The sequence below is a fragment of the Castanea sativa genome, chromosome 2 (genome assembly GCF_040712315.1).
Source record: "Castanea sativa cultivar Marrone di Chiusa Pesio chromosome 2, ASM4071231v1".
NCBI lineage: Eukaryota > Viridiplantae > Streptophyta > Magnoliopsida > Fagales > Fagaceae > Castanea > Castanea sativa.
The window spans coordinates 277676-342252 of NC_134014.1; the positions used below are offsets into that span (position 1 = coordinate 277676).

Consider the following 64577-nt stretch of genomic DNA (forward strand, 5'->3'; position numbering starts at 1 on the left):
ATCAGTACATTGGCACTTGACATCTGGACCAATCTTCTCTATAACCTCGAACCTCACCATTCCACCATCCACCAGGAGGTCATCCCCCACTTTGACATCTGTATCATATTAGACCACAGTTGAAAAGTGACTGATTTATTTAAATGCACGTCGATGCAATAACAAACTCATTAGAGAAAAATCATTTCTCATAAATCAAAAGATATATTTACGATAATTACCTTCAGCAAAACCTTCATAGTTCACATTGATGGTGCGTTCTGGGAGAGTTGAATCAAAAGCTCTGACACTAAAAGTCCAAATCTCACCATCCTGCCAATATTGAGTGACCAATCACAATGAGCTCCAATGTGGCCAATAGAATGATGTACATATCGCACCATAGAAATCAGACGTAATGATTTGATCTCATTCAAAAATTTTGGACAGAGACATTAGGAACACTGGTTAAGAGAGTAGTTTTATGAAAAGGTTAATGCCATCAACATAATTGGATGTTTATCATTATGTTACAATGAGAAGCAGTTTGATTGCTTCACAAGTATTAGTGCAAATCTACATCCTCAAAAAGATAAATACAAGAATTTTATATGTTCACCTCAGACACATTGAATTGGCACAACAAGTAACAAATTTCACACATGTTTTTCCAATATCTAGGCCATCTTTAAAAAAAAAAAAATTAAAAGAAAAGACTGTTTTGGTAAGAGTCTATTGAATAGAACACTATAAATAAAAGGGCAATGACAGGAGGGATAGATGTGGCCGCGTTACAGCTAAACACACATCAACACATCTGCCTCTCTGCAAAACTCAAAACAAGTGCTGAAATTAGCTCACTTATCAAAAAATTTAAAAAAAGAAAAGGTGCTGAAATGAAATTAGCTTTATTTAAGCTCACATAAGAAAATTTATGACATTCTGAATTTGAATATAACAAAAGCAATAAAAAACTTGGCTGGAATATTTGCTTTCAACTGTAAAAGTTGAAGGCCCAAGCTCAATTTTTGTCTTTGAAATGTAAATATATTGTAATTTGTTCATTGAAATATTTAAGAAGTCAAAATACATGGTTGGTCCCTTTATAAGTTTAGCCCGTGAGCAATTTGGCGGATGAAGTGTAAAGTGATCACTTTCAGTCTCTAAGAAAGTTATAGTGATTGGTTTTGAGTTTGACTATATTATCTAAGGGAGTCAAAGAGATCACTTTATACTTCATGGACTGAGTAATACAATTGATGGGGTGAACACTTTAAGGACCAAATGTGTATAATAAATGTATCAAGTTCATCCATCATCGTTTTTATTATCTTAACAAAGTTCAATTATGAGCAAAAAGAAATGACAAAAATTGAGATTATGAGAGATAGAGAGAGAGACACCTCAGCTTTGGCGGAAGAAGAGCCGCCGAGATCACCCATGTGGATTTCACTGCCCTCAGTGTCCATCATGATGGCAACGGCATAGCCTTTCTCTTCGTTGAGCCTGCGAACGAGCTGGATGACTTGGCGGTGCCAATCACGGGTACCGTGGCACATGTTGATGCGGGCGACGTTCATTCCGCCAACGGCCAAGGACTCCAACTGGTCGAATCCACAGGTGGAGGGTCCGATGGTGCACACCAGCTTGGTCCGTCGGGTGCTCCTGAACCCGTTCTCTTTGAGCTCCGTCTCAGTGACGGCGTCCACTTCTATGGAACCCGCAGCCACTGGGTACTCCTCCTCACGAGAGAATACGGCGCGATTGCCGTTATCGGAGACAAGGAGTGGGGAAGATGAGTCGAGATCTGAGGAGGCTCTGATTGAGATGAGAGGGAAGCGGCGATTGTAGTAGGTGGTGGAGGGTTTAGGGAGGTAAGAATAGCATTGTTTGGTGTTGGGGAAAGTGAGGTTGGGTGTGGATGCATGGTTGAAGAGGTGGAGCGACTGCGACTGCGACTGCGACATGGTGTTTCGTGTTTTAATCCGGAAATGTGAAACAAACACAGAAATCAAAGAGAGAGAGAGAGAGAGAGAGTGTGTGTGTGTTCGGAATTGGAAGGGAACGAAGGCAGAGTCGTGTGTGTTTCAGTGTCTCTGTGTAGCTAATTTAAAAGAGAAAAGGAGAGGCGGAGATTGCGAAGTGTTGGAACTTCGAATATGTCGCCCAGTTATGTTATGAGGGAGGATTGAGGAGCAACAAGGAGTCCTCCTATCCTATGACTTATGACTATGAGCTTAGTTAAGCTTGCCTGCCTCTGCCTCCTATCTAGACTTTAGTTTTAGTAAAGTTAACTTGATGACGTGTTTCGTGTTCATTGGCTTTGAGTTTCATCCGAGCTCAAAGAGTGTGCATTTTGAGTTATACGCATTTTGTAATTTGGGTCCCACTTTTTTATAGATATTTTTGTCAATTATATTTTTACTATTTTGCATTTACTGACGTGTGAATTGAGAGAGAGCATATACTTTTTTTCTTTTTTCTTTTTTCTTTTTAATTTGGGGAGCGAGAGAGCTTTTTTTTTTTTTTTTTTTTTTGGGTAAGCAGAGTGAATTAATTAAAACTAGGAAACAAAGTCTGAGCGAAGACGCTCATGACACACGCCAATTTCATCAAAGTACAATAAAAGACCAACATCAGATGGGGGAGAAAGAAACGTTTTAAAAACTTCCTGCTGTGCTCCACCAATTCTAGCCAACTTGTTTGCGCATTGGTTGCCTTCTCTGTAGCAGTGCAGCATCTTCACTTTGAGGATCCTGTCAAGGAGATTCCTACAATCAGCGATGAGAAAAGAGTGGGCTCTGTTAGCATTGTGTTGGCCCGAGAGCCATCCCAATACAATTTTTGCGTCCATCTCCACTTCTACCGCTGTGAGATTCAAGTTAATGCATGTTTACAACCCATTTCTAAGGGCCCATAGCTCTGCTTCAACACTACTGGCTATACCGATTGCTCTGGCGAAACCAAAGATCCACTGCCCATTATAATCGCGAATAACACCTCCTCCTCCTACAATACCAGGATTCCCAATAGCCGAACCATCCATGTTAAGCTTGTGTCAGTTCTCATCAGGTTTGGTCCATCTAACCATAACAGGACCACAAGCTGTTGGAAGTAATTAAAAGCCACATTCTTCACCTCCACAACAAACCTGGGATTAGGTTCAGTCCGCTTGAAAATTTTTCTATTTCAATGGTTCCAATGACTCCAAATACCAAACGCAAAGAATATATTCCAAGGAATGGAGTTTTCCTCGGCCTTTTGTCCAGTATGCAAATTCTCTTTCAGCCAAAGACAGATGCCAAGCTCAAAAAATCTCTCATCACATCTCAGGTACCTTAGGCCCATCCAAAAGTTTTTTGCAAACTCACAATCCCGAAGCACATGGATGGTAGTTTCACTTCCTTGGTTGCAAAGCTCACAAGTGTTGACCTCCCTAATGCCTCTTTTCATCAGAATATCTCTAACCGGCAGACTATGCAGAAAACATTTCCACACAAAACATTGGATTTTTGGGAGGGTGTCAGTCCTCCAAATCCATTGACCTGCGAAACTAGGAGCTAAGTTCCCACACCCCTTTGCAATCCTATAGGCAGATTTTGCTTCGAAATCTCCTGAGGGTGACAGCCCCCAACTGATAGTGTCCTTGAGATTGGCTGTTTTGGGGGTAGGAACAGCTCTAATGCGGAGAAGTAACTCTGGGGGAAGAATGAAGGAGCAAAGGTTAACATTCCATCGTCCCTCGTGCACCATATCACTAATTTTTAGCTTGTCCTCATCCCTTTGCAGAGGGCCTGATATCAGAGACCGAAGCTCACCTTCAATTAGCCATTTGTCAAGCCAAAAACTAAGCCCACTGTCAAACCCCACATTGCATGGTTTCTTGCTCAAAGATATGCTTTCCTCTCTTGATACCCGCCCAAGTTCTAGAGCAACATCTATTAGGATTTGCATATTTAAGCCTCAAGACCTTAGCCCAAGGTTGGTCCTCCTCTGTCTTCATCCGCCAATTTAGCTTAGCTAGGAGTGCTAAGTTTTTTGGTTTGGCTGTAGTTAAACCTAGCCCTCCCTTCTTTCCTCGGATGTGTTATCTTATCCCAGCTGACTATGTGCAGTTTCCTTTTGTCTTCAGTCGACCTCCATATGAAGTTTCTACTCACTCAATCGATTGCTTCAATGGTTTTCCTCGGGAGCATCGCCCCTGCATAACATACGCAGGGATGGCTGAAAGGACTAATTAGGTCAGAACTACTCTACCAGCAAAGGAGAGGAGGTGAGCCTTCCAGCCGACCAACTTACTTTGGACTCATTCAATAACGAAGTCAAAATCATGCTTTGAGGAGCCATGTTGTTTCAAAGGGAATCCCAAGTATTTTCCAAGATTTGGAGTGGAATGGAGCTCAAGGCAGGAGCATAATTCTACCCTTTTTTCAGTAGGAACATTAGGTGAGAAATACACCCTTGATTTACTAAGGCTCACTTTCTCCCCGGATAAGCCACAAAATACATCCAAAGCATCTTTCATACTTTGACAGTTCTTTATATCAGCTTTCCCAAACAAAACAAGGTCATCCGCAAAGAATAAATGCGAAAAAGTCAGACCCCCTCAAGAAGCTTTAACCGAATTCCACAGCTTTGAGTCACACTTATCCTTAATGAGAAAACCAAGCACCTCCATGCACATGATAAATACGTAAGGTGATAGAGGATTGCCCTGTCTAATCCCCCTTATAGGTCTAAAATCCTCCAAGGCTCCTCCATTGAACAAAACAACAATACTAGAGGAAGTGATGCAGCTCATTATAACATTGAGAAGGAAATTTGGGACCTTGAAGAGAGCCAGAGTATCTCGAATAAAACTCCATTCAAGCCTATCATAGGCTTTCTCTAAATCGATTTTAATCGTCATTTGACATGAACTTCCTTTGTTTCTACTCATTGAGTGAAGGATCTCTTGGACAATGACTATATTATCAATACACTTACTCCCTGGGACAAAGGCCGTTTGCATGGGAGACACCAAATCAGTGAGGTAAGGTCTTAGTCTGGCTACGATGACCTTTGAGACAGCCTTATAGACAGTGTTACATAGATTGATAGGTCTGTAACTGCTCAAATAATCAGCACCAGGACGCTTGGGAATGAGAGTTATAAGCGTTTTGCTGAGATTTTTCAGAACTTTCCCACTATGAAAAACACCTTGGACTACCTCAATAATAGAACTTTCTCACCAAAAGCCAAAACCTTTGGAAAAAACCCGCATGCAGTCCATCCGGCCCTAGAGCCTTAAAGGGTTTCATAGACCAGATGGCATTTTTAATTTCTTGGTTAGAGATAGGTTTTGAGAGTCAGGCACAGTCTTCATCAGAGAGATAGACTTGCCAACTAGGAATCTGTCAAGTCCTCCTGAAACTGGTACCTTACCCGTAGTGTAAAGAGCAATAAAACCATCACTTACATGCTTTGCTACATCAGTTTCATTGCCAATCCAATCACCATTACCATCCCGAAGGCCAACAATTTTGTTTCTTATCCTTCGAGTAATTGAGGTAAGGTCTTAGTCTGGCTACGATGACCTTTGAGACAGCCTTATAGACAGTGTTACATAGACTGATAGGTTTGTAACTGCTCAAACAATCAGCACCCGAACACTTGGGAATAAGACTTATGAGCGCTTTTTTGAGATTTTTCGAAACTTTCCCACTATGAAAAACACCTTGGACTGCCTTAATAACAGAGCTGCTCACCAAAAGCCAAAACCTATGGAAAAAACCGGCTTGCAGTCCATTTGGCTCTAGAGCCTTGAATAGTTTCATAGACCAAATGGAATTTTTAATTTCTTGGTCAGAGATAGGTTCTGAGAGGCAAGCATAGTCTTCATTAGAGAGACAGACTTGCTAGCTAGGAATCTGCCAAGTCATCCTGAAACTGGTCACCTTACCCGTAGTGTAGAAAGCAATAAAACCATCCCTTACATGCTTTGCTACATCCGTGTCATTGCCAATCCAATCACCATTACCATCCCGAAGGTTAACAATTTTGTTTCTTATCCTTCGAGTAATCGTGGACGTGTGATAAAAGGAAGTATTACTATCTCCATTAACCGGCACCTCAACCCTAGACTTCATAAACCAGAATTCTTCTTCAATTCTAAAAACTTCAGCATATTCCCCCCTCAGGTCATTTTCCAAGTCAACCAAGGATTGAGAGGGTCTGTTACTAAGGGCTATTTGAATTCCTCTAAGTCTGGCTTCAATTTTCCTTTTTCTAGAGAAAATGTTACCGAACACTTCCTTATTCCAGATCTTGGCCTTAGTGGTGAAGGAGGCTACTGCTGTGTCAAGAGTGGCAAAATCACCCCAACTCTCTCTCACTAGTTAGGAAAACTCGGGGTGGGAAAGCCATCTTGGTTGAAAACGGAACGGTCTGGGAAGACTGATTAAAGAACTCCTATCCAATTCGATCAGAATTGGGCAATGGTCGGAGCTTAATCTTGTGAGGTGGCTAACATTTGCTTCAGGGTATAAGACTCTCCAGCTGGGATTACAGAAGCTTCTATCTAATAGTTCCTGAAAAAGTTCAGCTACCCCTCTCATATATGGACCAGGTGTATTTGGCACCACTAAACCCCATGTCTATCATATTACAAGCATCTAGGCATTCTTGAAATCTCAAGGCTCTTTTGGTGTTAGCTGGGTGACCCCCAAATTTTTCATTACTCAGCAAAACCTCATTAAAATCCCCCATCATATTCCAAGGCAAATTATGGTTTGAGGCTACTATCTCAAGGTTTCCCCAAAGGGCAGTGCATTCATGGAACCTAGGGCTTGCATAAACAGCAGAGAGGAGCGAAGTTAGGTTTGAGCTACTAACCTTAATAATGGCATGGATTTCTTGCTCCATTGTTGCAATGGGCTCCACTTCCACTACTGTCGAGTTCCATAAGAGCCAGAGGCCCCCTGTATAGCCTATGGTATCTGTGTGCATAGCTCCATCAAAGGGGAGTTTATTTGTGATTTCCTTAGCTCTATCTCCACCAACTTTCGTCTCAGTGACAATAAAAATGTCTGGATTATTATCCTTCGTCATAATAATTTTACAAAAATTTGGGCTAAGAGCCCTTCTGCAGTTCCAGACCATGATCTTCATCAAAAAGCTGGGGAGGGCGGGGAGAAATTAAAACTTAGGGTCTGATCCCCCTACTTGTCCACTATCCTTCCTGTCTTTTTCAAGACTGGGTTGAGTACTGCTTCCCCAAGCATATGCATTGCAATGAGCTCTAGGACTTTCATCGTGTTCACGAAGGACCTTCGCATCAAGTTGGGACCCTTTATTGGTGTCTACACCTAACTTTGCTCCCCCATTTGGGGGTTTCCAATCCCTACTTTTTCCATCAGTCTCATTTCCTTGATCCTGATCCCAGTTCTCCTTGCCATTGGGACCAATCCGAGTAAGGTTGAGCATGGAGGCACTAGGGATATTATTTCCTTGGTGTGGGTATTTCTCTTGACTATAATTAGCTTGGATGTGAGAGGGATGCAACATGGGTTTGGTCATTACCATCACAAGAGGGGAGTCCCTATCCATTGGCTTGGTTGATTCAATGCACATGTCTTTCCCTTCTCCATTGAGCTCATCCTTAGAGGAGATCAAACTAAAGGTCAGCTTTTTGAAAAGTTTACTCATGGAAAAATCTCTAGCAGGTAAAACATCGCCTTTCTTCATATTCTTCCCTTTAGATACTCCATACAAAACCACTTTAAGGGTTGCTCTTGACCCACGTGCTTTCCTACTAATCCTTTTTCGTGGCGTATACTGCACCTCTAAATCATGCCAAGCTGTCGCACTCAAAACAATTGAATCATCTCTACCAAAAGTCTTTGGAGAATTTTCGTGGGTGGGGCCCAAGTCGCCTGTGGGTTCAGAGTCTTGGGGGGGGGGGTCTTGTAGCTATAATTAGGCCTATTTGAGGCGTGGTTATCCAAGACTTTGGGGGAATCTAGTTAGAGATCAACCGGATTGAGCTTCTCCTGGTCCAATTTCAACTAACCGGTGCTTGTTGTCCCATTAGGAGAGACTTTAGTTTCTAACTTCTTGGGCTTCAGCCCATGTTTCTTGTGTGTGACTAAAGTCTATGGCCCATAAGCAGCATCCCCAGTCTTATCTTCCTCAGTTTCGTCATCGGAAAGCACACCTTCCTCTGCTACTTTCTATGATTCAGGGCTAATTGGTGGTGGTTAGGGAGTGTATTGGCAGTCCGTTCTCCTATGCCCCAGTCGTCCACAAAAGAAGCACATAGAACTGACCCCTTCATAGACAACTCGTTGCATTTTGCTCCCAATGACAATTGTTCTGACAAGGGGTTTGTTTACATCAACCTAAACACAAATGCGAGCAAACCTCCTTGTTTTCGTGATAGTGTTCACATCTACCCTTAGCACTGGACCGATGGCACTATCGATATCATGCAAGGCTTCTTCATCATAGTACTCAATGGGTAGTTTTGGAAGTCTCACCCATAGCGCCACCGCCGACAGGTTGGTGGAGAAGGGGTGGAAATCAGGTTCCCACGCCCTGATGGTGATGAAGCTTTCCCCGATAAACCCCCCTTTCAATACCTTATCATAGTCTTCTTTCTCTTCAAACATGGTTAAGTAAAAGTCCTTCCCCAAATCGATACAGTCCATTCTACCACTTGGTTTCCACATGCTCATCACTCGGTTAAGCAGGAAATGATAACCCACCGATCTACCAAAGACCTTAATAATGAGCGCAGTCGACCATCGCTTCCTTATTCTTAGCTTGGTGGCTTTGGAAAACTTGGCCGCAGCCATCCCTTCCACTAGCTCAGTCGTGTCATCATTGGAATCTGCATTTGCTTCTAAGTTGACAGCAAAGTCAAAAACCTGAGCATAAGCACCAGGAATGGATCCAATGAGCTTGTCCTTGTACGACCTTTGCCTTCCCTTCTCCGCACCACTCCAACCACCAAGGCTGGACACTCCTCTAGCATGCTCTCTCGTGTTAGCTCTCATAGTGCTCTTTTCCAGTTTTGCATCTTCCTCACATGATCTCTTATAGTATTCGCACTCCATCTTTGGCTCACATTAATTTTTCTTGAACTACGAGTTAAATCTTGAAACAGGGCAAAGTGTTGTGTTGGCTTTGCTTCACGAGAGAGCATATACCTGAACACTAGCATAGCATCTCATAATAATCATAAATTAAATAAAATGCGCAAATACTTCCCATACAAAGCCCTCTTCTACTACAAGTCTTGAAAACACACACACACTTCTTGCCCATTTTTGAACTCCTGTCAAATATGGTGATAACTGACTGGAGTATAAAACTTCTATAATTTATTATGGATTTTACTAACATGTGTCCTAAAGGCACACAATAGTATACTATTTTTAAAAAAAGTTTTATCGAAAATTGAAAAGAATTTATAACTTTTTCAATTCCCCATAAAATGTTCCTAAAAATAGATGGCTTAATGTGTGCTCTAAGGGCACACATTAACTGGACCCTAAGTATAAAAAGGGTGAGAAAGCAGTACGAAAACAGGGTGAGAGAACCTGCCATTACATTCAAGAACTCAACTAAGAAAAAAAAACTTGTATTTCCAAAAAGATTGAGCTTTTAGCACCCAAAAAACTAATTTATTTATTTTAACTCACTATTTCACAATTCATTCTATATCTCATCTCTTTTTTTCACATCACAACTAAATATTATTCATTTTTTAATTCATCTCTCTCTCTCTCTCTCTCTCTCTAAAGTAGCCACCTTGCACAACCCACCAACAACCACCTCCACAAACCCACAACCAACAGCTAAAATCACAACCAAACACTACCCAAGCACCATCACCACAAGCCTTCTTAAAACCTCAATCAAATAAAAACCACAACCAAAGCAACTAGCCATTGCCACAAAAACCCGTAGCCCTCACAAATACCCATGGCCCACTGCAACTATATTAAACCAAGAAAAAAAATACAACAACAACAACAACCACCATAAATAGTCTCAATTGACCAGGTCACATGTAAGGTGTAGTTTAATACCGTATATCACAATGCAATTTAGGTGGTTTTAGGCTATATATTTTCAAAATTTTGTGCTGGTTTTTCCTTTTTTGGGGCTAATTTTTAAAATGGTGAGTTAGTTTTTCTTTATTTTGAACTAATTAATAGTAGCCCAACAAGTCTTTAGATGTGAAAAACTTCAGCTTTTATATTTTAAAGATTAAGCAATCAACATGTAGTTCATATAATTTATATATATTGATGGGGGTATTATTGACAGATAAAATTGGCCTATAGGCAAAAGGCAAGGAGGGTGGACAGCCTCTACAGGGTCGTCAACTTCACAAAAAGATGACAAAGGATTCTTAATGAGCCGATGGCATTGTCAAGGCATAACGCCACCAAAGCTAACAGGTACATAGCATAACGACGAGAAGATTGGAAACAATGGTCGACCATAGGACCGACGGGTACAACGTGGTCATGTGTGATTCCCACAAATACTCATGTATGGAAATATCTTCCGCATCATGTACCAAGGCCTTATCACGCTCACATGTTTTTCTTGTATGGAAAGACACCATGGAATCACGGAAACCCTAACACCAAATATCTTCCACAAGGAAAGATCACGACTTCTAAGGGATCTCAATTCACTATTCGCCACTATATATGCTTCAGACCTCCTCTTTCCTCAGGTATGCAGAAATTCCCTAACTCTCTCACTACAGAGTTCTTAGAGGTTTCTCATTTACGAACTTGACCTTTGGAGGGTTTTTGGCCAATACCATGCTGGTGCCTTTTGTTGGGCCCTTTTGCTCTTATTCACAGGTACCCATTAGAGCAATTTGGAGTCTACAACTCACTGATGATTTCAGCATATCATCATATATATATATATATATATATATATATATATATATATATATATAATATAAAATACACACACACACACACACACACATATATATATATGGGTGCAATTCGGTATAGTTTTGTATGATTTTATTTTGCAGGAAATTTTGGTCAATTTAAATGCTATCATGTGGTTTCATGAATACCCCTATCCTTAACTCATTCATAACATTATCCATTCTAGTAGTGAAAACTCTTACGCTTACAACATGAGCTTTATTATTACCAAACAATTAAATTGGATTTCCTTTGATCCTTTCCTCAGTTAAGAAAGAAAATCTAGGTCCTTCAAGGGTTGGTGGTATTATACATGGTTTTGAAAACCGGACCGTTCATTGAACCGTAAAATGGAGAGGTTCAAGATTTTTGAGGTCGAACCGAAGTTGAATCGGGGTCAAACTGTGATGATGTCATAATTAATCTAATAATTAATTAAAACCTAAATATAGATATTAAATTTATAAAACTAGCAAAATTGACTAATATATCTATATATGCGAGGGAAATTTAATGATTTTCAAGCATATATTTAATAATTAAATAAGAAAGTTAATAAAATAAAATAATAGCTATGAAAACATTAAAATTTATGATTAATTTTTGAAGTAAAGTTGAATATCTTTGAATGATTTTAATTATAATTTTTTTTATTCCTTGTAAGAGATGGATAATTTAATTAAGTAGAATAAAATTGTGTTAAGTTGTTTTTTATAAAATAAATTTAAAAAAATTACTAAGGGGCTGGACCGCATGGTTCTTGCCACCGGTTCGTGCGGTCCAATCCTGATTTTAGGGGTTCACAGAATTAACAAAAAATCCAGTTCTTTATGCTTAAAAAACCGATTTTCATCTTGGTTCCTGATTTTCACGGTCCGACCTCCCAGTCCGAGTCTGAAAACAGTGGTATTATATTCTTAAGAGACCATTTAGGAAATTGGATTGTTGGTATTTCTATCAACGTGGGATTCTCAACAAGCCTGATAATGGAATTATAGGCAGTAAGAGGTTTAATGTTAACATGGAGCCTAGGATTGAGAAACCTTCTTAAAATTGATTTCTTCACATGTCTACTACTTCTTAAGTTGCACTTTCGTTACCCCTCCTAGCCCCACTACTTAAATTCGTCATTACCTGTGTAGATTCACTTGAAGCATATATATATATATATATATATATATATATATATATATATATATATATACACACACATATAAAAGCCGGTAAATGCACAAATTGCCTAGTGATAATGGAAGCTTTTTTCCTTTTCTTTTTACTTATTAGCATTGCCGTCAAAACATGTATTTTTGGGGATCTTGGGTGTTCTAGTTAAATCAACTTACAAAATTTTATGTTGACATATGAATGATTTTTAGTTTAAATCTTGTATACGTTAAACTTAATTAGTTTCTTGATTTGATAATAAATATCAATTAACGTTTTATATTTTTGGAACCTTGAACGGGTGTAGACTTGTCTAAGTATCCCGCCAAATATGTTTTTATTTTTTTACTTAGCTTGGGTCTAATACTTTAATATTTTTTTTTATGAAAAAATAAGTGTAGTATCATGTATCATTAGAACAGTGCATTAGACTCAAGCTCTGCCTTTTAATTTTTTTTTTTGTAAATGGTTTCAATCTATAGAGTTCGTTTTTTTATGATAATTTTTTATTATCAAACCAAGACACCAATCGGTATTTAATTTAAACAAAAATTAAATTTCAAATATTTTATTCAATTATCAAATACATTACTAGTGAGCTAATTAAAACACATTCCCTCCTAATTTAGCAAAAACACTATCCAAATATCCCTACGTGTGGAGCAGTGGACCAACTCGGCATACCACTTAAGATGTAGCGGAGAGGTACACGTCATCTGCCATGGTGGCACCGACAGCATCATCATCATCCACCTCTTTTCTTCTCAATTTCATCTTAACTAGTCCTACTTTTTGTCGCTTACAAATACAAATACAAATACAAATACCCAAAATACTAACATTAGAATTTAGATCGCAATCTCTGATTCTTTCAGCCTAAATTTATTAGGGTTTTCCTTTTCTCTGCTGGGTTGGGTTCCCCATCTTCCAATTCCAATCCCATAACATCTATCACTCGTCCCCCAGGTTCGATTCCTTTTCATCTCATAATTCATATTTGCTCTGATCTGATCAATTTTAGCGCCTCACGACAATCGTTTCGATTTGTTTGTTTGTTTATTTCTAATAATCTTTCATTCGAAATCAATTACCCATGTCTTGAAATTCAATCACAAACTCATAAATTTGTTTACTTTGGATCTTTTATAGGTTGGTAGTACTATTATAATAATAATAATAATGGGGGCGATGATATCGAGATTTTGGTTCATGTTGTTTCCTGCAAAGGAATACAAGATTGTGGTGGTTGGGTTAGATAATGCAGGAAAGACCACCACCCTTTACAAATTACACCTGGGTGAGGTTGTCACTACGCACCCTACTGTTGGGAGCAACGTTGAAGAGCTTGTCTACAAGAATATACGCTTCGAGGTTTGCTACCAACTTTTCTACTCTTATCTTGCTTTCTGTTAATTATTGCCTACTTGTTACCCTTTGGCTTTGGGAAAGTTTTTGTTTTTCGTTTATTTTTACTAAATGTTTGTGTTCCTTTAATTTTATTTTTTATGTTCATATTGTAGTTGGAAAGTGAATGTTACTTAAGGAAATAAAGAACTTGGGGTTTGTTGGGTGATGCTTGTTTTAGTGTGTGGTAGAAATGGGTTTGATTGAGACAGGGAGAGAGTCTAGTAATATACGGTTAAAAGTGATTTGATTACAAAACAGGTTTGGGTAGAAGTAGAACATAACCCTAGGATTCAGCTTCAAGTTGATGCCAAATACATAATGGAGAGGCTGCATATACGACCAAGTTCATGGATAAATTTCATCCCTCCATTGCTAAAATGTTTGCACAGTGGTTGTCCTCTGTGTATGCTTCGGTTGGAATTCCCCAAAGTGGTTTGCGAGGGACCTGCAATCAAGAAGAAAGGAACCTAGTGGGTGAGAGTTTTCTTGTAATTGGTTGAGTTGAAGTATGGCATAATTGGTCCTTTTTTTCCTATTACTGATCTAGTATTGTTTCGTTGGCACATTTTGAAATCTGACTTTGTGTATGTTGTGGCTTCTGTTTATGTATGTGGAAAAAAGAAAAGGTAATATTGAAAAGTTGTATTAGTGGAACAAAGAAATTTATGCCAAGGATATCTACCATGGGATGTCTCATAAAGATTTCCATGTGGTTTCTATTGACCTGGAGAAAGCATATGATATGATACCTAGAGAGGTTATGTGGTGGACTTAGAAAAAGAATGGAGTTCCACTAAAGTATATCAAGTAGATTGAGGATATGTATGACAGAGCTGTAATTAGTGTGAGAATGAGTGCAGGATCAACACTAAGTTCATGTCTCTTTTACGCTAGTGGTGGACAAGTTCACTAGATCAATTAAATATGAAGTCTCTTGGTATATACCTTTTGCAGATAGTACGGTTTTAGTGGATGAAACTAGACGTGAAATTAATGTTAAGCTGGAAATTTGGAGAGAGCATTTAAAATCTAAAGGTAGAACTAAAACATTGTACATGGATGTAAGTTTGTTAAAAGCAGAAACAATGATGTATGGGTTGTAAGACTTGATGGTCAAGAGATACCAAAAAATGAGAGCTTTTGATAAATTGGATCACTAGATTGGAGAGATTTAAGAGGATGTGAATTATAGAATAAGACCAAGATGGATGAAGTGCAAAGTGCATCAAGAGTATTGTTATGAGCTATTAAATTAGGAAATCCCCTAAAAGATACGGGTGATCCCTATATAAAAAGATGAGGAGAGTCACTTGAGAGAGGAAAACGATTATTGTACTAGTGAGAAAGAGTTATTTGATTCAAGTTAAAGCAATAGAAATAGAGCAAAACCTAAAGTAACATTAGTAGTAGCAGTAAAAAGGTGCATGTCAATTAAGGAGACAACAGAGTGTGACTTTAGATAGAATAGAACAGCGGAAAAGAAATAGCCGAGTTTGATAGTTTAATTGGGTTGTGTTTTCTTCGTCTTCCTCTCTTTTTATTTTTGGATTCTTTTTTAAAAGCTATTCAATCCACAAGTATAGACGTCTTCTATGTTCTGTTCTTATTGTTTTCTCAGGCATTAAATGAACAAAAAATCTTATGCTGGTTTAATTCTTCAGCCACCAAAAAATGCATTTGTATTTTATCTTTAGGTTTTTGAAAATCTTAGGTTGTACCCACTTTTGCAATCTTACACGTTCAAAAACATATTTTCCATATTCCCTTCTCCTTTCTATTTTCTCACTATGAAAATCTTTTTGCTGTGACAAAGATTCAAGTTGGATCTCTCTTTTTTCATACACTTCAACTTGGCTAGATGTACATCTTATTGTGACATGTAATATATTTGTTATTTCTATATTCCTAGTTTATGTTTGTTTGCGTGTGCAGGAAGGTCGGGTCATATAGAGTTGTCTCTAGTTGTTAAGTTAAAACATATTAGACCTATAAGCAGTGCATATATGCTTGAGAACTAGGTTGTAACTAATTGACACATTTGTTAGCTCCTAAAGCTTGTGCAAAGACATGTTTAGAAACGTCATTACAGTTGTTGTTTGTTGGGGAGTTGAACCCATTGTTAGGATATATTTGGATGGAAGGAGAGGATAGAAATGAGAGAGCAAGGGCACCCTTTTTGTGTGTGTGTGTGTGTGGGGGGGGGGGGGGGGGGGGGGGGGGGTTGGATGATCATGTCAGGAGAAGTGAAATGATATCATATCCCCTTACAGCCCCTTTTCCCAATTCTCTCAAATTGGGAGAATATGAAAGAAGATGATACGTCTACCCTTTTGTTAGGGAGAGGAGGGTAAATGATAAAGAGACGGAGGGAGAAGAGAGAGAATAATTATCTATTTCCTTTATTTGGATGTTCTAAAAAGTAAAATGGAGGAGAGGGGTATATATCCTTCAACCTACTTTGGTTGTTGGGTGGAACAAAAAGAAGATGATAAGATATCTAAATTTGAAAATAGTGTGTGACAAGTGATAAGGATTTGTTTAGACATTATTAATACTTAAATCGTTAAGGGCAAAAGGGTAGTACAGAAAAAATTATAAAAAAAGGTATCTTCTACAACCAAATTCCCCAAATTGAGTGAACTAAAAGGAGGAGGTAAATCCAAAGGGGTAGGAATGGAATTCCTACCTCCTCTCCTCTCTCATCCAAAGATACTGTTAGATTGGAGAATATATTATTGCCCCCGTTCTTCTAAGTATAGTTGTATTCTTTATTTTACAAGTAAATTAGAATCAACTTGAAAAAATTGTGAACCTCTAATTCCTTGTTACTGCATCCAATTTTCTAATCAACATACAAAGAAATAATGGAACTTTTAATTATGCCTTCTATTACAATATGCGTGAATGTTTAAAATACAAAAAACTAAAAGCTGGACGTTGTCAAGATGATCAACAGCTTGGTCTTTTTGTAATGAATATTCATGGTAATGCAACCAGAAAAGAAATTGAATTATCATAAACCAATGGTTCTGAAAATTTGTTAGTGATTTTTCTGTATTGATAAAGATTATGATAGTTGAGGCATGTCATCTTTTTTTTTTTTTTTTGATAAGTAACATAAATATTTTATTAAAATCACACAGCCCAGTACATAGGAAATGTACAAAAAGGCAAAAACATTAAGAAACCAAATTACAATGATCTAGCAACGTAGGAAGGGAAATACAAGAAAAAGATGGTAAAACAAGACACCATTCGAGAAGAGTAAAAAAGAAGAAAGACTTGGAACTCAATGATGGATTGTTCACGACCCTCAAAGCTTCTAGAATTCCTCTCCTGCCAGATACACCACATCAAGCAATGCGGCACAAACCTCCAAATAACTATATTACAATGACGCCTGAAATTGCATGTCCAACAATCCAACAAATCCACTACCCTTTGAGGCATCACCCAACAAATACCAAACAAGCAAAAGATCATACTCCACATCTCATAAGCTATAGGACAGTGAAGGAAGAGATGATCTATAGGTTTCCCACACTTTTTGCACATAAAACACCACTCAAGGACAACAAAATGCCTCTTCCGAAGGTTATCTATAATAAGAATCTTGTCTAAAGCCGCAGTCCAAGAGAAAAAAGATACCTGAGGAGGAACCTTCAATTGCCACACCATTTTTCAAGGGAAGGAAATGCCAGTAGAAGGGGACATATAATGATAATACCCACTCACCTTGAAGCCTCGGCTGCTGGCTGGCTTCCAACAAAGAACGTCAGAACTAACACCCCGTACCTTTGTGGAATAGATCAAAATCATAAACAAATCCAAAGATTGAGACTCTTGATCATTCACTAAACGATGAAACTGAATGTCCCAAGTAACTCTCCCATTTGCATAGCGCATAACCTTAGAGACTGAAGCATCCCTTATCCTACTAATATTATATAGATCTGGAAACGCCTCCTTAAGAGGACGATCCCTACACCACACATCATCCAAAAACTTCACATGAGATCCATCACCCACTTAATACCGAATAAACTTGGAAAAATTCCAACGGCCACTCCGAATGAACTTTCACAAACAAACACCATATGGCCTAGACACAGATTTTGTGCACCAACCACCCCACTCATTCCCATACTTCGCCCCAATGACCCTTCTCCAAAGGGCATCATTCTCCACACCATAGCGCCACAACCATTTGGCTAATAAGGCAGAATTAAACATTCTCAAACACCTAATGCCTATCCCTCCCTTCTTCACTGGCCTACATATCTTGGACCAATTAACCAAATGAATTTTATGATCATCCCCAATACCAGTCCAAAGGAAATCCCTTTGTAATTTCTCCATCCTCTTAGTCACCTTGACTAGAATAGGGAAGAGAAAGAGGAAATACGTAGGTAAGCTAGAGAGAGTACTCTTGATAAGAGTAACCTTACCCCCCTTGGATAAATACAACATTTTCCAACCAGCTAGCCTTCACTTCATCTTCTCCAAAATAGGATTCCAAATTGTCTTATCTTTAAAAGGAGCATCCAACGGAAGACCTAAATATTTTAGCGGAAGAGTAGGCTCCCTACAGCCCAAAATCTCCACTAGCTCATGAAGATTAGACACATCCCCAACTGGAACCAATTCAAACTTTCCTAAGTTAATTTTTAGCCTTGACATCTCCTCAAATCTAGAGAGAATCCCACACAAAGCTGTTATATAATTGCAATCAGCATCACAGAAAACGTGTATCATCTGCAAACAAAAGATGAGACACTGTCATCAAGGAACCAGTCACATTCCCCACTATGAAGCCCGAAAACTGCCCTGCTGCAGTAGCAGCAACCAACATACGGCTCAAGGCCTCCATGACAATATCGAAGAGAAAAGAGGATAAAGGGTCACCTTGCCGAAGTCCTCTAGAACTCTCAAAAAAGTCAAATGGGCAACCATTGATCAAAATGGAGAATTTAACAGTTGATATACGGCACCTGATCCACCTTCTCCACTTTCGGAAAAACCACACTGCTGTAACAGAAACATGAAAAACTCCCAATTCACATGGTCATATGCTTTCTCAATATCCAGTTTGCACAGCACCCCTGGAATCCTTGCCTTCACTCGACTGTCTAAACACTCAGAAGCAGTAAGGATAGAATCTAAAATCTGTCTACCTTTCACAAAGGCATTCTAAGATTCTGAAATAATGCTGTGAACCACCCTTCACATTCTATTGGCTAACACCTTAGCAATAATCTTGTACAACCCTCCCACCAAACTAATAGGCCGAAAGTTTTTGACATCCACAGCATCAATTTTCTTAGGAATGAGAGCAAGAAAAGTAACCAAAGCAAAAGTCTTTGACTTCCAACACATTAAGATCCTTCCATAGATTCTGCACCCTCAGACCTACATTACCGAACTCCTCCACATTCCATTTTTTCAAATCCAATTTTAACATCTTCAGCTTGTTAGCCAAAGCAAAACTAGGAGTTCCTTGGAAATGATAGGTTTCCCACCATGAACTCACCCTTTCCAAAAAGCCCTCATTCTTTAACCACATGTTCTCAAACCTAAAAGGTTTTTTGCCTCCGTGTAAATTCCCACCCTCAAGAAGGATTGGAAAATGATCTGGTAGCAACCTAGAAAGACGGCTTTGTCATCTAAACTTGGGAAACTCTTAGGTTTTCTATTCCATCTGGAAAATGAATATATAGTTTGTGCCTATGTTGTATTGAATGGTTAACTTGATCGTGCGCATGAGAAGTTGTGTAATTGCTTTGTAGCATCAATCTTGGTTTCATTTTAGACATAGTAGATAGGGGATTGAACCTGCCTGGCTAAATGGCTGAGAGTTGTTGAAAAAATGACATTTATCCGTCTTAAATGTAAAGCAGCTAAACATGATTATTTGCCAATGTTTTTCATGTCAGGTTTGGGATCTTGGTGGACAAGAAAGACTCAGGACATCATGGGCAACATACTATCGTGGAACACATGCCATTATAGCGGTGATAGACAGCACTGATAGGGCGAGGATCTCTATTATGAAGGATGAACTATTCAGGTTGCTGGGACATGAGGATCTACAACATTCTGTTATACTAGTTTTTGCAAACAAACAAGACCTTAAGGATGCCATGACCCCAGCTGAAATCACTGATGCCCTTTCTCTTCACAGCATCAAGAATCATGATTGGCACATTCAAGCCTGCTGTGCCCTCACAGGAGAAGGGCTGTATGACGGCCTGGGCTGGATTGCCCAGCGGGTCACCGGGAAAGCACCAAGTTGATTAAGGAATGGAATAAATTAGTATAAAACAGAAGAAAAGGAAAATTTATGTATCCTTTCATTCATGGGTTTGAAGGATGAGTGATATAAAAGCCTCTTTTATGTATCATCTAAACTGTATGGGAGCTACTCCCAAACAAATTTGTAGATCATTCAGTTTTTATTTGCTCTAAGAAATTGTGTTCTACTCAATGAAATATTACAGTAACACGTTCATGTTGAACCATGCTGTACAACAAAAGAGATTTTCATGTTATGCGTTTTAGAGCGTATAATTGAAAACTGTTTTTGTTTTTTTGGTCGGGGGTTTGCTGTGAATTAAAAACATCTCGATTGTAAGAAGATAATGCATTGAAATTTTCATCTGTACCATTGAGCCTTTCATGAATCATTTACCAATGAGAAAGTTTTGCTATAAAATCCTCATATGCACAATGAAGCATTCCACCAAATAATTGCCAATTGACACAAAATCTACTCAAAGCTGTAAGTCACTAAAGGTTTTTTTTTTTCTTTTCTTTTCTTTTCTTTTTCCCCTAAGGTTGTTACATGTCTGTAAGTTGAAGCGTCTGCCAAAATATGATCATGGAAGTTGGTTCTTGAAATTCACGATGATCATCACAGTATCCAGCATCTGCAACCTTTTGAATCTTGTGGGCCTTCAAACCATCGGTCCCAAAATGGATTTATTGGGCCAGTTGTTCTGCCAAACCAAAGAAATATGATTTTATATAAAAGGTCAAAATGAATCTTGGGAAAATTTTAAAGCATTGAAACAATATGTTAGGCAGGGAAGTATTACACTGAGAGCAAAGGATCAGGCCTTGATTCCACATTGCTTATCATTCTGGCATGCAGAATAGAAACTCAAGCTTGTGAATTGACATAGTAAAAACTAAAAACTAACGGTTAGATAAATGTTAAATGAAGTACTCTATATTTTCTCATTCTTACTCCTTGCTTGCAGCTGAGGCTTTTTCCATCTTTTCAAGCTGTTCCAGCTCTTCCTGCATGTGCAGAAAATCCAGTCAGTCCAACAGCCAAAAATATAAACAATGCTAAAATTACATCGAGAATATGTAGCAAGAAGGAAAGTTATCTAATCTAATACTAATTACAGAAAACACTCACATTGAACTGTGAGGTTATTCAGAAACAGAAATGTGTCGAAAACCATCACATCTCAGTAGGCCAGTTCCTCTGGATGTTCTTTGCCTCTCCAATTACCAGATTGATTAAACTATATTGACCAGAAATACTTTCCCATGACAAATTTATTGCAATAGGCTATCTAAACCTCCTATAACATTCCCAAAACTATATACAAAATAGATGCCACAAAATAACTATGGGAAGCATCAGGAACTATCAAGATTAGCCAATATGGGAGGCACATACAATAGAATCAAGCAAAAGAGGCAGAAATCAACCCAAAAAAATTGGATATAAGATAAGAAACTGATTCTATATACCCAATTACCAGAAGCAACTAGACATGAGGATGAAATTCTCTAGAAACATAGTCATACCCAGTGAGCAAAGCTTCCACTTTTGCGGGCTCTGGTTGAGGTGATTGGTAAGCAGCCTTACACCCAATTTTTGGGAGAGGTTGATTCCCAAATATGAGAAAACCCCTCTTTTCCTTTTTATTTTATTTCTTTTAAAAAATTATTTGGCGTGACATACTGTGTCAAATATTCACACATGAAACTATCAACTTTCTAAATATTCAGACAGACTCAAACAAAATTACCAGAAAAGTTCTACATAGGGTTTGGATGTGAATAATGGAAAGTAGTTCCCTACTAAGATACTGCTATATTATACATGAAAAACTTTTCAGATGTAGGTCTGGCATAACTTCTAAGCTTCCTACCAACTCCCAACAGCCAAATATAGTCTGTGTAGCCATCCTTCACATTGGAAGTGTTCCAAAAGCAACATGACAGTACCTAATTCCTTCCCTAATTTGAATTACACATTTCACTGCTCGTGGAAGTCTGAGTTACAAACTCCAATGCTGTTAGTGGCACATCAAGGCAGAGGACCCTGCTGCATGCCTATGGAAACTTGTTATGTCAATGGAGCTTTCCTCAAGCTCGGTGCTAGTTGACAGCAGTGAAATAAACTGAAGGAAATGAGAAGGTAGCTGGATTAGCCAACTCTACTGATTTTTATGACCCAATTTATTTAAAAGAGAAAATGGCTTGCCTACTGGGGCAACCTGTCAATTAGGATTAACAGTGACCAAAGGTAAGAAGATTTTTTAATTTTTGTTTTGGGGAAAGGGGGGGAGGGGGGGGGGGGGGAGAACAGAGTAAAGGGTAATAGGATTTGAAAGTACAACTTGTTTGAGAAGAGAAGGTAATTCCAGGTTTGAGCAGTGTACCTAATTTGTCAAACTTGTTGAGATGCTAACATTCTCTTTTAGATAATTTATTCTATAACTTTTAAGGTGTACAAGCATAAACCTCAGGGTGATTTCTGGGCACACAAAAATTTGCAGCAACTGCAAAAACAGTTCCAAGATATATTGACTACATAATAAACTAGAGTTTCAATAAGATATGCTAGTCCGTTGAGGCCTTGAGCATTGTACCAAAAACCTGATTAGCTGCATAGCCACGTCATTTACACAATTTGTATACAATAATGAAGACCTTTTCATAAGTTCTCAAACTTTCAAGGATCTCTTTAAAGAAACTGTAGCTCACCCACTCTATATGAGGCAAAGTGTACAATATAATTTCCATGCCAAGATGTTTAAGCCTTTTCCCAATTATGTATACTTAAATCTGACTCTGAACCTAAAAACAGAAAATCAATAATTTTCTTCTCCCTCTGACTTCACTACTTGCATATCTTCAGTAATCCAAAATTTCCAACAACGGCAAGTCTCAAACTTCCTCTATCTCCTATGCAATTAAATTGTACCAACACAACTCAATCCATTGATTCAAAAAGGATTTTAAAAAATGAATGAAATAAATTACAGCTCAAAAATGTAAGGAATGAGGATACAAAAATTTATTCATTTGGATTTTCAACATACTGATTGCATGTATCAAGTCATTGTTATACCTTCCACGGAGAGATATGTTAGAACAGTTATAGATCAGTTCAAGCATTTGAAGGAATTATCCAACCATAAATGTTATGCAAGATTCTCCAGAGGATCTAAGTCTAACACCATTTAAATAAGTGTGCGTAAGGTCATGTAGCCCCTTTTTTGGAACAACAAAAATTAATATGGGTCGATGCAAAATCATAGTAAGTATTTGTGCATCATACATTGTTTATCAAAATCATAGTATAGTATTTTTTTTCATCATACATTGTTCATATGTAGATAGTCAAACCTAAGAATTATCCAAATTCAAAAAAACCAGGTTGCCCAATATTAACTTTAAAATAATAAAAACAAAAACCTACACTCTAAATGTCAAGACCTACATCTCACCTTCCAAGATGGAAGAAAACAAATTGCCTACGGATTCCAACAAATCTAGCTACTTGACACTTATGAGAGACAACAGCAATCAAGTTTGGTTGCATCAAAAGGAATATGGAATGCAGATAGAGTGAGGGACAATAAAATACACCCACACAATCAACTATTTCTCAGATTTAAAATTTCTATCATCCTATCTACTGCAATTGGAATTAAATTTCCTCGCTGTGCATTATAAACTACATTGACTGAGAGGAAAATCAAGTGTCCACACCTCATTTCCCAAGAGTACCAAAAATCCACTTGCTCAAAAACCTAATCACTACAATCTAATGTAAAATATTTTAAGTTTGTAAAGGACAGGGTCTTAAGGATAAATCTAGAAAATACTTTTTGGAGAACAGACCATTCACAGTCAATGAAACAGTAAGTCACTACCGTTTTTGAGACCAATGCACATTTGGCAACACGAAACAACACATCACAGGGATACCCATAAACTGATAAAGGGATCTGCATTGAACTTCCTGAACTCTGTTGTGATCACAAAACATCAGAAACCCTACCCCCTAGTTCAGCACACAGAATCAGAAGTAGCAATCTTTTAACATGACCCAACTGCGTTCCACAAGTTCTTTATGTTTCCTAAAAACCATGAAGATAATTGCAAACTGCTCAAAGCCTCAAGCAGTCAAGCTCTGCACCATTTCAATATATTCACCAATTGGATGAAGAATCCAGGTCCATTCCCAACTCAACAAAAGTAGTTGCTTGTCAAGAATATCTCTGTTATATTAAAGATAATTATATTTCAACTAGATTCCTGTCTCAAAAGTCCAGCATTTGTTATATCAAGTTTGAAATATGAAACTAACGACCTATTAGGCGACTTTACACTTTACAGAGACAACAAATAAGTAAATTCAAAACTGCCCAGAGTACCATTTATTCGTTTATAAACAAAAACACAAAATCAGATAAAAGAAAACAATAGAGGACTAAACATTCAATAACTCAACAAAACAACATCATAGGCCAGAAACAATTTATTAAGAATAAGAAGTTACCTCTAAGAATCTAGCTTCTTGTTCAAGCCGCTTCAGCTCTGCTTGTATCCGATGCTTCCCTCGCGTATCAGTGGCTGACAAAGACTGGACCCGCTGGGTTCCCGGGCTAGCGGATTCGGAACTACCCGATTGCATCTCAGCATACAACAAAGAAAAAAGGAATATAAAAGCCCTAGCTTTACAGGAGAAAAAAACACCACTTATATATGGACCCAACTCAGAAACAAGGGAAGTAAAATCAACAGAAAGACCCCATTAGACAACAAAAGAAGGAAGACCCAGAAATCTTAATGGACCCCACAAGCGCTCCTTCATTGAATAAAAGCAAAGACGCGGATCTAATAGAAAGACAGAGAGTTGGGTTGGAAGGGATTCTTGTTTGGCCGTTTTAGCCTGAGCTTTTCAAGGGAATGAATGAAGAGAAAAGAAAAAAAAAAAAAAACTTTGTTGATGCTGTTGATGTTGTTGCGTAGTGTATAGTCAGTAGTGCTTGTGGGAAAGCTGGGTCTCTTTTGTGATTCTCATTTTCCGTGTCTTTTTTGTCTCTCTACGGTCTCTTTGGCGTCGCTTACCAAAAAGGGTCTCTGTCTCTCTCTCTCTCTGCTTTTCGACTTTGTGCAGCTCCACGCGATGTTCCCCTGTGCGGTGACTGCGACAGTAGACTCTGTCAAAAACAAACTTACTTTTCCCTTAACTATAATAAGAGGCTTCTCTAAATAAATAAATAAAATAAAATAAAATAAAGGATATGTTCAAGTTTTTATAGTTAAAAATAAGTGCAAAGATGAGGAATGATAAATAATATTCGATTAATTAATCATAAAAAATATTGTAGAAATAAAGGGTACATAAAAAAATATTAGGCTGTGTCCGAGGACATTAAGTTGTCCAAAAACAAGTAGACATTAACAATGACGTACAAATTAATAAGTTATGGAAGAAGTCTGGTCGTAAAGGATTGGGAGTATAGTTCGAAGAGAAATACCTTATCGGCTAAACAAAGTAGGGGGTCAAAGGTTCGACGTTTCATCAAGAACAACACACCAGATGATCATACTAGTAAGGATAAGCATCAAAAGGGAATTAGACAAAGAAAAGTTAGGAAATATCTAGGAAAAGCTGCTACTATCGTATTGAATACTTTGCAGTTAATTCTCTGGCTTCATTAATGTAGAGGTGATACATGAGCAGGGACATGCAGCCTTACAACTACCCACAAAAACTTCAAGAAGGTGCTAATGAGATATGGATTAACACCATAAATTTGATCTACACATGGAGAGTTGAGACGAAGTAAAATAGGGGAATATAAGGAAGAAAAACCCATTACAGAGGAGGATCAGATAATCTAGAGAAAGAAATCATTGTATACTCAAAAACTGGAATTGTGTTTAAGTTTGAGATAAATATATAAGAATTACTATCCTCGGACTTTGTCGAGGAGGATTTTCTTTGCATTAAACTGTTTATTCATACTTTTAAATATCATTTAGCCTACTGTGATTACTGTCCAACACCTTGGAGTTCAGTTTCTAGCCCACTCTCTACAAATTCATTGTTTTGAGCTCTTTGGGCCTTAGTCCTTTTCACCTTTGGGCTTTCCAAGCTAAATGTGCCCTTACAAATATCATAAACATTTGTTAATAAGATAAATCTCTTCTTTTCTTTTTCTTTTTTGACAAGAAGATAAATTTCATTTTGATAAAACATCACTCTTGAAGTTATATTATAAATAAATAAGTATAAGGAATCAATATCTAACATCAATAAGCTCATTGTGAGAAAGAGGACTATGAATTTAAAGGTAAATTACAAAAACTACTCATTTGGTATAATCTTATAACATGTGATTAATTCGAATGAATCTGTTGAGAATTCATAATAACTCAAAAAAATGTAGATTAAGGCTTCTTTTTATTATACTTATCTCTCATGTTGTTTGCTTTATAATGCATTTCCTATAACTTTAACGGAATTCAATGATGTGACAAGTGACAACAATAAACATTACGAAAGAATTAAAGAAAAAGTTTGTTCAACCACAAAGCTCACACCTTGTGAACGTATGTAAAGCCAAATGAGGTTTGAAGGCAATGGTGGAGTAAGGATTTAACTCCAAGGTGAAACTTTTATACATGTATGTATTACACTAATATATATATATATGCTTAATGATATTTTAATGTAACAAAATTCAAAAAATGATATCATATTAATCATATTTTATTTTTCTCAAATTATTTATCTACTAAGGATTTTTGGTATTAATAAGTTGTATATTGATTTTTTTTTAGAGTCAAAATTTCATGTTTGGGTGAAATTTTTTTTAAAGTTAGATAGACACCAAGTACAACTTACATAAATTTATGTTGTATGTAGTTATCCCAAAATTTTATTAATAATACACAATTTTAATAAAAGAGGCTAAATTATTAAATAAATAATTTGCTTTCCTATTAAATTTTTATATATAATTGAAAAAAAAAACAATAATGTTCTATAAAAATTTAGTTTTGTTATAATTTTTTTTTCTCTTACCTTCCTTTTCTATTTATAGGTATTGAACTTTAAAAGACAAAGATTTTCTTCCTTTTTATTTAATATATTTTTAAAAATAAAAAACAGAAGAGATTGTTGATTATAAGTATGATATTTTCAATAAATTCACCAAAACATAATAACAATTAGAGGAGGAGGGGTAAAAATTGTAAGTTAAATGTTGTCTTTTTAAATTTTAGTTAGACTAAAGGGAAATTATAACCCCCATCCTTTCCAATTTCATCTATAGTTGAAGGAGAAAGTTAAACAGGCAACTATATATGTGAGGGTCGAACAATATTTTTTTTCAATGGACATTATTGGCATTTGCCATATTATTACAAACTAAATTAATGGAGATGCCTCACAAAGTAAATCATAGGAAAAATAATCATTACAAAATAAATCACATAATAATTCTATAATCTAAGGATATACAAAATGGATGTGATATTTATAATTTGCTCTATTTATAAATAATAATAAAAACTAATGTAATAATATGCGATAGTGTATAAATATAGTATGTTGTGTAAATCAAAGTAACCCAAAAAAGTAAAGATATATTATACAAGCAGTTTAATAATTAACAAAACACAACCAAATTGTGACAAAATACATAAGTAAATTAAATTTATAATGTCCAAGACTTGTTCATAGGAAAGCAACTACTTATATTATTTATTAGAGATATCATGGTCCGAGACATATTATTTTGACTTTTGAGTTAGTCTTGGATAAGTCTAGTATTCTAAACCATACAGTGGTTTGAACTTTGAACCAATACTATGACAAGATTATCTAGTTAAGAAAAATATAATGATTAGAAAACCCATCAATTTTTCATAGCAAATAATGGAAAGCTCTCTCATAAAAATAAGTGATTTTTTTTTTTTAATGAAAAAAAGGAAAAAAGAAAAAAGAAAAAGAAGAGTGATTTTTGAATTTTGTCTATCTTTTTAGAGAGCGTATTAGGACGAGACGATTAAGCGCGTGACAGCCGCGCGGCGGTGGCACCACGGTGCTTAATAAATGGAAGTCCAATAGCTAGGGTAGTGGCACTGGCACGTCGTTGTCCATGTTCCACCGTGTTGTGCACGCGATTACTATAAAATACACAAGCGCGTGTTGTTGTCTCATGTGTTGTTAAACTGTGTTTGGCTATTTGCTCTGTTGTAATTTGCACTTGCACTGCCTCTGCCTGTTTCTCTTTGTCCATCTTTGCTTTGTCTTTGTTGGCCATCAAATTCAAACTCAAGATGGTTTTCTTTTAATTAAACCCCACCTTCCCACGGGCCCTCCCTCCTGTATTCGTTTAGTTTGAGGTTGTATCAATCAATCACCTTCACCTTCTCCTTTTTTTTTTTTCTTTTCTTTTTCTTTTCTTTTTCGGTTTTGTATCAATTTCATATTCAAGTCCTAAGTTGTAACTATATATACAAAATGACACAACCATATGGGACTGTTACAAATTTAGCCAAGAAGTTGTCTTACATACATTATAAGGAGTGCACACCATGGTTTGAAACTCGGACGGTTCATTGAACCGTAAAAAAGAAAAGTTTAAGGTTTTTGAGGTCGAATGGAGATTGAATCAAAATCGAACCGTAATGATGTCATAATTAATTGAAGCCTAAATATAGATATTAAATTTATAAAACTAGTAAAATTGACTAATATATCTATATATGTGAGGGAAATTTAATGATTTTCAAGTATATATTTAATAATTAAAATAAAATAATAACCATGAAAACATTAAAATTTATGATTAATTTTTGAAGTAAAGTTGAATATCTTTGTAGGATTTTAATTATAATTTTTTTTTATTCCTCGTAAGATGGATAATTTAATTAAGTAGAATAAAATTGTGTTAAGTTGTTTTTATAAAAATAAAAAAAATTGCTAAGGGGTTGGACCGCATGGTTCTTGCCATTGGTTCGTGCGGTCCAACCCCAATTTTAGGAGTTCACAGAATTAACAAAAAATCTGATTCTTTATGCTTAAAAAATTAGTTTTCATCCCAGTTCCCGATTTTCATGATCTGACCTCCCGGTCTGGTCCAGTCCAGGTCTGAATACAGTGATGCACACACGGAATGAATTCTGGACATTTTTATAGATAGATATATAATCACTCTTTATTATTATTATGTTAATACATCAATCATACTAGTGTAGGCCAATTATGTTGAATGATTCAAATATATTAGATCTCATGTTGTTAGCTTTTTAGGGAAAACAATCTTGACATTTTCCAAAATTAGAAGCTCATAAAAATATGGTTGATATATTTAATAATGATAACAATAAAAGACATCTAGTTAGTAAAACTAGAATTACATAAATGAAATTTTTTATCAGTTTCTATTCAAATATTTATGATTTACAACTTAAAATTACTCCAGTAGGCAAATTAAAAAGAGTTAACAGTGTGATTATTCACATTATTCATAACCTTTTTTTTTTAAGTTAAACAAACCATAGTAAATTGCCAAATACACATTATACGCTTTTAATTACCTGAGACATCATAGATTTTTTTATGTACACCCTAGAGATTTTTTTACTTTTAATTTTTTAAATCCACTCTAATTCATAAAGTTGAAATTAACGGTTAGCGATATCAATGAAAAAGAAAGGCTGACATTAGAATTCATGAAAAAAAAAAAAAAAAAGCATTAAATAATTGCTATTTTTGTGTGATCCTCGCCAATCTTCCTGTCCATATTAAATGGAAGATAAACTACTTTAACAGTTGGACACCTGGAAATAGTAAATACAAACATGTTTGAACTCGAAAAAGGAAGTAGAGAGATACACCAAAGCTGCGAAGGATACGTGTTAAAGTTTGGGAATGAAGGTGATGACTGAGTACGTACGTAGTCGTACCCTTTTGCATGACACACATGTGTCGTTCTCACTGCCACATATCCAAGTGTCACATTCTCTGACACATGTCCTCTGCTCCCTCTTATATATAAATAAATAAATAAATGCTGCCTCCTGATCTACCTACTATTTTCAAGACACATCTTTTACCAAAGCATGTCCTCTCTCTCTGCAATTTCTTCTACCCTCGTCAAAAGGACCTGGATCCCATTTTACTCCACCACCACCGCTAAAGCGCCACCATTGCTACTTAATTCCCAGTACAGTTCACTCAGAAGCCAAAATCCCACTTCTCTCTCTGCTCTTTTGCTACCTAATAATAATGACCCTTTCAAGAGTCCCTCAGAGTTTCCCAAGCTACCTAATCATCAACCTTTACCTACTGACACTGTTCCATTGGAGGTCCCACAGATTTCCACTACTCCTGAGATTGACCCTGGTAATACTCCTCCTGAACTCAACACTAATCCTACACCCTATAGCCCAGACCCTGGACCCGAATTCCCAAAACCGGCGATACCACCACAACCGGATCCCGGACCTGAACTCCCAATACCGCCACGTCCGGATCCCGATATCCCACTTCCAAAACCGGATGTAGTCCCGCCGTATCCACCGGATTATGTTCCACAGAGGCCACCAGGGCCGGAGATAGTGCCTCCGCCATTTCCAGATATCAGTCCACCGACTGGGCCCTATGTTTTGTAGGAGCTAAGGTGAATTAATGTATGGATTGGTTCTTTGATTAGCGTCCAACTTCCAACCTTTTGATTTATATATATTTGCTTGGCTTTTTTTAATGCTTGAAAATTAAATTTGATCTTTAATGTTTTTGCTTTGCATCCAACGTTGCTTGTAAATAAGAAATGTTACAGAAGTTATATATGAAACCTATCCAATTCCAATAGGTCAGAGTTTTGAGCTGGGGTCTGCTCGTTCTTGATTAAATTTTGTACTTCAAATTTTTTTTTTTTTTGGGGCCGACTTATCGTTATATATGTACAACTTTAAAAAAAATATATTTTTAAATTAAATTTATATATTCGTATTGAGATCCTTATCCTTTCCTGCGTGTGTATTTGTGGCAACTTCAAAGTTCAAACTTATGCGTTGGGTATTTTTAGGAGTGACTGTTTTTATTGTGATCACACTTATAAATCTGGGAAGTCCATATTCATTCTTAGTGGATATTTCTTCAAAATTGAACGAAGCAAGTTCACCTATTCAACAGTGAGAATTGAAGCCCTATGTTCCACGATTCTCCTCCTTTAATTTAGAAACCAAGGAGAAGGGTAGGGCTCTCTAGCTTAGAAAAAGGAGCGGTATATGATTCAACCGCAAAATCATCGGTTTAATAATCATTTTATTATTAAAAATGAGTATAAATTATTTATAAAATATATATATATATATATATAAATTTAAAAAATACATAAAATTAAGGATAAATATTTATAAAATAATTATTCTTAAGAAGGTTTTTTCTAATACAGAATTTAATTTGTTTAATATATAAAAATGACAAAAATAAGACACTGGGATTAATATTTTGACTATATTTTGTCCCAAATTAGAAAGCAAAAGACTTGAAATCCGATAAATAAAAATGCAAAATTGAAGGAAATTAAGTATAGTTATTATATCAATAAAGTTCAAATAAAACTGTAGGGTTCTCTATTTTTCTAGAAATTTCTATTGGTTTTTCACAAATTTATTACTTTATTGCAAATTCAGTATTTCTTTCATATTGATTCAGGATTTTGAATGGTCCACCAATTTGATGGTGCAACCACTAGTTTGGTATATATGGTTACAATAACTATATATGGCTGCTAATTCTCAAGCTTCCTCAGCTTCTTTGGTTTGATAAGTAGGCTAACCTAGTAGCTGATGGCATTAATCTTACCCTACTTTTGAGTTATTATTCTGAATAATTTAACCCAACCCATATCAATATGTGATATGTCCTATTTTTAATAAGATTGTAGCCAATACCCACTTTGATTCTTTTGCATTTTCTTTATCTAGGCAATTTAGGCAAAATACACAGCTTTGAATGACCGAAGAATGAAAAGATATGCTGGCATAAAATGGTTCTCCGTCTCCCCTCTTGCACAGTAGCAGCTCTAAGATTATTTTTTAGGGTTTTAATAAGAAACTTAAATTATACAAAATTTTAAACAGAAGATAAATTAAATATATCGACATCAGAAAAAAAAAATCTTTAATACATAAAGTTTACAACTGCTTTCTACAATTTTTCGTATTTTGAAATTATTACATGATATCTTCATTATCAATCCTACTAGCTACATATGTTTCAATGTACATAATCAGGCAATCATTCATCTATTAATTTCTCATTTGATTTATTTATTTAAACTTTCTTAAGATCTAAATGAGTTTTTATTTTTTTATTTTTTTTATTTTAAGGTTTAAGATTAGCAAATTCTACTTTTGCTGTTGGGCTACTTAAAATTTTTTTCCAAATTTTAGATCAAATTGATTTGTTATTGAGATTTTTCTTTGTGTTTAAAAAGGTCAAGATATCTAATAAAAAAAAATTAAGATATTGTAAAGATGATTATATTTAAGATTAGATGTTCAAATTTTTATTTTAAGTGTCAAAACAGAAAAAAATAAAAAATATATATTATAATTTTTTTTTTTTGGGTTCGATTCAGGGGGTTCATTTGAACCCCCTGGGCTCCAAGTGGAGCCGCCCCTGCTCCTGCGAGATTTGAAAAGGTTAAAGAATCATTGGCTTTAAGTTGTTTTTTTTTTTTTTTTACCCTCACATGGGAAGATGAAAAATGAAGGGGCAGCACAATTTTATTTTGTTTAACATAATTTGTTGAAATGGTCAACCGTAACTGATGGAAGAAATAAGTGGCTGTATAACTGTGTGTAAATGATTATATAATCCAGCACTCAGAGTTGATCACTTCACTTCAACAGGTGGGTGGGCAAGTGATCATTTCCTCCCTTTCAGGCTCTTACCGGCTTGTTGAAATAAATTAATGGATTAGGATCCATTTATGAGTTTCTTTCACTTTCTCAATAGACTCGATCAAAGAAGTCCAAACGGTGGTAATAATAGATTCAGCCCACAAAAATTAAGAGAAAGCACATGTGCTGGCCCAATAGCTTTGACAAGAAATGTATTAATTATTTATAGCTTAGCTGGTGTTTATACTTATTTTTGCCGTACATTCTGTACAAGCTTGACTCAATCAAGCCCATTTCATATATTTTATATATATATATATATATATATATATATATATATATGGCTCAAGCCCATGTGATATACTGTGGAAAATTGAAGAAGTATGATTTAAAGGGTATAAGTCGATTTTTTTTAGACTTTTGCATGACCTAGCCTATGTGTGCTATAGGAACTTAAGTACTGATGTCATGTGTGTGTCTCTCTCCCACTGCCAAGAAATGCCACGTGTCCAAAATCCACCGTCCAATAACAAAAAGAAAGAAACCGGTAAATCCGTTAGATTTGGGGCAGGTATCAAATATTTAATGAAAAAGGGGCATCATCAGCATCACAAGCTGCCTTGGATCACACGAAAATTTCCCTCTTTAATAAAGAGTTAAGAGAGTACAAAGGAAAATAAAAGAATCAAAGATAGAGATTTACCCAAATGAAATCCAACTGAAAAGTCCCCCCCCCAACTTGCAATAAATAATAATTAGTTTCGAAAAATAAAATCCACCGCCACTTCTCACTGCTCACTCACTCACTCACACAGTCTTTTCGCACTTTCGAACTCCCGATCTTTCCCAAATAGTAGTGAAGTGATAAAAATGGCGTCCCATATCGGCGGCGTCAATCCACGCGCGATCCAACTTCTTCCACCACAAAAACACCCACTACTACTACCATTACATTTCCATTTACATTTACTGGGTGTGGGTGTGGGTGTGAGTGAGAGAACAAGAAGCAGATTGAGGCTGCTGAGAGTTAGGGTTTCGGGTGCCGATGACTCCTACCTTCATATGTGGAAGAATGCAGCCGACAAAGAGAGAAAATCCATCGACTTTCAAAATATCGCTCATAATAACTCACCTCCTCCTCCTCCTCCTCCCATTGACCATGAAGATTTGGAGAAGAAGACCGTCGAGTTCCAAAAGATTCTCCAAGTGTCTAAGGAGGAGCGTGACCGAATCCAGCGAATGCAGGTCATCGATCGCGCCGCCGCCGCCATAGCTGCCGCTCGCGCCATTCTCAACGAAAACGCCACCACTCCGGAAACTGCTTCCGACGTTTTTCAAGATTTCAACACTGAAATTGATGCCACTGCTACTGGATTAGCTGCTAAGCAACAAGGTAAATTGGACTCGCTCTGTATTCCCCCCCCCCCCCCCCCCTTGTTTTTTTTGGGATTTATTGTGAGGATTTTTATGATTGCTAGCGATGTCACCACACTAAAAGTATGCTTATTGCAACTTGTTATTGTATCAATATCAAAATTAAGCTTGTTGACCGTTGTTCTTCTTGGTATTGGAAAAAGAAAAAAGAAGAAATTTTGATGAAGAGATTACATTTTTAAAAAAAAAGAAAGAAAAAAGATGAGGATAGCAAAAAGTAGTACTAGATTTGTTAATTTTGCAGCCTAGCTAGAATGCCCAATGTTGAGACTGATATTGGATTGAGGGTGATTGGAATTTTTGAAAGGGTAAGCACTAAGCAATGATATGTGAGGAATCATTAGAGCCACATTCAAGTGCTACTTTGAAATCAAAATACCCTATATGGTTGTCCTACTTATCACTTGTATGCTTGTTCAACAATGAAAATTTGTGTAAAAAAAAGTAGAAATAGGCCACATCCAGCGTCTCATACTTACATGGTTGCTACAATTGCTTATGGTACTTGCCTGCTACTCTTAGATGCAGGAAATTCAACTCAGCCGCATGTTAGTAGTCTTTGTGTGTGTGTGTGTGTGTGTGTGTGTGCACGCACTTGTGTGCAACCATATGATGCAATGTTCTTCATAATACAATCGCAACTTTTGAATTGAACAAGGTACTCGGAATGAGAGCATATTTGTGCCTCAGTCAGAAAACTCTCAAAGTGGAACTCCAGGTCCAGATTTTTGGTCCTGGGCACCCCCGGTGAATAGTGATATTAGTTCAGATGATGTCAATGACACGCAGATATCTGGAAGATCTTCGGTGTATCCAACTTCAAACAACCCTGTTGTTGAGAAGGATTGGCCTGTGGGTTTTCTCTCAATTCCATTTGAGAGTACACTCTCTGAAAGCAACCCCAAATATACTCTTCCACCCCTTCAATCATTCATAGATGTTGAAAAAGTTGAAGCCTCAGAGGCCAGTTTGGGGACACCTTACTTAGAAGAGGAACGTGAACATGGTGTCCAATTTTCAGCACATGCAGCAGAAGCAGCTCATGCACTTCATAAGATGGATGGGCAGTCTCCCCATGGAGTGAATCCTGATGGCTCAAGATGGTGGAAGGAGACAGGAATTGAGCAAAGACCTGATGGTGTGATTTGCAGATGGACAATGACCAGAGGTGTCAGTGCTGACCAAGTTGTCGAGTGGCAAGAGAAGTTTTGGGAGGCTGCTGATGAGTTTGGATACAAAGAACTTGGTTCAGAAAAATCAGGACGTGATGCTACTGGAAATGTTTGGCGTGAATATTGGAGAGAATCAATGCGGCAGGTTAGTAAAAGTTTTTATTTAAAAAAAAAAAAGGAAGAAAGAAAGGTTAGTAAAAAGTTTTATTTCTGAACTGCCAATGAGCTCCAGTTCAAATAGCACCTCTTTTTCCTTGTAAAACCAAGATGGAGGGTGAGTTCAAAGCCCATTGGGTATGTATGTAACTCTCCAATAAAAAAGTAATTTATTTCTGATCTGCAAATTGGTTACTTTTGGTAGCTAGATAACCATACATTGTGTAAGACCGGTTCCTGGGGGTTAGCTTGCAATCATTGCCTGCTTAATCAGAATGTATCCTATATCTATGGCTTCAAGCATCACCAGAGCATGCCTTAAGGCTCTCTCTTTTCTTGAAAAAATTTTAACTTTCAACAATCTGGGTTGCATTGATATGGGCTGCATTCTTAAAAATTCTTCTTCAGTTGTTCCCTTTTTGTTCTGCACTCTGCTGATGCTAAATTTAGGTAGAAAAAAAAAACTGTTTTGATGCTTATGTTTATATATTTACTTTTGACTCTGGCAAAATAGATTACAAAGAGCTGAATTTTGAGTTTTATCTGTGAAGGAGTGTGGGCTTGTTCATCTTGAGAAAACTGCAGACAAGTGGGGAAAGAATGGAAATGGCGATGAGTGGCAAGAGAAATGGTGGGAACATTATGATGCTTATGGCCAAGCGGAAAAATGGGCCCACAAGTGGTGCAGCATTGATCCCAACACACTCCTGGAGGCTGGTCATGCCCATATTTGGCATGAAAGGTACCAAACCTCATGTTTGAAATGATTTAAATTTGTGCTCTGGTTCCCTATTGTATGCAACTTGTAGAAATGACAATCCTAGAGTCACCACAATATTTTGACTGTTTAAAGACTTTTTTTTCCCAATAAAAGTAGATTGGATTTGGATGAAACTTAAAAAACACCTGTGTGCACATTGATCTCGTTGGTCCTCTTTACAATGAATGGTATAATCGACACAACTCTTCTGTAACCTTCTGACAATTCCAAGTCCTAGAGCTACATTCTTTTGTAGTCGGTGTTTTTAATGGCTTCCCTAGGGTATTGTTGAAAGCTTTTACTAGATGGTGGTCATTTCAATTATGTCTTTTAGAGGACATAACATTGAGTGCGGCCAGGTTAACTGGTTTCAATCTTTCTTCCTTGAGATGTAGCTCAAATGAAACTGCTCATATGTCATGCCATGAGTCATGATTTTGTTGTCTTCCCATCCAGACAAATTCTCATTCAAGGAGTTAATAGTAACTTATTGATTCAAAATCTGCGAATGCAGTATTCTCTCTCAAGATATCACATCTCTTGTTTTTTTCCAGATAAATGTGTTCCCGTATTTATGAGTTCATTTTTGGTGCTATTGGCAGGTGGGGTGAGAAGTATGATGGGCATGGTGGCAGCATAAAATACACTGACAAATGGGCTGAACGCTGTGAAGGTGATGGTTGGACAAAATGGGGTGACAAATGGGATGAAAACTTTGATCTCAACGGTCATGGTGTCAAGCAGGGGGAGACTTGGTGGGAAGGTAAGTATGGAGAAAGGTGGAATCGAACATGGGGTGAAGGCCACAATGGCTCTGGATGGGTTCACAAATATGGGAAGAGCAGCAGTGGAGAGCACTGGGACACACATGCACAACAAGATACATGGTATGAAAGATATCCTCACTACGGCTTTTATCACTGCTTGGAAAACTCTGTTCAGCTGCGGGAAGTTCAGAAGCCATCTGAGATGTCATGAACCACGGTTTTATTCTTGTTTTAATTATTATTATTTCTTAATGTAAATTCCTTTGTAGAAGCAAAGGATGTCAATATGTATTACGTAAAATTTATAGTTCCTTCGGTAGAATATAATGTTTAACATAATAAGTCAGTCAGTCAGTCACTGAATCCTCCTTTGTCCTATATAGGTCTGTCTGTCATGAGCTGCCTTAACTACCTTTGTCTAATGTGATGCAAAAGTTTGGAGAACTTTTGTGCTTAAATTAAAGAGTTCCTCTTATTTGACTTTACGGTTAAAACTTAATTTAAAGTTTAACGGCAGTTTTATAGCTGAAACTGTGAGGATGAGCTAGCAACCGTGAGTTTAATAAGTTGCGAACCTCTAATCCTCTTAGCGGCGGCGCCATGTTCAGTCGAAGGCGTTCTCAAGAACATTCTGACTTGAAAAAAAAATTTATATATATAATAATTTAAAAATTTTTATTTGTTTACCCTTAAAAAAACTTAGGAACACCTTCAAGCAAAATTAGGAACACCCTTAAATAATTTTTTTTATTTGTTCTACTTTCAAGCAAAAAAAAAAAAAAAAACAGCCAAAATTTTTTTTTTGAACTAAAATCTAAAGAAAAAAAAATTGTAATAGAGCAAGTCCATTAGGGAAAAAAAGCCCAACATCAATCCTAAACAACAGATGGTAAAGCAAACCCAATCTAAAGAAAAAGACAAGGTAAAGCAAATCCAATGTATTACAAATAATAGCAAACCCATGGATTTTCAAAAAGAAAAAAAAAAAATCAAAACCCAATGTGCGTGTCCACCAATTCATCAAGTAAAGCAAAAACTGAAATCAGAAACCTAACCTAAAAAAAAAACCTTATCAGTCATCAATGAAAACAACCAATGAACGGTGTGAGCTCTAGGGCGCATCGGTCATCACATCGTGCCTCAAACTTGAGCTCTAAAGCACATCGGGCATCGAAGATCGAAGATCGGTCATGCCTCAACGTGCTGCTCGACGGCCCTGCCCCTCAGCTTAGCCTTAGGCCTTCCTACTCCTTGCTCTCTCTCTTTATCTGAAGAGTGAAAGCAAATGAGAGTTTCTCTCTCTCTTTGAGACTTTATTTGATTTTTTTTGAATTGTGATTGGCTGATTGCTTAGCTTTACTTTATAACTTTATTAATATTTGCCCCTGTTTTTGACTTTATCCATTGGTGTTGGTGAGATACAATAATTGTCTTTTAGTGTATTGTGATTTGTGATTGTGAATTTATCTGATTGACTCTTGTGATTAGGGGTCTTGAGGCTTGTTTGTTGAGTGGGGGGTGAATGGGGGCATAGGGTTAGGGTGGGATATTTGAATTAGGGGAAGTAAATGCACATGGGGTGTGTGCTGGTGCAACTAATAAACAATAATTTAATTAACCAATAATTAATTGAGGAAAACAACTAATAAATAATAATTAATAATTTAATTAACCAATACATTATAAAAGACAAACAAATAAAATTATGTTAGGTTAAACAACAATTAATAATTAATGAAACAAAAATATAACAAAGAATTTTTTTAGCAATGAAATATATAAAGAATGAACTGTGTAGTCGAATGGGAGATCAGTGGATGAATGATTGCTTGATTGTGTATATTGAAAGAGACGTAGCTTATAGTATTGATAATGAGATTATCATGCAACGATTTCAAAATATGAAAACTCGTAAAAAGTAATTATAAACTTTATGTATTTGCATGTTTTTTTTATTGTTGCTGTTGTCAATATATGAATTTCTTTTTTTATTAAATTGTGTAATTTATACTTCTTAAGAAACACCCTGAAAAAAATTCCTGAAACGGTCGTTGAATCCTCTAAATAAATTAGAAAAGTTTTTAGACGTTAGTTGGCTATACCAGGATTAAAAAAAATAAGAAAAAAAAAATCCTGACTGAAAGAAAGAATTATATAGCACAGTTCTTTTTGACATCATGCACCTAATATATGAGGTACGTTCAAATTATCAAAATTTTCTTTCTAAGCCCGAGTTCAACTAATGTCGTGCCAATATGTTGTATTTGGCAAATATGCTCATAAGATCCAAAGCCTAATTTGACTTATCCTTTAGGGATGGGCAAAAGGTGCAAACTTGCAATTTTAGAAAGAAACAACAGTAAAAAGAAAGCAAAAAAGAAAATGCCTTATGTTGAGAAAATATATCTCTTCATAAGAGTTATAATAAGTTATATACTAACTCAAGTAACATCTCAATTAATGTATGTCATATAAATTAATCTTATATCTAAAAAATGTATTTTGTCTGATTACAAAAAAATGTATTTTGTCCATCTAACGAATACGACTTTTCTTTCATAATATGTAGATATGTGTTTTTTTTTTTAATTAAAAAAGTAGTAATAGAGATTTAAACGTATTTGTTGAAAAAAAAAAATTGACGTCTATAATAACAAATTAATATGATTCATGTAAGCATTTTTAGTTTACAACATTTGCAATTACTAGTTTACTAGCATTATTCCTTTTTTTGGGAGGGGGGGGGGGGGGGGTGTGTGGGAAGTAGCTTCATAGTTGCAGAAACTAGTGAGTTAGACAGGGTAATTTTTTTTTTTTTTTTGGGAGGGGGGGGGGTGGGGGGAAGGGGGGAATTAGCTTCATAGTTGCACAAATTAGTGAGTCAGACAAGGTAAGAGCATCCGCATTGAGTAGGGGACATCCCAAATGCAAGCCCATTTTACCATTCAAGCCCATTTTGCCCACTCCAGCGAATGTTGTAAACTCTCAGGATTGTAAAAGATATTAATATTTTATTAGTTCTCTCCACGTTTTCTCATCTCTCAGACTCTCACTCCATTGTTGAACTCTCACACACCAAGCTTCTCTCTTCTCTCTCATTCCCTCTCTCTCTCTCTCCATCGCCGCCGATTCACCCACCTATCTCCAAATCCCTTTAATCTCAAGCTTTTCTCTCTCATTTGGTCTCTCATTTTTTGGTATTTTTTGTGGTTTCTAGCGGTGGAGATCGGCGAGTGATTTGGGTTTCTAGCGGTGGTGGGTTTGTGATTGATGTGGGCACGGGTCAGGTGGTGCAGTGGCGCCGTGGGTCAGTTGTGGGTTTCTTGTTTTGATTTTTGATTTTTGATTTTGATTTGGATTAGAGATCCGTGAGTGATTAGGGTTTTTACCAGTGAAGATCGGCAAGTTGTGTGGGTTTCTGGTGGTGGTGGGTTTGTCGCTGATGTGGGCCGGGTCAGCAACGGCAGCGGCGATGTGGGTCAGTTGTGGGTTTCTTGTTTTGATTTTTGATTTTTGAGTTTGATTTGGATTGGAGACCCATGAGTGATTTGGGTTTTTACCAGTGAAGATCGGCGAGTTGTGTGGGTTTCTGGCGATGGTGGGTTTGTGGCTGATGTAGGCCAGGTCAGCAGCGGCAGCGGCGGCGGCGGCGGCGGCGTGGGTCGGTGGTGAGTTTCTGGTTTTGATTTTCATTTTTAATTTTGATTTTTGATTTTGATTTTAATTTAGAACGATGGTTTCTGGTTTGTGAATGATTTTTGGTTTCTAGATTTTGCTATGGACGATGGTGGTGGTGTGACTGAGAAGGTTGACAGAGAAGGTGAACGGTGGTGGATTTTTGGTTTCTGGTTTCTGAATTTTTCTAGACGGTGGTGGTGGTGTGATTGAGAAGGTTGACAGAGGAAGAGAAATAGAGATTAAAGAGAATTGAGAAATATTTTTATACTATTATTTTTATATTATTTTAATGTGTAGTATGGTAAAATAGAAGTTTGGATGTTGAAGAATTGTAAAATAGTATTGTATAATTGATAAAGTAATTTTTTAAATGGTAAAATAGAATAGAATTAGGAAATATCAATGCAGATGCTCTAAAATTGGACCTAACCTGAACTTGAAGGATTTCACCTGGACTAAAGACATGTGATCTGACCTGTTTTTTAAACTTCTTATAAAAAAAAAAAAAAAAAATCAGATTTGTTTGATTTGACTTTTCAGCAGCACAATGCACAGATGGAGAGAACATAATTTTACCAAATCTAGTTAATCAAAAACCAACACTTAAAAGGATAGCCTCATTGACCGTCCTTATAATTGTTATTTCATGGAGAAGAAAAGACGAAGGAAAGAGATAATATACTAAGAAAGCATAATAATTCCTAAGTATAAATACTACACAAAAACATATCATGTTTTGCATTATACAATCCTAAAAGCTCTACTAAGATCTAGATTACAAGATTTACTAGCAAACTTCACATAAATTAACTCATGATCAAGTTATTGCCTTTAATCAAGATATAAACAATCTTACAAGCAGTAAAAATTAGACCACTTTTCATGTTTCAATAGTATCAACTCAATTGTAATTATATAACTTCATAAATCAAGATTTTCAGCTTTTCACTTACGTTCATTCATAAAAGGCCTTTATGCACAATCATCATCATGCCTTACACCTAATTATAAAATCATGTTCCCTCAAGCATAAGAAATTTTGGTTTCTGCATACCCTTCAAATCATTGAGTTCGTTAGTCATGAAACGATTACATTAGTTTTTTTTTGGTTGTAATTATTAGGTAAGTTATACTCGCAATCTAATTATAATAATTTTTTCACACTAAGTAATTTGTCAAAAAACTTATCAATTTTTTCATGTGAAAAAATAAAGGTACATGCATAGTTTCGTATTATATCGGCGTATTATAAGTGCTCATGAATCGTACGATATTGTGTGCATATCGTATATATTGTTGTAAGTGCACAATTGCACCTGGCCCCAAGAACAGTTACGGGCTCAGGCCCAATGAGCCTTAAACAATATGAATTTGTAGAGTGTGGGCTTGAAACCCAGGTTAGAAGTGTCTGAGGATTAAATGACAAGCCAAATATTGCAAACACTTGAAAACAACCAGGGATATTGTAAATCAACCTGCTCGGAAGTAAGCCGAGAGCTGTTCTTATATTATCTCTTTCTCTTTTTTCTTTTTCTTTTTTTCTTTTTCTTTTAGATTACAAAAAAGGGAGCCCCCACTTCCTGTTCTAGGCTTCTCCTTAAATACCCCTCTTTTTGATACTTTGTACACGTGTTGCCCCAACTCCCCTTTAGCCTAGATATTTCTTTTCTCAGTGCCTTTGAATAGTAACCATAAGTTTCCCTTCCACTGTTCAGGTGTCACTTCCCCATTAATGCGGCCATGGTGGTAGGTGCAGGGTCTTTAATGTGGAGGTGGCAGCCTTTATCTTTGGTATTTCTCTAACATCGGTGCTTCTAGGACATTCAAGGGTTCACCCCCTTTAACCATTGGTCTTGACTGTGTCATTCCCTAACCTTTACCATGAAGTCCCGGGTTCTCCGGTGTCTGTCCGAAGGGAAATTCACCCTCGGCTAGATCCTCGGATCCTCGGCGTATGGGCCGACCCGTAGTACTAACAAGTTCTAAACCCAAGAGCAGGTCGGCCTTCCTTAGCATGGCCCAAAGGCCCACATTCCCATCAGGGTCTTTTTACTCCCCACAATTGTATCATATCGTAAAATCATATGTATTGTACGATACATTAACAAATGCTTTAAAATAAGATTTTTTGGGTCAAAATTTGTACTTTTATTTGATTCTAACAAGCTGCTAGACTTGTTTTTAATACAAAATTATTAGATTACTTAATTTAGCCTAATAAAATAACATATTCATAATTTTTTTTAATCTCTTTTTCCCTTACAAAATTTGGAATACATAGTACACAAATACACTTCACTTTAATATTTACAAATTTATTTTCATACTATGAATAAGATATTAATTGACAATATAATTTTTTTTTTGTCATTATTGTTATAAGTTCAAGAAACTAGAATGCCAAGAATTTTTTTTTTAATAAAAAATTATTAAAATAAAAAGAACAAGAAGAGATAGTAAATGTTAATAACGATGAAGAAAGTTTTAGTGATAAAATAAGTTTGCAGAATGATAAACATGATGATAACATTGACTTAGATGCAGTTGATAAGGAAATATGATCAAAATAAATTATTATTTTTGGGTCATTTGTAATATATTATCACTTTTGAATCTAAGCAATTTGAATGTATATGTTAGAAATACATGCTAGTTTAATTTATTTAGTTAGCTTGTTATATATTATTACAAAGTGATGAATAAATTTGTCATTAGTTGAATATATTCAAAATTTATAATGAATATGCCCTTTATATATGTAAATTTATAAATTTTTTTTTTATAAATTTGATTAAGTATTTGTACATCTTACTATACCCGATACGATACAATAAACGATACTCAAAAATAAAAAATCGGTTCATAATACTATTCACGTTTTGACAACTATTTCTTGGTACACATTTTCAACTATATATTTATAATGTCTAAAAGTTTGCTCAAATGGTGATGTTTTTCCAAACGGTACCGTTTCTTCTGAACTAAGTGATAGTGCCCAAATAGATGGAGCCAAAAAAAGAACCATCCGTGCGACAATCAATGCTACAATAACATGTGGTTCCCGTGTCGCGGTTAGTCAGCTCTGAAACACCAAAGCTCTTAACCCCTTCTCTCTCTCTCTCTCTCTCTCTCTCTCGACATAAATCTTTCTATCTTTCAGGTGTCTGTTCGCTGCCTCTTTGTTACATTGGTAAGCAAAGCTATCTTACCTTCTTTCTTCTAATAGATATATGGTACAATTTGAGTCTCCTTTTATTGAATTCAACCTTTAATTTGATTACTTGCATACCCATTTCTTACAAAATTGTAAAAACCATACTTTTTTTTCTTCTTATACTCTTATTAGAGTAGCCAGTATCTTTGTTAGTTGGTTTAGGGGTTTGTTCATTACTCTTAAATAGTCACTGAGAAATAGCAAAGAAGTCTGTTTGTTTCTCTCTCTCTCTCTCTCTCTCTCTCTCGTGTGTGTGATTTCATGGCTTCTTCATTGATCACTGGAGCTCAGAATCTCAAGCTCATTAGTGGCAAAACCATAACTCCAACTGGGTTTGGCTATGTTGGGTCAAATTTCCAGGATAGGCGCTGGCCCAATAAGAAGGGCTTAGTGTCTTTTGGTAGGAATTTCAAGGCTGGAACTTTAACACCCAGATGCAGTATATCATCCTCAAGGCCAGCTTCCCAGCCTAGGTTCATACAGCACAAACAAGAGGCATTTTGGTTCTATAGGTTCTTGTCTATAGTATATGATCATGTCATAAACCCTGGTCACTGGACTGAGGATATGCGGGACGAGGCGCTTGAGCCTGCTGATCTCTTTGATCGGAATATGATAGTAGTAGATGTAGGTGGTGGAACTGGGTTTACCACTCTTGGTATAGTTAAGCATGTGGATGCCAAAAATGTTACAATTCTTGACCAGTCCCCACACCAGCTTGCCAAGGCGAAGCAGAAGGAGCCCTTGAAGGAATGCAAGATAGTTGAGGGTGATGCAGAGGATCTTCCGTTCCCAACTGATTATGCGGATCGATATGTATCCGCTGGGAGGTACTATCTTTGAGTTTCATTGCTTGTTTAGAATGTTGTTTATTTATATAGGTGATTATTGAATTGCAATTGAAGTTTTCTGGCGGAGAATTTTAGTGCATGGAATTGACACAATGTTAATCTTTTTAAGACATTAATGAATTCTATGAAATGTTATTGAAAATTGATTTCATTTCATTTTTTTAAAAGGGATTTCCTTTTTAAAGAGAAAAAGGGAATGGAAATTTTCATTCATACTGGTCTTGTAGTACATTCAATGTATAGGAAATAATATCTTTCTGAATATTTATTATTGTGAAGACTTAAAGTTAGAAAGTGTGCTTTTATTTTTATGTTTGACTTATGATATTGATAAAATTATTTTCTTACAGAATGGTATCTTATAATTATAGTTCTGTTGTAGGCTTTTAGCATCTCTATATCATTTTTTTAAAAAAATCTTTTCTTTCTTTCATGTAATATACTTTCTAGAGGAAATATCTTATGTAATATTCTATAATTATTCCTCAGTATCGAGTATTGGCCGGATCCACAGCGTGGAATTAAGGAGGCATACAGGGTACTGAAGATAGGGGGGAAAGCCTGTCTTATAGGTCCTGTGTACCCAACCTTTTGGTTGTCTCGTTTCTTTGCAGACGCGTGGATGCTCTTTCCAAAGGAGGAAGAATACATTGAATGGTTTCAGAAGGCTGGTTTCAAAGATGTTAAACTAAAAAGAATTGGTCCAAAATGGTACCGTGGCGTCCGTAGGCATGGCCTGATCATGGGTTGCTCTGTAACAGGTGTGAAGCCCTTTTCTGGGGACTCTCCACTACAGGTAACATACTTCTTCTTGCCTTCTGTCTTTTAAGTAACAGATGAAATACTATCTGAAGATACTCTTGATTTTGTCATTTACCTGACATTATAGTAATCATGTTTTTGTTATATGTTGTTTCTTCTTTGGTCAATAGTAAGAATCAAATCCAAAAGTCCAACTTCTGCCTTGTGGATACCTTTTTTCCTTTATAGCTATACCAGAAGTCAAGAAACCACTGGTGATAGCCATATTTTGATAGTTAAAAAAAAAAGTTAGGAGATGTAGGACAACCTAAGCTTCTCACCTAGATTAATCCCACTTTAGACCTTAGGCTTCACCACCTAACGTTGTTTGGATTCACCGCCAAAAACGTAATGCAAATTTTGCATCAATAATCATTGAATAATATATAATATTAGTCTGAATACAAAAGAAATCATCTGGAGCTTTATATACGGCTTCTAGGAATCACAATGATAAAGATAAACTCTCCTAATACGAATCCTAAGCAATCTCAAATACTAATCCGATAATAATCAAATGGTAATGATAAACCCAAATAAAGATAAAGGTAACACAAATGATAATCTCCACAGATGTGCTATGGTATGGTGTCCGCACCATTTGGTTAATGGGTGTCCTTGGGTATTTGTTAATGAACTATTTTAAGAAAGTTTTGATACCATTTTCATGGGAAATATAAAAAACTGTTAAAAAATCAGTTTTTTTTTTTTCTTTTCCTATAAAAAGTTTCTAAAAGTATTTTCTAAACCAATGCACTTAGGACATCCACTAACTTTTCAGTAAAAAAAACCTTGAATGCATATGTCACAGGCCCACAGCTGACTTCTTGCAATTTTGTAAAGATTTTTCATGATGATCATATGGTTAGGAGCACTTGAATATTGTAAATATCCTTTAAGAAACCTTTCATTACACTAGAATTAATGATGCATAGTGCCTGTCAAAAGTTTTCTATAATTTCAATAGAGAATGAGATTATGCAAACATCACCAATATTAATGATCTTACAAGGATTTTAGCCAATTGGCCGAGAAGTTTTTCTGGTGGAGCTAGTCTGCTGTGTCATTAATGAAGCTTTCATTACACTAGAATTAATGATGCATAGTGCCTCTCAAAAGTTTTCTATAAAGTCACCAGAGAATGAGAGTATGCAAACGTCACCAATATTGTTCTCTTACAAAGAATTTAGCCAATTGGCCGAGAAGTTTTTCTGGTAGAGCTAGTCTTGCTGTGTCAATAATGAAGTTTGTTTTCAAAAGGGATTCTGAAATTGTTGCTGAGCTTAGGGAGAATTTTAATGCTTGTTTTGAGCTCAATATAAAATATGCAAATTGGTGAGTGGTTAAGAACATGTCACTTACCCGCACAAGATAAAAAGGAGAGTTACAAGGCTCACGCTTGCATATATGGTTGTACACTATGTCAAAGTCATTTGCATGGACTTATTTTCGGTAAGCAGTCCTCTGAATAGACTGATAAGTGTGTTGTATGGTCCTAGGGACTAAAAATATTTTGAAGTCTTTTAAGTTTTAGAATATGATGTGAGGATTTTTTTTCTGTGCAATTGGGAAGGAAAATACAACAACAACAACAAACATCCCAAAATTTTGGGGTTGGCTATGGATTTTTAACAGATTAGTTAGGGTCGGCTACATGTATTCTTTTCCTCCATTCTATTTTATTTGAAATCATATTCTCTATTACTTCCTTAATTGATAAGTCTTTTATTTCTTCTACTAATGTTATTTTGGTATTCCTCTAGCCTTTTTTTAATTCCCTTAATTGTTCTTCTCTGAATATGACCATTCCATCTCAAGCGACTCTCTCTGATCTTTTTATCAATAGGAGCTACCCTTATCTTTTAGTAGATTTCTCATTTCAGATCTTATTTTTCCGTTGCAACTGGGAAGGAAAATAACAAGTTGACATATTCTTCTCTTGTTCTACCCTCAATTCAAGATTCCTGCCATATTTTATACCTGATTTTGGACTATTCTTCTCCCTTCTTTGTTGTATTAAGCTTTATAGCTGCTAGAATTGAGAACTTGAGGAGCCATTGTCTATGATGTCAAGACTGATATTGCCGAAGTGTGCACGTGAAAGGATTATAAAAATGAGAAGCTCTGGCTTGTGTTTGGCCGTAAACACCTTAACTGCATATGTTATTTTACAATTTTTTTTTTTTTCATTTGGATTTTAGACTATGAAATCCAAACAAAATCAGTATATAGTATAAAGGTGCAGAGTCTAAAACAAGGCACGAGGTAGTTTTAATTCCAACTTCTAAGAAGAACTTTTGAATTGGTGATTATTAACCATTACTTTCTGACCTCTCTTTCTCTCTCACTTAAGATTTATGAGGTGTGTGGTTCATGCAGCTTGGTCCAAAGGCAGAGGATATAAAGAAACCTGTGAATCCATTTGTTTTCGTTCTCCGGCTCATTCTTGGTGCGATAGCTGGAGCTTACTTTGTACTGATTCCAATTTACATGTGGATCAAAGATCAAATTGTTCCAAAAGGGATGCCTATCTAATATGGGAGGAAGTCATTTGCTCATTTCATCTCCAAAGTGAATATTAGACTGCTTGTGATGGTTTGTGTGTCCTCTGCTCAAGATAAACCTGTTAATAGCAAACCAGATGAGGTATCTAGTTGCTTTGGGCGGACCTCAGGGCTTAGTGCTGTTTGGGGCTACAAGTCTACCACCCCAATAAGGTTGTTGCAATGGTTTTTTAGTCATTTAGTGCATGTAACCAACTTACCGTGATTGACATTATTTATTTACTATTTCTCAGATAGACTTTCACTTTTAAGGGTAATCATGGTCTTGGGGATTTTTAAATACACTTATGGAAGGATTAGCTGCGAAGAAACAGAGTGGTAATGCAATGAAGCAATTTCATTGGCTAAATTACACTGAGCACTTCCAGGGTCTGGTGAATTTAATCAGCATCATGTTCTAAGAAACTCAAAACTGGTATTAAAAATGGTTCAACTAATTTGGGTATGCGTTTCAAGTCTTGTGTAGGTTTCAATAATGGTTTGGGCATGGGAGAGGTTTTAGCTTTTTAAATATGGTGGTGTGACATAGCATTTTGACGGATTAACATTTGAGTTTCTCTTACATTCCACGTTCCTGAAATTGATTCTATCAAATAGTTCACATCTTCTATTATCATCTATTTTTAAAGGTATTTAGGGAATCCTTCTTAATAAACGAAATGTTTGTATCATCTCAATGCCAATTGATTTCATTGTAATAAGAAGTGAATTTAAAGTTTGTGGTATTTTCTGTTTCTCCGGATGATATGATGTGTTAAGCATTTGCTATTTGTTTGGAAAGCTCCTACTACTATGATGGGGAATTCCATGATAATGCTTCTAAATACTAGGTGAACTCATACTGGTCAAAGTAGAAGAAGGAAATGGTCAGACTGATCTGGCATGGTGACCATTGAACCTCTGTAATATCTTACAAAGTGGAGTCGGTCATATAGAAACAGAATAGAACATCAACACGTAAAAAAAGGGATGAAGGTTACACCTGCTACCATGACTTTTAAACTTCACTTATTTTTCTGATCATTATGTCCTGTCAATTGATGGTAGTTTATGAGAAGACAAACTGTTCACTCTTAGTGTAATTATGCATTGCATATGTTTGCCAATGCAAGCAGGCCGGTCAAAAGCATAGATTATATTATATGCTGGATCCTGCCACAAAACGTTACCGAAAGTGTTTTTTCTTGTAGCAGTTTGATCTTAAACGAAATCAAAGTACTAACTTTGAAATGAAATCGATATTTTTTCTCTTAGATACAAACGCCAACTTTGCCACGTGAAAGATAACTTTTTGAATAGTCAATAACATCGGTGACATTTGAAATGTTCCTAAAACCTCATCAAATAATCACAAGCTATGATCAAATTATTGATTTGCTTATAAATGGTAGGGACAAAATTATTAATTTGCTGGAAGAAGTGGTGGGTTTTTACATTGGATACATGCTCTTCCTAGCTAGACCTTCCAGAAAATATTACTATATGCATTTTTAAATTGTAAAGCTTTGTAATTGTAGAGAAGCTTACGGATAGAAAGTAGAAACCTAAGCCTTGGGTTGGTTGGGACTCAAATAAACTCAAAATTTAGCTAGTCAATCCCTTTAATTCCCAGTCTTCATTTGAAGGTTGAACTTGGAAGTCCAATGGATGGACCATGACTGGAACGAACGAGTGATCTTTGTGAGAGAAAGATAATCAAGAGGTAATTGACTATGTCAATATACTAGTTGTATCATCGAGATTAATTGCTCCCTCCCTCCAAAAACAATAGTGTACTTTACAATCGAACTATTTCATTGAATGAGAGCTGGTGTGAAAATGAAATATTAGAGCTGAATAGCAGAACAGGAAACCGCGTAGACAGCCAAGCACATTAATTTCATTTTTCTCTGGAGTTGGACCATTTGTGATTGTGATTTGTGAACCAAGGACAAGGCTCACGCTTCCATTTAGTCTACTTGCATTTTGTTATACCCCTCTTAATTGTAAATGGTAGGATTAGGAATTCTTATTATGTTGTTTTTCCTTTTTGGGTTTAACGTATTGATCTCTTAAAAATTACTATTAGTATATGATTGATCTTTAGTACTTTTAATAAATATGTCCAGCAAAGATTGTTGCTCTTGTTAGTGCCATTTGTTTCGGATGGCAAAAAACACTTTTTACTTCAAAGTTTAAAATACTAGGTGTTTGGTGAGTATTAAAAAACTGCTTTAACAAGGAAGTTATTTTTTTAAGAAGTGCAAGACCCCAAAAAAGCCAAACGACTTTCAACCAGCTTTTGTAAAAAAAACTACATCAACTTTTCAGAAATTGTTGGTTCGATTGCTAAATTGCCCACTTATTTTATTAAAAGTTAGTTTATGTATTAAACCATACACGGTTTGCTTTTATTGGATGCATGGTATCAATCAAGGACCATGTGATGGACTTGGAACACAGGACCAATAAGCCTATGTCAAGTGCATTGTTAGAAGTAGTACCTAACAATTTTATAGGGAAAAAATTTAGATACAGTACCTTAGTGTTGTTCTTTATATCTCCTCTTAAGATTCAATTATGTAGTTACTTAATTAAAAAAATACACTTCTATTTTATGAGTAAAAATCCACATGACAAAATTTTAAGATGAGAATCTAAGGAACAATATCTAAGTATTGTAACTAAATCTTGCCCATTTTATAATATGAAAACATAAAGTATTGCAGTTTGCATATAAACATATCACACATTTAGGTTGCGTTTGATATTGGCTAAAAAAGACATTTTTTTATATTATTTATGGGTCTTATTGTATTATTTCAGCTAATTTTTAACTTTATATAGTACTTTCAGCAAAAAAATTTCAATTTTAACTAAATAAACTATTTTCAAATAATTTTCAGTTTCAACTAAATAAACTGTTTTCAAAGGCATTTTTACCCACATAAATAAGGTTAAGGCAGTGGCTTGCAATGTATGTATAAAATGTCATATTTAGTTCTAGGTCTGGTTCTGTTTGTATCAGTATATATCTCGTGCAAGCAACGCAGCGTGCTCTTTGGGTGTTGAAAATGTGGAAAGCAAAGTGCACAACTCCCCATACCCTCTCTCTCACTCTATCTTGCTCTTTGAAATTTGAATGCCCCTTTGTCTCCTAAACACCAAACCCTTACAGCTGTCCTATTTTTATATCATTTTTCTACTGCATATTACTTACAAATAATAATACTCTACTAAAATGCACATATAAATTTTCAATTAAATTAATACTTGTAATAGTCTATTCATTTCTTTTCTTTTTTCATTTTTATTTTTCCCTTCCCAAAAATAAAGTCCACGTAGAAACTAGAATGAGTGGTCATAACTCATACGATTCTTTTCTAATAATAAGGCCAAACACCAAACTATAGTCATAAGCTTAGTTTGACTCTTTAATTTTTTAATTTTGGGAAAGAAGGTGTGCTATACTTTACCACATTAAAGTTCTACATAAAGCCCAGCTAAGATTGAGCTATACTCTGATTATCAAAAATAAAAAGATTGAGCAATACTCAACATACTCTCTCTTTCTCTCTCTCTCTCTCTCTCTCTTTGTGTGTGCATAGCTCTTAAGGTGTTCTTGAGGTTTCCGAACAAACTCCATGGCAGATGTACTGAGTGAAGAACAGATTGTTGAGTTTAAAGAAGCCTTTTGTCTGTTTGACAAAGATGGAGATGGTGAGCATTTCCCTCTTATATATGCTTATGTTTAATGGCTCTACCTTATTTATTATATGCACTTATGCTTCAACATCTATAAAACATGTTATTTCTCTGTTTAGCAATAAAAAAGACCTATAAAACTGTTTTCAAGAAGATATATGAGTGGAATAGCATATTTATATGGTGCTCAAATACTTGATTTTGTAGGTTGCATTACTGTTGAGGAATTGGCAACTGTTATCCGGTCATTGGATCAAAATCCGACGGAGGAGGAGCTCCAGGACATGATAAGCGAAGTTGATGCTGATGGAAATGGAACCATCGAGTTTACAGAGTTCTTGAGCTTAATGGCCAAGAAAATGAAGGTAACCAATTAAAGTTAAAACATACCAAAGTACACTCATTAACCAAAAAGCGAGTCAATGTATCCTAACAAAGAAAAAGAAGTAATATCTCAAATTGGCAATTCTAAAATTTTGTTCTACATGTTTGCCTTCTCCTTTTGTCGTAAATGATAAATTACTATTAATCCAAAAAATTTAAACGGTTAAGAAAGTATGAATTTAATACTCTAATAGTAAAGAGAGCAACAAATAAACAAATTTACAACCAAACATAATTGAACCATTATCTGTGCTTATGGTTGGATATTTCTGTGTCTTTTGTAGGAAACTGATGCAGAGGAGGAGCTTAAAGAGGCTTTCAAAGTCTTTGACAAGGACCAAAACGGATATATTTCAGCTACTGAGGTATATTTTTATCTCTTAAATACTCTTTAGTTAAGATGTGAATACGTAAATTTATGAAAGTGAAAGTGAAAGCCTCCTTTTTGCCTCTAAAATGACACTTTTGTTTCTTGCTCTCTGCCTGTATTGACCTTGACAAATTAAGAATTTCTAACATGCACAATACAATTGGGGCCAAGATGTGGCCATTAGAGGCTTGCATTTCCACCAGAATTCTCCAACAATATCATCGAAAAATAAATGTTCTTTCATGGGGAAATTAGTGAAGTTTTAATTAAATTCTACTACAGTATTAGATTTCAGACATTGCTGGGATCACCAACATGGAGAGTTGTGATACGATTTAGTTTTATGATCATGTCTCAATAGTGAAATTGTTAATATTAAAATATATTACTTGAACCATCGTGTAAAGTAATAGATTGAATGTTTTGCATAAGTATGTCACATGTTCACCTAGTTTAGATTAATTTATATGGGTATCATCTACATGACATTACCTTGTACGTTTCTGCGTGCAAGGAACATTAGCAATGCTTAATTTTATTTTAGACAATGCATCTATGTTTGACATGAAACTTCTAAAAATGAATTAAAAAGTGATTCTCTTTGTTTGTGTGTAGCTGAGGCATGTAATGATCAATCTAGGCGAAAAGTTGACGGATGAAGAAGTGGAGCAGATGATCAGGGAGGCTGACCTGGATGGTGATGGACAGGTCAACTATGAAGAATTTGTCAAAATGATGATGACCATTGGATAAACATTTCAGCAATAAGATTGAAGAAATTACTAAATTCAAATTCATTGATTCTCTCAACCTCATTTCCCAGCAAGAAATAAGTGTGACTATTTGTTGTAGTATTATTATTGTTGTAGCCGACCAAAAATTAGAATCACTTTGTACTCACCCTTTGATTTGTTCAAATCTAAATTGTATTCTTTCTAGTTTTAAATTTTGTTATGTGCTTCAAATTAGAATAAATATCAATTAATTTTTCAAAGTAATTTCCTTATCCTACAACTCATAGAAGATCTGATGATGTGAAATTTCTCTAACTTTTGGTTCTAAGCTTTGACTTTGAATGAGGACATCAATGGTTCGGAAATGCATGTATACATACCAAGAAATTTAATCATGAAATTTGGTATAGTTTATATACTCTCTTTTGTTGGAGAGCCTAGAGTGATTCAGCTGTCCCTTTCATATTAACTTTTTGAGAGTTTTATTATATGTTTTTGGTGATAACCTGCTCTCTATATTTATTTTTTTCTTCGGGGGCTTAAGGGATATCCTACTCTCTTTCTGTTCCAAATTTTATGTTTGTAAAGGAGAAGGCAAACAAGGACCCGTCAATGTCATATTCATTTTTGCAAGGGCAACGACCTTTTCTAATCCAATTTTGCGGGTCTGCACAAAACCGCGTTGAACTATTGGTATTCTTCTTGATATGTGGCATAAGAAACCATGGAGGTATATACACTCATGCATGTCATGAAATGCTAATAAATTTATCTTTGAGGGAATGCATGTATATGGACAGTGTAATTAATAGCAAGATTTTCAAAGATCAAGACATCAATCTAGAGGTATGAGACATTTATTAAAGATTAAAAGAGATCATGTTTAGCATTTCATTCTCTCTCACTTTCTCTCACAATTTGTTTTTAGGGACATTACAAATTTTATTATATAGAGCTTATAAAATGATGTGTCAATAATCATAAAAAAAAAAAATTAAACATTCATATATTAGGTGGTTGAAACTTACCAATCACATTTACTACAACATTAGTTTGTAAGATTTATATAATAAAATTTGTAATAATTTTAGTATTTTCTATACAATCTTACATGATAGCTAAGTTAAGTAGTAATACATCATCAAGGACAAAAGTAAAATTTGACATGTTTATTCACATCTTATCATCTCTCTCTCTCTCTCTTAAATTTCTTTGTCGTTGAAGAAAAGATTTGAGTTTAAATTTTGTATATACCAAAAACCACTTAGTGTTTTTGCTTGATGATTGTGGGTTCCTTCTTTGGATAGAGCCCAAGCCCAATGGTTTTGGGGGGGGGGGGGGGGGGGATCCTGGGCCTCCAAAGGATGGTGTAGATAGTTGGTGGACTGGGGTTGACTTATTGCGGCTTTACTGGGCTGTTTACAAGCCAATTTGTGCACAAGACATGGGCTCCACAACACAAATATACATAGACATGTCTATATTTATTGGTTAAATAAATAACTAAGGAATAACAAATGAACTAAAAGAGTGCAAATAAAAGAACGTTAGGGATCCCCAAAATAGAGTGAGATTATGTTTTCATTATATTAAGTATTTGAATACATTGAGTCCTACTTTGCTCCGATATATCACAAGGTTAAATAGCGTTCAAAAATCACAGACTTAGATAGCTCTCTTTAGGCTTCCAAGACTTGTGAAGTTTGAATCCCTTTAAATTCAAGTGTATCCTTAAGTATTTTTCTATAGAATCCTTCATAGTACCTCATTCTACACTTTATTTCAAACTCACAGCTCACTTCCTAGTGCCTTTTCTAGTATATTAAGTACTTCTTGCTGAATGCCCCTTTGGCTAGAGCTTTAGCCCCTATTATAGTGCCACTTCTAGGGTTTTTCTATGCCATTGATATATTCTTTTTGGTGCTCTGGGTACCAGAACCAATGTTATGTTTGTAACATTAATGGCTGGTCCTTTCCTCTCTCTCATTATTTCCCCTTTTGAGGTTTGGCAGCCAAAAGCCCCTGCTGACCTTCCTCTTATGGGAGATCCCATTTGAGTAGAGTTTTTACCACAAAAAAAAAAAAAAAGATCCCAGTTGGTTCACCTTTCCAACTTTACCCGAGGTCCTAGGCTCCTAACTTCTAAGCCACCATCTATTCCCATAGCCTTCTTTTGAATTGTGGGCAGCTGATGGGACATGACCCCTTTCGTTTCTTGTGCCCATAGGCATGCCACTTTGAGCTGTCCACATCCCAGTTGGTTTTCTCTAGCAATTCCCGAGAATCCTCCTTCACTTTGGTGGATCCTGTGCAACCTAGCCCAGCTCTTACCTACCTCCCTTTTGGGTTTCTTTGCATGTTGCTTCTTGCTTAAGCCTTTGGCCTCCTACTTCCCTTTGTACCTCTTTTTCTTCCTAAGGCCCACACTTTATTCTTTTCTCCCTAAGGGCCGGGCTCATCCCTTCTTTATTTTTCTAAGCACCAAGCCTTTCTTCTTCATAGGCTAGGCCTCCCCCACTTTTAAGGGCCCAGTTCCTTGTTGCAATTTTGAACTTCAACAATAATAAAGATCAATTAATATTGTATGAGCATCATAGGTACAAATATATTGTATCTATATATTAAAAAAAATCAACGATCACCAAGATTCAAACTAACATAGCTCTACAATTGTGTGTGTATATAAATGTATACACACAATAAGATTTAAAGCATATGATGTTCACACTTCACTATATAATTATTTATTTATTTATCAATAAGTAAAGACTTTAATGATTTTTTCAAGAGTTTTGTAGCTCAAAAGTTTACAAAGAGTTTCAATATCATTGTGCTGTAAATAAAAGTGAACAAACTAAGATAAGAAAATAACAATCGAAGGCAGCAGAACTGCCGAACTTACCATTTCTTGCTCAACCCATACAAACTCTCTTCTCAACACAAAAAATAAAAATAAAAATAAAAGAAAAGCAAAGAATTACACCCAAGGGCCCCTTATATGATAATACAGCGATGAGGAATTATACAGTTACTATAGATGCATGAGGGAAAAGAGAAGCTACTCTTCGCTGGTTTATCTCAATATGCTAATAAACCAGTGTCTCCTGATCACAACTCATATTCCAAAAACTTGAATCAGAAAGAAAACCCAACCAAAACAAATCAAAGTGAAACTGGAAAGTGATTACTTTTTTTTTTTTTTTTTTTAATTAATCATTGTTGCACAGCACATGCAGTTGCCAAAGAAGGAAGACCTGTGCTTGCGCTTCTCTTTACCTTTTGGTGCAGTTGATTCAGCTTCTTCAGTAGACAAGTTACACAATTCTCTAGTTGCCTTTTTGGAAACAGCATGGTTTTCTTGTTTCTGTGGTGTGACTACAAATTGAGTTTCTTCCTCTTCCTTCAAGAAGCCTAGGAATGGAGTTTTTGATTTCTCAGAATCACTTCTTTCCAATGTGATAACTTTCTCTTCCACAGGCATTGCTTGATACTGTAACATGTGTTGGTTGTGCTTGTACCCTACATGTGCAACCGGGTTTCCAAGACTAACATCAGTCTGGCCTGATGAGCTCTCCATTGTAGCCTTATCCTGAAACAGTAGTGGCATTTGATCTGACTCTTCGCCTCTAGCTTCAATTCGGAGATCAAGATCAAAGCTTGGTGATTTTCGCATATGAACATGAGTGTTCGTGCTATCAGAACTGGACTCAGAGCTAAGCCTTCCCATACTTTCTTGTGCTTCAGTACTTCCATTTATAAATGCAGATGCTTCACCTTTGATACTTTCTACACTGGAATGACTAGCTGAGGTTTTAGTTTCTGTTACTTTCAACTCAACTATAGAGATTAAATTTTCTATGTTCAAGCTTGTGGAATTGAAAGTGGAAGCTTTCACAACAGAGAACTCATCACAGCTTTCTTGCTTCAGCTCAGGGATTGGCTCAATGCTGCTGCTTTGAATAATAGTCTCAGCTGCTATTGTAGTGGCCTGGTTGTGAACTTCAGACTGGACTATAGAAGCAGGAGACTGTAAGAGCAAAGCTTCTGCCTGTTCAATTGGAAGTCGTTGAGACCTACATTGTCTTGGGGTTTCACTTCCTTCTGTATCATTTCCTGTGGCATATGAAGCTTCTGCTTTGTCCTCTATTTCTTCCAAATTTTTCTTCTCTTCTTGTTGCTCATCTTCACACCTGTGTCCTGTGACAATCAACCCTACTGGAACAGTAACCATTCCACGTTCAGCAACCACCGAAAGCTCTCCTTCTGAGTCCTTGCAACTTCCATCAAAATTCTTATTCTGGTTGCAAACAAGCTTGTCCTCATTTTCAGACCCAAGCTTCCTAAATTTCCTTTGGGATTCATTTGCCTCATCAGTATTTTGTTCTTCCATTGGCTCTTCACAGAACAGAGTTGGGTTGTACTGATGTGGCCTCTCTTCAATGCCTGATCCACTTCCTACTATTTTTGTTTCTTCAGCAAGAACCATGCACTTGTCCTCAGGTTCAGAAACTTCTTGATGGGAGTTTAATGGCCTATCCAGCAGAACAGCTTCAAGTTGTAAATTCAGGGAATCATTCCTAATTGAATTGGCTACAGTAGATAACTCCCCATTGTATTTGTTCAAAACAATGCTCGGAGTGTCTGATGTTATTGTTGGCAGATTGCTCAAACCAATCCCCATCTCATCTCCCTTTATAATCTCAATTTTCTCTTTGAATGACATCTTATCTTCTTGGTACGGTGCTTCTTTTACTAATGAGTCACCCATCTTTTCCTCATTGGGATTGTCACCCAGATAGTTTGACAAATTAGGACCTAAGGGGTGACTATTCTTATTAGCACATATAAAACTTGATCCTAGAATATCCTCACTTTTGTGCAGCAATCTACAGCCATCTTCTTCACATTGGTCAGCATTAACTTTATCTAATGCAAGTTGATCAGACTTTATATGTAAAGACTGTTGAGGTTCTGGATCAAGTGGTGTAGATATAGTATTAAGAGTTGAATCTTCGTCTTCGTCTGCAGCTGTTTGTAGCAAACAAACACTAAGGTTTAGGTTGGGTTGTACTCAGTTTTTATGTTGACAATTACATTACTCCTTACTTGTACTAACTTAAAATAGAAGAAGCAAAAAATTCAAAATATACCATCAATAATTGGAATAAGGTCACTTTAAAATTATTAGACTGAGTATGCTAACCTTCACTGATGGAAGCCTGCTTCTCAAGCTGATGATCATTTGTTCCCAATAGATTCTCCTTCAAATTTGAATCTATTGGCTTCTCATGAACTTCTAAATCTTTTGGTGAAAAAGCTGTTTTGATTTCGTTGTCTTCATCACTTGCTCCAACTGATTTAACTACCGCTTTTAAAGATTCAGCGGGAGAATGAACCTCATTTTCTTCTTGCTCTATAGAAAAAACAAGGCCAAAATTGAAGACTACGGATTAAAAACAAAGTTCTCTAAAATAATTAGACTGGGTATGCTAACCTTCATTTATGGAATCTTGCTTCTGAAGCTGATGATCACTTCTTACCAATAGGTTCTCTTGAGAATTTGATTCAATTGTCTTCTCATGAACATCTGAACCTTTCTGCAAAGAAGATGGTTGGACTTCATGATTTTCTTCATTACTTGCTTCAATTGCTTTCACTACTGCTTTTGGAGATTCAGCGGGAAAAAGAACTTCATTTTCTTCTTGCTCTATAGAAGCAAGGGAATAAAGTTAAAGTATATGGAATTATCAGTTGATCAACTGGTAAAGGTTGATGAATGTAAGTACTGGGGAAAAGCAAATTACCAACCTCTTCCACCTGGTGTCTCTTTTGCAATGTGAGGATCTTTTGCTCCTGTTGAGTCAATAGAAGCTAACCCTGTAACTTTTTCATGAAAATCTTTTGCTTCAGTTGTTGGAACTGTTTCATCTCCTCCTTTGATATCATCTGCATCAGCAGATTCTTGAAACATGTTTTTGGAATCTATAGCATTTGTGTTATCCTCTTCTGCATTTGTACAAACAACTATTATAAACAGCCTAGAAGAACACTTATTTCGGCAAAGTCAGAACTAAAGAAAACATCAATGACCTGATGAATTGCCTTACCTTTGAGACCAGACGTGTTATTGTTGCCCATCTCATTGCCCATGTCTATGTTGCCAACTCCTGCAATATAATGAAGCAAAAAGAATGAAACTTACGAGAATCAACTATAAGGGCTGGAATCTTTCAGTAGCAGTGTCTAACTTAAAAGAGTGTTCAAAGCCCAAAATGTGCAAGTCTAAGAACTGCATACCATGACGATCATGATAGCCACATGCATATGGCAATAAACATTTGAGGACAGCTTCATTTCTCTGTGACTGCCAGAGTGTTGATACTTGATTAAAACGGCTACTTCACACTTCTTGCTTAAAGCATAAGCCTCGTTGGGTCATTTGTCAGCCAAACATATATGCCTCTAAAAGTAGTGGAACGTCAACATCGAATTCTATTTTCTTTATCTGACATGGACATTCTATGAACATGAATTTTATGGTATCAATTTGGAAATTGATAACTAAATTGTTAGCTACTCAAGGTGCCATGTGTAGCCTATCATTGGCCTGCCCATATGATTATGTTTTGCAAAAAAAATTTAACTACTATTTAAAGGCCAGGCAACCTGGTAGAATATATAGGCCAGTCTAATCTAGCCTACTAAAGCAACCCTTTTTTTACATGCACTACACAGACAAATATAGGTGTTCTGATGTGTGGGGAGTTTGTAGGGTACATAAAAAGGCTTGGTGTTGTGTTTTTTATACGCACTCTTCATCAGTACTAAAAACAAGTTGGATCCATTTTCCATTTTCAAAGCAAACAAGTAGGTTCATGAAGGTCTTATGTTGTTCAAGGACATGTGGGAAGTACCATAGAAAAAGGTGCATCTATTAACAAAATACCTCCATATTTCAATCTAAATGTTCGTACTTTAGGGAAAGGACCTACATGTCTGCCCAAGACTGACACAGATGATAAAAAAGATCTTTTATTTAGATGATTGTTTAATTTCAGCTTAAAAGATCTCTATTGTTTTATTTTGGCCTTAGCCACATGTAGAACGAAGATTGGACAGCATCAGCTCTTCATAGCAGACTGGTCCAAATAACCATGGGTATGGAATAATGGTTTTGATAAGCCCATGGACAGGTGGGTCTCTTCAAGATTTCTTGGTGTTAAAGTTTATTTTAGGTGCAGGGTGGCTGGAAGCAGATATACTTTTAAGGCTAACTTCATCATAGCTGCGCATTTTTCTTTGGAACTCTCTACCTGTCCACCGGCTCAAAAGTTTACCAGTTGGACCCTCCATCCTCCTTTTCCCACTAGAAGAACAGAAAAGTAAGTGTTAATGGAAATCCACCACACCCACTTTTAAACTAAATATTAGCCATTGAAATGATTACGCCATATTGCATTAAGGCAGTGATTTTATATTTTATTTTTCTTGGTAAGTTGTATTAAACATTTAAGCCTAATTTTCTGATCTCCACTACGACACAAAATATAGGCTTCTTCTGGGCCTTGCATGGTCTAGGCCATAAGGGGCTATCTTATTAACTTAGTTTTTGGCCCAATTTCTCAAGGCTTTTGTAAACTAAGTTGCTAGCATTTGGATCACATATATAACGCATACACAAAAAATAAAGTTGTTGGAAATTCCCTATAAGCCTAAGAAAATGAAATGAAATAGAAATAATTAAAAATAATAATTTTATAATATTCTTCCGTTCTCTTGTTTGGAAGTTTTAATGGAGGGAATGAATTTTCCATTCCATTTCATTCCCTCATAAACTCCCAAACAAAGAGAACACAGAGTGAGAGATAAATGTTTGGGTTTGAGCTTTTCTTCCTCCTCCTATCATGGCCAATGAAACTAAATGACAAGTTTTCAAAGGTATTTGAGTTTTCTTTTAACAAGTACTTTGGAAGATTCCATTGTGGCAAAATTGGGTTTTGCAAAGCTCATTGTGGTAATCTTGCATTTTTTCAAGTTTGTTGTGACCGCTCAAGTTATGTGATAAAACTTGAGTAGAAGATCATTTTTTCACATCACTTGATCAACCAATGAAAATCATTCTTTCACATGACTTGATTAAAACTCTAATTTTTTGTCACTAAATTTCATAATGGTCCATTATGATGCGACTATAAAAATCATTCTTTCATATGACTTGATCAAAAAATCTAATTTATACCTAGAAAATGACTACTTTGCCATTGAATTCCATAATGGCCTATGTAAATTGTTATTTTAAGTCAAATATGAAATTATATTTTATAAAAAAAGAAAAAAGAAAAAATTATGAGAATGTAATAGAATGAAAATTTTTTCAATGGGTGCATGAAATGACATTTCACCCTCAACCTTGAAATTTTGTTGCTGGTTACAAAATATGGTGTTTACAACGTGAATACAAATGAAGCATTAGCACGACTAAACCTTAAACTCCTTGAATCCTCAAATTAGAAATAAGAAATCCTTAAGATAGAGATTTGGACCCACAAAAAAGGTTTAAAAAAACGAAAGGAAAGACTAAAATTTTAATTAATAGTGAACTATTGAATGAGTCTAAACATGACTCTTTTTAAAGAGCATGAATGGAAATGCAAAACGCATTCTCAAAACCCAAAAACCCCAAATCACCCATGTATAGGAATGCAATATGCGAAAAAATTTGCATATTGCTAGTAGTAGGATTGAAATATTCATCTTATTTCTTCTTATTTTATTTTATTTTGTTGGGGACATATTTTTATGTAATTGACATATTCTTTGACAAAACGCACTTTACTTGTATTTGGGTAAATCTAAGTAGGTTCAAGATGATCATTACAAGTGGTTATGGGTTGCACAGGTCATGGTGGCAATTGGACTTGTTCTGTAGTGACAATGGAGATGCATGAAGTGGTTGTACAGGTTTGGGTTTTGATTTGTAAAGGAGGATCATGAATGCTTTGGGTTTAGGTTTTGAGGAGGAGCATGACGGTTGAGGAATGTGATAGGTGGGTTGTGATTTAGGTTGTTGGGTTGTGATTTGGGTTTTGGTAGTGGTTGATTTGAGATTTTGGATTGTTGTAGTAGTCGTAGATTGGTTATGGTGTCGTCATGGCTGTGGAGGGTCGTTGATGCTATTGTTGGTGGGTTTGGTTTTGGGTTTTGTGGCGATGGCTGAGTTTGGTTTTGGGTTGTGGTGGTTTTTGTGGCTGAGTTTGACTGGTGTTAGTTATGGTTGTTATTGATTTTTGTGGCTAGGTTTTGGTGGCAATAGCTAGGTGTATTTTTGGTTGGGGTTAGGCCATTTGGCTGCTTTCATGGTGTTGAATTGTTGGTGTAAAATAAAGAATGAGATGTATGGTGTATTGTTAAGTACGAATGTAAAATAAATAAAGTGGTTTTTTTTTTTTTTTTAATGAACAAAAAATGGGTAGAGGGGGGCAACCTAAGTTGGCATTTTCTATCTAGGCATGACCATAGTGACACTCTACCCATTGGGCCTGGGACTGCGGGAGCAGGGGATCAATGAGCCATAGCTATTGTGGACACAAGGGGTCTTTGGAGTCGCCACCTAGTTATATGGTCTAGAAATCATGAATATAGCGTCCTTTCAAGAAATGACCTTTGATTTTACTACCAAAGTTTGGGTTCAGAGTTTATGTACATTCTTGGGAAAGTGTTAGGCACCTAAGATCGCCAACCCTAAGGTTGACCTCCCATCATTGTGTCTTATATCTTAATCTCATTAAAAATATGCTCAACACTTGCATCTATACTCACACACACACTTGCATACATCTAAGTATACAATTATGGCATCATGCATCCCAAACAAACACACTCATCTATTTACCCAAACAAAAGAGAGTCAAACATACTAAAGACACCCTAGCATTCATCTAACATGTGAGAACCTATCATACATCTAAAACAAGGCAGCATGCATATCATCATAGCAAGGAAAACATATCATAAACCCTAATCATACATCTAGGCATGCTCTACCACATCATCAAAGTGAAACCCTAACATAAATGCATGGACATTGCTAATGCATGATTTGCCCTTTACTTACTTCTCAACAATACAACATCTATGACATCAATGTATGGACATGTGAATGAATGACATCAAAACTAAGAAACCCTAAGTTAAATGTGATAACAAACAAACATGTTACAAGGTAAACAAGCAATTATGATTTTTAAAACATATACAAAAAGATACTACACAGAACAAACATGTGAGTGCAGAAACAAAACAAACAAAAATTAGGGTTTCTAGGTAACGACATCATGCACGCTAGAATAGGTCTGCAAACGCATGAGTTCAGCCTGCATGCACAAGCTAGATCATACGTACGCAAATCCTTACCTAGAAAACCTAATTAACACAGAAACAAAGTAGAAGCCAAACAAAACAGAAAATGTAAAATCTAGCAACCTAACATGCTTAAAGACATAAAGAAAGCCAAAAACTAACCTAAACAAACATGTATAAACATGAACTAAACAAAGAAATAGATTAAAGGTAGAAAATGAAAAAGAAAAGTTCAAAAGAATACCTCAAAAAAAGGAAGTTTTTAAGCTTGATTTTGACCGTTCCCTTCAGTCAGTCTATCACAATTCAAAAAAATAGTGATTAGCAATCTTAAACTCAAAGGATTGGGGCCAGAAAAAGTCTTAACCAAATAAAAAATGAATTGTGAGTATTTTGTGAAAAACTCCCTTTTGATTCACTATTTTTTAGTGAATCTTAGGGTTTTCCCGTAAGATTTATGTGTGTTTTGAATATGTACCATGTAAAACTTTTTATAGTTGAAAAAATGGAGTTTGGAACGGCTCTTAGATGATGTGAGATTCGTTCCAAACCTCAGCCATTATTGCAATTAACTTACCTTTCCTATGCTTCTAAAATCCTAGTTACGTATGCAAGAATGTGCCTACGTACGCATGCTTTGGCTTGTGTAAGCTGGCCGCGACCCATGTACGCAGGTTGAGGGCTACTTTGGTTATTTTATTTCTAAAAATAGATTTTTGCTCATTTAAAAGGTTATATTTTCATTGCAACACTCCTCAAGTCACTTTAATATCTGATTGGGCTCCAAACTGGCCTTGAGCCTCAGAGTTCGAGTATTATTGGAGAACGAGGGCCCAAGCCGTAAGGGGTACAAAATGTGGTGTCTACAACTATGCACCCAACCCTATTAAGGATGCTAGTGAGCAGGGAGTTATTTACCAGGCGCTTCCTATTGTGGGATTTGAACCAGGCACCTCCATCTCTCA

General features: G+C 36.1%; 8 protein-coding genes across 8 annotated transcripts in view; 4 read left to right on the plus strand and 4 right to left on the minus strand.

Moving 5' to 3' along the window:
- Positions 1 to 2218, minus strand: part of LOC142624581 (pyruvate kinase isozyme A, chloroplastic) — a 6848-nt gene extending 4630 nt beyond the window's left edge. The window contains exons 1-3 of the mRNA XM_075798192.1: positions 1383 to 2218; positions 222 to 312; positions 1 to 98 (exon numbers count right to left, since the gene is read on the minus strand). The exon at positions 1 to 98 is cut by the window's left edge and continues 96 nt beyond it. Of these exons, the coding sequence (XP_075654307.1) occupies positions 1 to 98; positions 222 to 312; positions 1383 to 1946 (753 nt within the window). The 5' untranslated portion in view covers positions 1947 to 2218. The remainder of the gene's footprint in view (positions 99 to 221; positions 313 to 1382) is intronic.
- A 2367-nt stretch (positions 2219 to 4585) lies between these two features.
- LOC142624237 (uncharacterized) lies at positions 4586 to 7068 on the minus strand. The gene is made up of 4 exons (XM_075797769.1): positions 6567 to 7068; positions 5921 to 6313; positions 5482 to 5836; positions 4586 to 5165 (listed from the first exon to the last, which is right to left on the minus strand). The coding sequence occupies exons 1-4, from the start codon at positions 7066 to 7068 to the stop codon at positions 4586 to 4588; spliced, it is 1830 nt and encodes a 609-aa protein (XP_075653884.1).
- A 5811-nt stretch (positions 7069 to 12879) lies between these two features.
- On the plus strand, positions 12880 to 20011 carry LOC142624504 (uncharacterized). The gene is made up of 3 exons (XM_075798085.1): positions 12880 to 13055; positions 13239 to 13460; positions 19430 to 20011. The coding sequence occupies exons 2-3, from the start codon at positions 13269 to 13271 to the stop codon at positions 19787 to 19789; spliced, it is 552 nt and encodes a 183-aa protein (XP_075654200.1). The 5' UTR covers positions 12880 to 13055; positions 13239 to 13268; the 3' UTR covers positions 19790 to 20011.
- A 128-nt stretch (positions 20012 to 20139) lies between these two features.
- On the minus strand, positions 20140 to 24755 carry LOC142624505 (guanine nucleotide-binding protein subunit gamma 2). The gene is made up of 4 exons (XM_075798086.1): positions 24307 to 24755; positions 20743 to 20795; positions 20591 to 20635; positions 20140 to 20491 (listed from the first exon to the last, which is right to left on the minus strand). Exons 1-4 carry the CDS (start codon positions 24439 to 24441, stop codon positions 20407 to 20409), a joined length of 318 nt encoding a protein of 105 aa, XP_075654201.1. The 5' UTR covers positions 24442 to 24755; the 3' UTR covers positions 20140 to 20406.
- Positions 24756 to 33446: 8691 nt separating this feature from the next.
- LOC142623186 (protein LIKE EARLY STARVATION, chloroplastic) lies at positions 33447 to 37461 on the plus strand. Its single transcript, XM_075796582.1, has 4 exons — positions 33447 to 34077; positions 34777 to 35435; positions 35998 to 36188; positions 36809 to 37461. The coding sequence occupies exons 1-4, from the start codon at positions 33555 to 33557 to the stop codon at positions 37182 to 37184; spliced, it is 1749 nt and encodes a 582-aa protein (XP_075652697.1). The 5' UTR covers positions 33447 to 33554; the 3' UTR covers positions 37185 to 37461.
- Positions 37462 to 43674: 6213 nt separating this feature from the next.
- LOC142625941 (2-methyl-6-phytyl-1,4-hydroquinone methyltransferase, chloroplastic-like) lies at positions 43675 to 48338 on the plus strand. Its single transcript, XM_075799700.1, has 3 exons — positions 43675 to 44695; positions 45206 to 45512; positions 47897 to 48338. The coding sequence occupies exons 1-3, from the start codon at positions 44127 to 44129 to the stop codon at positions 48050 to 48052; spliced, it is 1032 nt and encodes a 343-aa protein (XP_075655815.1). The 5' UTR covers positions 43675 to 44126; the 3' UTR covers positions 48053 to 48338.
- Positions 48339 to 51571: 3233 nt separating this feature from the next.
- On the plus strand, positions 51572 to 53517 carry LOC142623901 (calmodulin-like protein 11). The gene is made up of 4 exons (XM_075797384.1): positions 51572 to 51780; positions 51973 to 52130; positions 52434 to 52514; positions 53135 to 53517. The coding sequence occupies exons 1-4, from the start codon at positions 51705 to 51707 to the stop codon at positions 53270 to 53272; spliced, it is 453 nt and encodes a 150-aa protein (XP_075653499.1). The 5' UTR covers positions 51572 to 51704; the 3' UTR covers positions 53273 to 53517.
- Positions 53518 to 56045: 2528 nt separating this feature from the next.
- LOC142626193 (uncharacterized) lies at positions 56046 to 59849 on the minus strand. The gene is made up of 6 exons (XM_075799988.1): positions 59551 to 59849; positions 59361 to 59420; positions 59062 to 59259; positions 58748 to 58960; positions 58457 to 58666; positions 56046 to 58281 (listed from the first exon to the last, which is right to left on the minus strand). Exons 2-6 carry the CDS (start codon positions 59401 to 59403, stop codon positions 56459 to 56461), a joined length of 2487 nt encoding a protein of 828 aa, XP_075656103.1. The 5' UTR covers positions 59404 to 59420; positions 59551 to 59849; the 3' UTR covers positions 56046 to 56458.
- Between the last annotated feature and the right edge of the window lie 4728 nt (positions 59850 to 64577).

Bases quoted from the DNA above. Each gene is read 5' to 3' on its own strand.
- LOC142624505 (XM_075798086.1), bottom strand. From the start codon at position 24,441: ATGCAATCGGGTAGTTCCGAATCCGCTAGCCCGGGAACCCAGCGGGTC. The intron at 20,796-24,306 runs GTAACTTCTTAT...CTGCACATGCAG, and splicing joins AAGAAGCTAGATTCTTAGAG to GAAGAGCTGGAACAGCTTGA. The intron at 20,492-20,590 runs GTAATACTTCCC...TTGGTTTGGCAG, and splicing joins CCTGATCCTTTGCTCTCAGT to AACAACTGGCCCAATAAATC.
- LOC142623901 (XM_075797384.1), top strand. From the start codon at position 51,705: ATGGCAGATGTACTGAGTGAAGAACAGATTGTTGAGTTTAAAGAAGCC. The intron at 52,131-52,433 runs GTAACCAATTAA...TGTCTTTTGTAG, and splicing joins TAATGGCCAAGAAAATGAAG to GAAACTGATGCAGAGGAGGA. The intron at 52,515-53,134 runs GTATATTTTTAT...GTTTGTGTGTAG, and splicing joins GATATATTTCAGCTACTGAG to CTGAGGCATGTAATGATCAA.
- LOC142624504 (XM_075798085.1), top strand. From the start codon at position 13,269: ATGGGGGCGATGATATCGAGATTTTGGTTCATGTTGTTTCCTGCAAAG. The intron at 13,461-19,429 runs GTTTGCTACCAA...TTTTCATGTCAG, and splicing joins ACAAGAATATACGCTTCGAG to GTTTGGGATCTTGGTGGACA.
- LOC142623186 (XM_075796582.1), top strand. From the start codon at position 33,555: ATGGCGTCCCATATCGGCGGCGTCAATCCACGCGCGATCCAACTTCTT. The intron at 34,078-34,776 runs GTAAATTGGACT...GAATTGAACAAG, and splicing joins ATTAGCTGCTAAGCAACAAG to GTACTCGGAATGAGAGCATA. The intron at 35,436-35,997 runs GTTAGTAAAAGT...TTATCTGTGAAG, and splicing joins GGAGAGAATCAATGCGGCAG to GAGTGTGGGCTTGTTCATCT.
- LOC142626193 (XM_075799988.1), bottom strand. From the start codon at position 59,403: ATGGGCAATGAGATGGGCAACAATAACACGTCTGGTCTCAAAG. The intron at 58,667-58,747 runs GTTAGCATACCC...TTTTTTCTATAG, and splicing joins GCAAGATTCCATAAATGAAG to AGCAAGAAGAAAATGAGGTT. The intron at 58,282-58,456 runs GTTAGCATACTC...TGCTACAAACAG, and splicing joins GCAGGCTTCCATCAGTGAAG to CTGCAGACGAAGACGAAGAT.
- LOC142625941 (XM_075799700.1), top strand. From the start codon at position 44,127: ATGGCTTCTTCATTGATCACTGGAGCTCAGAATCTCAAGCTCATTAGT. The intron at 44,696-45,205 runs GTACTATCTTTG...ATTATTCCTCAG, and splicing joins CGATATGTATCCGCTGGGAG to TATCGAGTATTGGCCGGATC. The intron at 45,513-47,896 runs GTAACATACTTC...TGGTTCATGCAG, and splicing joins CTGGGGACTCTCCACTACAG to CTTGGTCCAAAGGCAGAGGA.
- LOC142624237 (XM_075797769.1), bottom strand. From the start codon at position 7,068: ATGACGAAGGATAATAATCCAGACATTTTTATTGTCACTGAGACGAAA. The intron at 5,837-5,920 runs GTAAGGTGACCA...CTTGCCTCTCAG, and splicing joins TATTGCTTTCTACACTACGG to AACCTATCTCTGACCAAGAA. The intron at 5,166-5,481 runs GTAATGGTGATT...TGTTTTTCATAG, and splicing joins AATTGTTGGCCTTCGGGATG to TGGGAAAGTTCTGAAAAATC.